The 72089-nt window shown below is 37.9% G+C and overlaps 2 protein-coding genes across 4 annotated transcripts; one reads left to right on the forward strand and one right to left on the reverse strand.

Moving 5' to 3' along the window:
* Window positions 1-18995: 18995 nt before the first annotated feature.
* Window positions 18996-22360, forward strand: LOC18428324 (putative glucan endo-1,3-beta-glucosidase GVI). The gene is made up of 3 exons (XM_006837359.4): window positions 18996-19157; window positions 20974-21305; window positions 21466-22360. The coding sequence occupies exons 1-3, from the start codon at window positions 19100-19102 to the stop codon at window positions 22105-22107; spliced, it is 1032 nt and encodes a 343-aa protein (XP_006837422.2). The 5' UTR covers window positions 18996-19099; the 3' UTR covers window positions 22108-22360.
* Window positions 22361-23639: 1279 nt separating this feature from the next.
* On the reverse strand, window positions 23640-53041 carry LOC18428373 (ABC transporter G family member 15). Of its 3 annotated transcripts, none has more exons than XM_006837358.4 (11): window positions 52414-53041; window positions 52258-52337; window positions 51858-52147; window positions 51433-51604; window positions 51214-51336; window positions 50977-51105; window positions 25276-25473; window positions 25075-25161; window positions 24682-24954; window positions 24430-24537; window positions 23640-24342 (listed from the first exon to the last, which is right to left on the reverse strand). In XM_006837358.4, exons 1-11 carry the CDS (start codon window positions 52652-52654, stop codon window positions 23977-23979), a joined length of 2067 nt encoding a protein of 688 aa, XP_006837421.1. In that variant the 5' UTR covers window positions 52655-53041; the 3' UTR covers window positions 23640-23976. The 3 variants fall into 3 exon arrangements, with proteins under 3 accessions (XP_006837421.1, XP_020519370.1, XP_011621224.1); XM_020663711.2 differs by having other exon boundaries at window positions 52230-52337; XM_011622922.3 differs by having other exon boundaries at window positions 51858-52170; window positions 52230-52337.
* Window positions 53042-72089: the final 19048 nt, after the last annotated feature.

The raw sequence follows: 72089 nt of genomic DNA on the forward strand, positions 1-72089 counted from the left end.
TTTCATTTATTTAATCTTATTTCCTATACCTCTTGTCAATACGGATGACTCATCAAAATGCACATCTCGGCTTGTAATTATGTTTTGAGCACTTGGATCTCATAACCGGTATCTTTTCACACATTTGCTATATCCAACAAAAATGCATTTCTTTGATTTTCGTTCAAGCTTATTTCTTTGGCAACTAGGAATTAAAACATAAGCATCACAATCAAAAATCTTTAAATCAAAATAATCATAAGAAGTTTCGGACCCTATCTCTTGGGGTGTTCTCTCCCCCAAAGCTGCTGAAAGTGATCGATTGATGAGATAACAAGCCGTCATCATGGCTTTAGCCCAAAGCTCTTGTTTCAATCAGGCATTGCTCAACATGTTTCTTGTTCGCTCAATCAATGTGTGATTCATCCTTTCCGCAACACCATTTTGTTGGGGAGTGTAAATCATGGTGAAATGTCTCTTGATTCCTTTATCTTTATAAAATTTGGTAAACTCATCGGAATTGTACTCATTCCCATTGTCAGTGCGAAGTGTTTTGATGTGGCACCTCGTACTCTTCTCAACTTCGGCCTTAAAATGCTTAAAGGCCAAAAATACATCACTCTTTGATTTAAGAATGAACACCCATACCTTCCTTGAGAAGTTATATAATGCACCACTATATGACATTATGGGTGAAGGCCCCCATAACTCTGAGTGAACATAATCAAGTATTCCCTTGTTTGTATAGTTTCCGGCTTTGAAAATTCATCTACGTTATGTTTCATAGACACAATGCTCACAAAATTCAGATTCTAGAAATTTTATGGTGGGAATTAGCTTCCTCTTCATCAAAATCTCCATACCATTTTCACTCAAGTGGCCCAACCTCCAATGCCATAACTGTAGTGGAAGATCATTACTCTCCACTATCGAATTTGCCGCATCATCAACAATGGAGCTTCCCAATATCTTATACAAGTTCCCAACTCTAACACCCTTGATCACAACAAGAGTACCCTTAGATACTTTGAGAACTCCCCTTTGTCTGGTGAATTTATAGCCATGGGAATCCAATAAAGAAAGAGAAATTAAATTTTTCTTCAAGCCCGATACATGTCGAACATACTCTCAAGTGTACGGATACTTCCATCATACATCATTAATTTCACCGTGCCAATCCCAACCATTCTACTACTTGAATTGTTTCTCATCAACACAGAACCACCATCACATGGTTCATATGAACTAAACCATGACTTGTGTGGACACATATGACGTGTAGCACCACTATCCAAAATCCAATTTTGACAGAATTCGGGATTACTTCCCACGTCATAAACATCTTCTCTAATAAAGCTGGATGTAGATTTCTCCACTTGATTTATCTCATTTTTTGACTCATTGGTTTCCTTTGTGTTTTCGAACTTTTGTCCTTTTCTTTTTGTACAATTTTACTTCATATGTCCTGCTTCATCACATCCCCAACAAACAAACCTGTTTTCTCGATCTTTGGACTTAGATTGACCTTTCAACTTAGATATAGAAGAATTTCGAAATGAATTACCTCTCTCACTTGAACGACCACTTGAAAAGTGCACTTTCGATTCCAATTCTCCAATAGATGCCTTTTTTCGGAGTTTATGGGCAAGCAAAGTACTAGTCATCGTACTTAAGTCAAGTGAACCTTCTTTAGTGCAACTTTATGTTGTCACTAAATTATCATAAGATTCCGGCAAACTACATAACAAACCTACCGCCTTGTCCTCATGTTTCATTTTTTCAACAACACTATCAAGTTCACAAATAATGTTATTGAAAGTGTTCAAATGATCGGAAACTTTTGTCCCCTCTTTCATCATTAAAGTAAACAATTTTCTTTTTAATAAAATATGATTCGTAAGAGATTTATTTTGATAAACAGTTTCCAATTTCTCCAACAAGCCCTTTGTTGTCTTCTCTCCCACTATATTGAATATAACCTTATTTGCTAAGTACAATAAAATTGTAGCCATAGCCTTAAGGTTAATTTCCTCCCAAACCTCATTACTCAATAGACTCCGGTTTCTTTTCCTTTCCGAGTAATGTTTTGTATAACCCTTGTTGGACAAAAAGATCATGAACTTGAATTTTCCATGTCTCAAAATCATTTTATCCATCAAATTTCTCCACCTCAAACCGATTACTCGCCGTTTTCCAAAATATATTGCACCAAACCTAATGCTCAGGTACCACTTGTTGAAGATCCAAATACTCGAAACCCTAATTTAACCGATCACCGAATATCACACACTCAATACCAAATATGTAAAATCGATAATCCAATAATAAGCTAGAGGATCGTATACAACAATTTAAGAAAGTAAATTAGAGATAGAAAACAAAGTCATGAGATAAAATTAGAGAGACAAACCATAACACCAATTTAACGTGGTTCACCCCATAGGGCTACGTCTATGAGCAAGTCAGCACGTATTCCTCTATCAAAAGAGAAATTTACAAGGGATATAGGATTACCTCAAAAGGAGGAAAATGGAAGAGAAAATTGATGAAAAAACATCACCAAGAATACATTCCTTATGATCACCCAAAAACACGATTTACCCCGCTTCACTTCGAATGACCCAAGAACATGAGCAACACAAGCTCTATCATTTCTCCCAAAAATAGGACAAGAAAATCTTTCTTCACCTCTTTCCCTTTCTCAACACAACCCAAGGAAGCCCTAGCCCTTTTTCTAGAGAGAGAGAGGGGAGTTCAAAAAATAAGAAGAATCATATCTATAAAAAATCTCCTTTATTTGGCTTTTATACAAGCCACCTAATTGTAGCGACAAAAAAGCCCCCAAATAAATGGTAAAAGACAAAAGCATCCAAAAGAGTGATTTTTTTATCACCATTCAACAAATCAATACGAGGAACCTTCAATAACCCAATGAAAATATGATGAAATCAGATATGTGATGGTATCTGACTTGAGACGAGGGTTTATGGGTGGTTGCAGATCTAGTGGTATGGTTTCAGAGTAGTTTTATGGTTTTAGAGTAGTTTTGTGTTTTCAAAGAGGTTTTGTGGTTTCAGAGTGGCTTTACGGTTTCAAAGTGGTTTGTGGTTTCCAAGTGGATTCAGAGTGGTTTTACAGTTTTGGAGTGCTTTTGTGGTTTCTGAGCGGTACTGTTTCAGGAAAGTGATTTTGTGGTTTGGGACTTCAATGAGCAATTTTGCAAAGTGGTTTCACAGTGGTTTTCAAGAGAGCAGTTTTTGCAAAGTGGTTTCACATAGTGATGAACACTTTTTGTTTTTTTGGACTTGCAGTTTTAGCAAAGGGTGGTTTTGAGATAGAGGGCAGTTTTGATATTAATAAGGTGGTATTGTATGGGTGGTTTCATCGGGTGGTTTTGAGGGGGTGGTTTTGACCGATATAACATAGAGGGCGGTATTACAAGGCAGTATTTAGATATCAAAAGAGCGGTATTTCAGTACCCTACTAACCTGGCTTTGATACCATGTGAAAGAGAAATTGCATTTCTCATATTGTATGCAATTGTATACAAGACCCTAAATTTATAGGGCTACAAAATAACATACATGATGAATCACTTTCCTAATATGTACAATCAAGAATAGAAAGTAATATACATTCATACATATATACTAGGGAAAATTACAAATAATCCCCAACAATAGACTTATCATGCAACTTACCCCAACCAATTTTTTTCTCACTTTTTACCCCAAAATAGATTTTCATAGCAAATACCCCCCAACCACAAAAAAAATAAAAGAAAGACTAAACTACTCTCCCTTGACTCTTACCCACGCCTCTCTCTCCTTTTTTCTTGGACAAAATGCGGTCCGACAGATCCTTATGGCAGTTCGACACACTTCTGTTCTTGGACAAACATGTGTTTCGACAACTCTATATGGTGGCCTGGCATATTGTGGTCCGGCACATGTTGTTCGGCAGATCTCTATGGAAGTCAGACACATGTGGCTCAATTGATCTATATGGCGGTCTAATAGATTCAAAAGGCGGTACGACAGATAATGAAAGCCATCCGATACTTTTTTTAGTTTAGCGGGGTCTAGCAATTTGTACATGGCGGTCCGGCAGCCTATGTAGCTTTTGGTATTGTGCATAATCCCATGTGAATGTCCAATCAAAATTAATTTTTTATGTACGAAAAATTGCATTTTTGTCAAAAAAATATACCTTTTTTTAAATGGGGGGGGTATTTGATAGAAAAATATATTTTGGGGTAAAAAATGAGAAAAAAAAGATTGGGGGTAAGTTACATAAGAAGTCTATTTTTGGGGTTATTTGTAATCCCTATATACTATTTTAACTCTGAAATATGGGAAGAGATAAAGAGACTATGGTTTGAGTCTTCTGTAAAATGAGTAGTACAGAGAAATAAGAGAAGAGAAGGAGAGAGTCCGTGGTTTGGGGTGAGAAAGAGAGAGAGACTTTATGATTTGGGGTGATAAAGAGAGAGTGATATGGGTGAGAGAGAGGTTAGGGTGTTATGTATGTGAGAATCCAAATTACATATGGTTCTTTTTTACTTTCCATCTCTTGTTTTAAGCCATTGGATTGAAATTAATCCAAGGGTTGTCATGTTGTAGGAACTTTGCTTTTTAAAGGGCTTTGTTCCATTTTGTATAGATAGGGAAAGATTGACTGCAGTCGGGTTTTCTCTTGTAGGTTGTTGTCTACTTTTTTTTTAGAGAGAAAAAATGAGCAAAAGCTTGAGCTTCATTAAGGGCTTATTGTGTACCCCATTTTAGTGAGAGAAAATGTCAAGGAGAACCTATTTTTCAGTGTTATTGATACCATTTTTGGGCCCGATTTAAAGTGAGAAAAGGTTGCTGTAATTTGAAGGTTTGAGCCTTGATTTCACATTATAATGTTCCCAAATCAGTAAGTAAAGTCTTGCAACATTCTTTTGTGAATATAAGTCACGATTTGTGATTGAAGCATATTAAATCTTTGTGTTATGTGATGTGCTTGCTGCTGTATTTTCATTTCATGTTGTTCTTTTGATACCATATTGTTTCCATCTCTAGTTTATATGATATTTGATGTGTAATAGTTGTTAATGTGACATAACCCTATTGGATTTTTACCTCCATCGTTCCCAACAACTTGTATCAGAGCTTATGGTTTGTGATTCATTTTGTTTGTGAAAAAATGAGATTTGTTGTTGTGCTTATTTGCTGTATTTGTTTTCTAAATAAAAAGGAAATCCAAGTAATTGGGCAAATATGGAAGATGATGATGGAATATTATCTTATTGGAAAAGAATTAGATCGATCACTTCGAGGAAAAGAGGCCATGTCTGTTGGTATGGAAGATTGGGAATGGGATATTCTTGATCAAAAATATTTGGCAGCCATAAGACATTGTATTTCATTCTCAATTTTATTTGATGTTTGTAAATGTAAAACATTTGCAGAGCTTTGACAATCTTTAGAGCGATCTTTTGAACAACCATCTGGTGTAAATAAGATGCATGTAATAAAAAAGCTATTTGTTTTGAAAATGAAAGAATCTACAACAATTAGACAACATGTGCGTAAATTTAATTATATTGAATTATATTTTTGTACAATTGAGGTCTCTAAAAGTCAATATAGATGAAGAAGTTTTATGATTGCTTTGCTAAGTTCTTTGTCTGCTAGTTGTGATACCTTGGTTACCATTGTGACAAATACAATAGGTAACAAGCTTAATTTGAAGGATGTTGTTGCTTCATTGTTAAATAAAGATACTAAATAAGCATATAAACAAATGTTTGTTGAATCATATCAAGCATTGACAACAAGAGATAGAGGAAGAACACAACATAAAGATCAACCCACGAGATTTAATAGAGGTAAATCTCATGGAAGAAACAATTCCAAGTCGTAGGGCAAAAATGTTACTTGCTAGTATTGCAAGAAACGTGGTCATACAAAAAAAGATTGTTAGGCTTTGAAGAATTAACTAAATGGCAAAAGCAAAGATGATCATGCTGAAGCAAGTATTGTACTTAATGGTGAAGATGAGAGCACTTTTAGTATTGCATGCACAACACTGTCTACTGAAAATACTTGGGTTTTGAACTCTGGTACTTCATTTAATGTTTGCCCAGAAAGATCATACTTTTCATTATACACAGATGTGGATGGTGGCTTTGTCTATCTTGGTGATGATCGAGCTTACAAAATTTTGGGCATTGTAAATATTTTTATCAAACAATCATATGGAAAGAAACACACCTTGAGACATATGAGGCATGTTCCTGACTTGAAGAAAAATCTCATTCAACTGGCCAATTAGATGACTCTGGTTTCATAGTTACTTTTAGAAATGAAATATTTCAAGAGGTTGCATTACAATGTTAAACGGGAAAAAGGATGGAAGTCTCTACAATCTTTATGGCACGGCTCAAAGGAATCATGAGACAAAGAATATCGTTGCTACAACTAGTAAGCAAGAGGACATGCAAGTTTGGCATAGTCGATTGGGTCATCTCAATGAGCATAGTATAAAGGTATTGCAAAGTCAAAATCTTATTCCTATTTATAAGCATTCATTTCTTATTTTTGTAATCATTGTGTCATGGGTAAGCAACGTAGAGTTAACTTTAACAGAAATGAATCTTAGAGAAAAAGTAAAATATTAAATATCTTGGCAGAGCTTTTTATTTTGTCATTTTTTTAGATAATTATTCTAGAAAGTGTTGGTTGAATCCTTTAGCATCTAAAGATCAAGTTTTTTAAGTTTTCAAAGCCAAGATTGAAAATTTATTAAATGCCCACAAACTGATAATAATGGTAGATATTGCTCGAATGCTTTTGATGCTTTTTGCAGAGAGAATGACATTCGTAGGATTATGACTATTCTTGAAACACCACAACAAAATGGTGTCATTTAGAGAATAAATATGACCATTATGCGTTCATAGTCAGGTCTTGGTAAACAATTTGGTTTGAATCTGCTAATACAGTTGTATACTTGACTAATAAATCTCCTAGTGTACCCTTGAATGATGAAATACCTGAAATCCTTTGGAGAGGTAAAAATGTGTCATATGAACATTTGAGAATATTTAGGTGTAAAGCTTATGTTCAAGTGCCAAGTGAAAGTAGAGCCAAGCTGGATGCTAAGTCAATAAGATATGCTTTTCTTGGGTATGGTGATGATAATAGAGGCTATATAGTTTGGGATCCTACTGCAAAGAACATCGTAAGAGGTAGGGATGTTATCTTTAATGTGAATGTGATATTTGTTGAAAAGAAGCAAGAAGAGCCAAAGAAAAAAAGATATTTGGATATGCAAGTTCAGAATTCCATTACTTCACTTCAACAAGTGAAAGATTCTCAAACTCAAGCTCAAGATGGTATTGATGAAGGTGACGTTAGTTATGAAAAAGGCATTGAATTGATTGAAGATGAAGAAGGCCTTCTGATTATCCCTGTGCCAGAATTGAGAAGATCCACATGCCCACACAAGTTCATATAAAGGTACTCACCTTCTTTATGTTATATTTTATATATTGATAGTGGTGAACCTGAATCTTTTCAAGAGGTTATTTGTTGCTCTAATGCTAGAATGTGACATAAGACAATGGAGGAGGAGATTGATGTTTTGCCTAATAACTATACATGAGAGTTTGTGGAACTACCACATGGGAAGAAGTATTAAAGAATAGGTGGGTATATGCAATTAAATGGAAGATAAATGGTCTTATGCGATATAAGGCTAGACTTATAGTGGAAGGCTAAATATTTGATATTGTTAATAAGCATATCTCTATTATTGTTGTTTTATTTTTGGTTGCTAACTTGAATTTGGAGCTAGAACATCTTGATATAAAAATTGTCTTCTTGCATGGTGATCTTAAAGAAAAAGTTTATGTGACAACCTGAAGGATTTGAAGACAAAACCATTCCTAACTTGGTTTGCAAGTTCAGAAAAAGATTGTATGGTCTAAAGCAAGCATCTAGGCAATGGTATAAAAAAACTGACAATTTTTGGCTCAGTGAAGGCTATTATATATGCGAATTTGATCATTGTGTGTATTTTAAAGGTTCATCATATAATTATTTTACTATTTTGTTGCTTTATGTTGGTGATATGCTTGTTGCTATTAATGATCTAAATGAAATCAAGTATCTGAAGTTTGATATGTTCAAGCATTTTGCCACCAAGGATCTTGGACCAACCAAAAAAATATTAGTCATGCATATCCACAGAGATGGAAAACAAGGTAGAATTTGACTAAGTTAGTCTGAATATATTTCTAAAATTCTTTAGCGCTTCAATATGATTGACTGTAAACCTGTTTCTGCACTATTAGATGTACATTTTAAGTTGCTTTAAAAATAATTCTCCAATGAATAAAGTAGATAAAAGTAAAATGAAGAATGTTTCATATACTTCTACAGTGAGTAATTTGATGTATGTTATGGTTTGTATTAGACTTGATATGACCCATGTAGTGGGAGTTGTTTCTAGATTTATGCCTAATTCAGGTTGAGAACATTGGCAAGTAATTAAGTGGATCCTTCAGTATTTGAAAGGGACATGAAATATATGTTTGTATTTTGGAAGCTCGTCATTGGAAGAAGTTGGTTGTGTATATGCATATTATAAAGGGTGTTGTGACATTAAAAGGTCTACCACTGGATATATTTTCCCGCTTAGTGGTGGTGTAGTCAGCTGGATATCAAAGTTGCAAGATATTGTTACTTATCATCAATTGAAGCCGAGTATGTGGCATTGATAGAGGCAACAAAAGAAATAATTTGGTTGAGGAGGTTACTTGACCAGTTTGGGGTGAAACAAGATAGATATCTTATGCATTGTGATAACCAGACTACTATTCATCTGGCTAAAAATGCAGCTTATCACTCAAAGACAAAATACATAGAGATTAGATATCATTTCATTCAGTTGGTCCTCAAGCATAGATATCTATAGGTGGACAACATTCATGTTGAGAACAACATTGTTGATACGTTGAGGAAAGTTGTCTCAACAGAGAAGAATAAGATGTGTAGAAGACTTTCGAGATTGGAGGAGATGAAACCTCGAGAGGATGAAGGTTTGGTGTATTGGTGGTTGTTTAAGAGATTAGTGATTTTTCTTCAAGTGGGAAATTATTATGTATATATGAATCCAAAGCACACATATGGCTCTTTTTACTTTTCATCTCTTATTTTAAGCTCTTGGATTAAAATTAATCCCTTAGTTGTGATATTAAAGGAACTTTACTCTTTAAAGGGCCTTGTTCCATTTGTTTAGAGAGAGAGAGATAGAGATTGAATGTAGTTGGGTTTTCTCTTGTGAGCTGCTATATACTCCGTTTTAAAGAAATAAAGCGAGCCAAAGCTTGAGCTGTATTGTGGATTTGTTGTGTACTATATTGTAGTGAGAGAAAGTGTCGATGAGAACCCATTTTTTAGTTTTATTGGTGCCCTGTTTAGAGTGAGAAAGGGTTGCTGTAATTTGAAATTTTGAGCATTGATTTCACCTTGTGATCATCTCAAATCAATGAGGGGTTGTTTGGATACCTGGAAACATAGTGTCTGTGAAATATATTATTGGCGTAATACATTACTTGCAAATGGATTGTTACTATTTGGGTAGTACCTAAATGCAACCTGAGAAAAACATTGCTATTATTTGGCTATGTCTAGAAAAAATTTAGGAAATGTATTACCAACATGTTACCAATACTTACCTATAAACTATCACTACTTTCTTTTTTATCACAAAATTCCACTGAAATATGAAATAAAAGTCATCATCATATCATTCCAAGATGATTTACAAATAATATCATCATCATTTGAGACAGAGAGAGAGAAAGAAAGGTATTAATAATCACCTTTCCAAAGATATAGAGAGAGATTGATAGAGTAGGCCATCATCATCCACCAAAAGAAAGAGAGAGAAGAAAGAGAGATAGATAATGTCTTTGTGTGTGTGTGTTAGAGAGTAAATATAGCAATTCGATACCAAAACTTCTCAAGTCCAAAAACCATCTAGATCAAATAAAAAGCGAGAGGAACCCAAATAAAAAAAAATGTGGATTTCACCTCACTTACATCGCACCGTCTTGTTGAAAACATTTCAAGTTAATCATAATGATTGCCTTTAATAACAGTCACATAACAATAGATACATATATACAAATTAGTGACTTTTCATTGTGATTATCATCTTATTTATTGTTCTAATTCAATCATAATGACTGCCTTCAACAATGTGCAAATTTTGGTGACAATTTCCATAAAAAAAGCATCAAGAAGTTGCATTTTCGTATGATGTAGCTGTTGGATTTTCCTTATCATAAAACACAATCATGTTCAAAAAAATTTCTTTTATTTTTTTGTATCATAAGTACTTAGCAAATACAATTAGAACCAAAAATTGAAAGAAAAGATAGAGTAAGAAACTGGGTCATTGACTTGATATTATGCTAACAAGATATTGTAAGAAACTAAATAAAAAAAATCCCACAAATCTTGCTCATAAAGTAGAAATAGGAAAATTGCTAAGAAGGGCAAGACTAAAGAAGAACTATGCATTTGCACTCCACTCCCATCATTGTCAATGAAAATCAAGCCCCTTGTAACCGTAATTGAACAATGAATTCCACGAAACATTTTGTAGTAAATCAATGCCATAGTTACAAAACCAATCGAAATAAAAGAATATATTTAAGAACTAACTCCATGGAAGCAAGGAAAAGCAAACAACCGAACAACAATTCGCAAGCATGAGTCAACTTAGTAAACATGAGAAAAGACTTAAAAAATTTGAATATCTCACACAAAGAATGAATTAGAGGTTTTTAGTGTCAGACAATTTATAGAAAATCTAGTTACAGGACCAACAAAATGAGGAATCACAATTTTCAGAGTAATTGGATTCAGAGTAATTGGATTCATAGATGCAACTAACTGCACGAGTTACAAGACCACAGAACTGCCAATATCCTAAATAGATTAATCATAGCGAATATTCACAACAAATTGATAGTTCCATAAGAAAATTGAAATTAGATATTTTCAGCATGAAAGCAATTAGTCCCAATTAATCAGCCCTACAATTACAAGGCCAACAAAAAAAAAGAATAATAATTTTGAGGATGAGGGTCTCTCATAGGCAAGCAAACTCCAAAGTAAGAAACTCAATGCAGATCCAAAAATGCACCTATCTCCATCAATCATGGAGAAAAGTTAGAATCAAATGAAAACACCACAAAAAATTGAATAAAAATCGCACCTTATATGCTAACAAAGAAATAGTACATTGAGAATGTAAATCCAATTTATTATTTTGGTAAAGCTGAATTCAACCTTTGAAATCAAAAAACCAAAATCTTTAACCACTCGTTAATCCAATCTTACACAAGAGATTCTGTTAGGTGCCCGTTTGGGTAAGGTTGAATAAGCATCAGAGACTAAATGTAGGAGTCTGTTTCTTATTTGAATAACCATCAGGGCCTAAATGGTAAGAGTCAAGTTAGTTTCTTATTTTGGATTAATTCAATTTGTTAGTTGTTATTGTGGTAGAGCTATTTGTTGGGATAGTTTCCTTAAAAGTTGATAGCTGATTTTTAGGAAGATTTGATAGCTGTAGAGAGGGGACAAAAGGCTATACGCAGATTGTAAAAGTTAGTGAATGAAAAATACTCTCTTCTTTCTTGCTAGAAATTGAGGTTACCCTCATGGAAGAGGGAATTTACTGGTTTTTCTTGTTATCTTCTTTAAAAAAACTGCTTGATCCCTATCATTTACTATCAGACCAAACCTTGAACCTGTGGTGAGAAATCATGGCAGATGGAACTAGACAACAAGAGGTAGGAGATTTGACTTGGAGCTCAAACAAATCAAAGAGAACAATGAGAAGCATGGCAAGGGTCTACAAGAAATTTGGCAATTGGTGGCTGCCATCAATCTCAAATATGATGCATTGTCGGTGTCTCTAGCCAATCATCAATCTGAAATGGGGGACTCGAATATGGCTACACCACTGCGAATAATGATGGCTGCTGAAACAACCCCAACAAGGTGTGCGAAAGTTGCTTTTCCAAGGTTATGGAGAGGAACCCTTGGGGTGGGTAGATAGGGTAGAGCAGTTTTTTTAATATACTAACACCCTAAAAGGCCAGAAAGTGGCCCTGGCCTCCATCCATCAAGAGAAGAAGGCACTCTAATGGTACCAATGGTTCAAGAAGACCATTGGACAAGTACCATGGAGCGAGTTTGTCAATGCTTTGTGTATAAGGTTTGGGCCTAATCCTTATGAAGATTTTACTGGTGCTCTTTGCAACCTAAAACAAACCTCCAATGTTAGTGCCTACTAAGAACAATTCGAGCAACTAGCAAACAAGATAATGGGCCTTCCCATGACTTTTATGTCAGCTATTTTATCAGTGGACTTAGGGAGGACCTACGGCCATGAGTACAAATGTTTCGGCCTACAAACACCACATAAGCTATTGGCTTGGCATGACTACAGGAAGAGCACACTGATATCCTAAACTGACTCCAACGGAACGGAATGGCCAAAACTATTGCCCCACTGGCTAGCACTAACATCCCAAAAGTGGCTTCCATATCGGCTAAACCACCTAGTTCGATGGGGCTTCCACTGATCAAATGGATCTCACTGGCTAAGATGAAGGGCTATGCTACAATTGTGATGAAAAGTATGCCCCAGGCCACCACTGAAAAAGGTAGCAAATATACTTGATGCTGTAGACACCGAGACTGTTCATGAAAGTGGTGATGAGACTGATGTTGAGCAAGAAGGGGACCCCACTACTATTGAGAAAGGCCCAATTATTTCCGTGAATGCCATATCTAGGTCAATTTCAAACCAAACCATGAGAGTACAAGATTTCATCAAACAGCAATAGATTGTTCTTCTTATCAATTGAGGAAATACACACAATATTCTAAACCCCGGAGTTGCCATGAGAATCGGTTGTCTAATGCAACCTACCCCACCCTTGGATGCTTTCGTAGCTGACAGTGGAAAATTGATTAGCAACACGATCTACAAGGATCTCAAATGGGTGATGTAGGGCACCACTTTCCAGGCTGATGTACAGTTGCTCCCACTTGGCGGATGTGATTTGGTCTTGGAAATACATTGGCTGATTACGTTGGGCCCCATACTATGGGACTTCTCACGACTACAGATGGAGTTTACCCTTAATGGAAAGAAACACGCCATATGCGGAGCTTAGAAGGTGCAGTACGCCTTGTTGATCTTGTATAGGTAAGCTCATTAACAAGGGGGAAAAGGAGTGTTGGCTTAGCATTTCTCTTTGACAACAACAGAAAATGAAGGGGTTGGTGATCCAGAAATACAGGCGCTCTTGTCTGAGTATGAAGACATCTTTGCGAAGCCTATGGGGCTACTACCAGAATGGACCCATGACCATCAGATTCCCTTGCTTCCTTGGAGCCAACCTGCAAATGTGCGGCTTTACCGATACCCGCATGTGTAGAAGAATGAAATAGGATGGTTTGTGTGTGAAATGCTTGAAGTTGGTATTGTTTGACCCAATACAAGCCCATACTCATCTCCGATCTTACTAGATTGAAAGAAGAATGGTTCCTGACGCATGTGTATTGACTACCGCTCCTTGAACCGACTCACCATCAAAGATAGATATCCAATTCTTATGGTGGATGAGCTCTTAGACGAGTTATATGGTGCTTGTATTTTCTCTAAGTTGGATCTTAGGTCCGGCTATCATCAAATTTGTGTGCATGCAAAAGATGTGCAGAAGACGGTGTTGTACACTCATGAAAGACATTATGAGTTTCTGGTGATGCCGTTTGGGTTCACAAAAGCACCATCCACTTTCTAGGGGCTTATAAACGATGTATTTCGACCTATCCTCGCCAGTTTATTCTAGTATTTTTTTATGTCATTTTGATCTATAACTCCTGCTAGTTTGACCACTTAATACATGTGAGGTGTGCGCTTGATACGTTACGGAAGCACAAACTATTCGTAAAGCGCTTCAAGTGCCTATTTGGGAGCCTTGAGCTCGATTATCTAGGCCACATTATTTTAAGTGATGGAGTGGCAATTGATCCATCTAAGATCACCAGCATGACTCAATGGCCTTAAACCAAAGATGCTCAAGGCCTTGCGCGAGTCCTTGGATTGACTGGATATTATCTAAGATTTATGAAGGAATATGGAAAAATTAATAAGTTGTTAACCGATATGCTAAAAAATGACTCATTTCTCTGGTCCCAAGAGGCTGAGCAGGCTTTTGAATCACTCAAGGTGGTCATGGCCACCACATCAGTCCTTGCATTATCAGACTTCTTTGAAGCCTTTGTGGTGGAGTGTGGTGCATCTAGCATTGGTTTGGGAGGGGTGCTAATGCAAGAGGGACGTCCCATAGTCTTTACAAGAAAGACTCTTTCTGGACGCAACCTAGGCCGCTCTATCTATGAGAAGCAGATGTTAGTAGTTATACATGCAATCACCAAGTAGAGGCCATATTTGTTGGGCCGACATTTTATGATCCATACAGATCATCATAGTTTGAAATTCATGTTGGAACAATAGGTAGTAACTTTAGCTCAATAAAAATGGCTCACAAAACTCATGGGGTATGATTATGAGATTTTTTACTGGAAGGGTAGTGTAAATAGAGCTGCTGATATCTCGCCAAAAAGAAGATACCAATGGTGCTATTGCTTTGGCTATATCTTCTCCCCATCATATTTGGTTTGAGAGTATTAAACGAGGTTGGGATGAAGACATGGAGCTGAAGGGCATTATTCTCACCATCTCACGTGATCCTACTGCTCACTCGGATTTCACTTGGACCTAGGGCGTGTTACGTTTCAAAGGATGGTTCGTGTTAGGAACCAAGTCACCATTGAAATTTCAAGTGTTACAAGAATTTCATTCCAGCTATGAAGGAGGACATTCGGGAGTGCACAAGGCACAAAAGAGGGTGGCAAGATCACTTTACTTGAGAGAAATGTGGCGCGATGTGCCCAAGTTTGTTGCTAAGTGTGATACTTGTCAAAGGTACAAGGGAACAACAGTGGCTACCCCAGGTACATTGCAGCCCTTGCCAATTCCATATCAAGTTTGGATGGAAATCTCCATGGATTTTATAGAAGGGTTGCCAGTCTTTTTTGGGAAAAGTGTCATTTATGTGGGGATCGACAGATTGAGCACATTTCATCCCATTGTCTCACCCGAATCCAAGCATAACAGTAGCCTGAGCCTTTCTATACAACATTTTCAGGTTACATGGGATGCCAAGGTCCATCATTAGTGACCGCGATCATGTCTTCATTAGTCAGTTTTGATAGGAATTATTTCAGCTGCAAGGGAGGTAGCAACAGATGAGCTTATTTTATCATCCACAGACTAACGGTCAGACAAAAGTGGTTAATCGCTACCTCGAGACATATTGCAATGTGTCACTGGGGACAAACACAAGCATTGGGCTTAGCCATTAGCAGAGTGGTGGTATGACCCTACAACTCACACATCCACCTGGATGTCTCCATAGGTGGTTTATTGCCAACCACCTCTGACAGTGATACTTATGTCATAGGAGCTACTAATTTTGATGTTGTGGATAGAAGCTTTTTACCTTGAGAAGCTATTCTCTGGCTTCTAAAATAGAATTTAGAAGGGGCTCGAAACCGTATGAAGCAGCAAGTAGACCATCATCGTTCGAAACATGAATTTGAGGTTGGAGACCTTGTATATCTTCGTTTACATCTGTATCGATTGTCCACTGTGGCAGTTCGCCATGCCATGAAGCTATTTCCAAGATATTATGGTCCATTTCCCGTCATTCAGCGAATTGGAAAGGTGGCATACAAGTTGCAATTGCCTAATGGGTCTCATGTGCATTGAATGTTCCATGTATCCTGCCTCAAAAAGAAGTTAGGTAATCGTGTTGTTATGCTGGCCAACTTGCCTGAGATTGATGAAAACAGAACATTCAAGGTTGAGCCTGTTGCAATCTTGGATCGTAGGCTAGTTAACGAAGAAATCGAACTATGACAAAAGTCTTAGTGCAATGGTCTAACATGGACCCTACTCATGCAACTTGGGAAATTTGGCATCAGCTAAAAGTGAAGTATCCACACTTTCAACCTTGAGGACAAGGTTGATTTCATGGGGGCAAGAATGTTAAGTGCCTGTTTGAGTATGGTTGAATAAGCACCAGGGCCTAAATGGTAGGAGTCAGTTAGTTTCTTATTTTGAATAAGCATCAGGGCCTAAATGGTAGAAGTCAAGTTAGTTTTTTATTTTGAATTAATCCAATTACTTAGTTGTTATTGCGGTAAAGCTATTTATTAAGATAGCTTCCTTAAAAGTTGCTAATAGATTTTTAGGAAGATTTGATAGCTGTAGAGAGGAGACGAAAGGTTGTATGCAAATTTTAAAGTTAGTGAATGAAAAGTGCTCTCTTCTTATTGTTGGAAATAGAGGTCACCCTCTTGGAAGAGTGAATTTACTGGTTTTTCTTGCTATCTTCTTCAAAAATATAGCTTTATCCTTATCAGATTATGAGAAAAAAGAGCAAGAATCACATACATTTATATCATCCATGAAACTTTTAACAAATTAGAGGAGAAATACATGTAATCTAGCATCTATAACATCTTATTCATAATTGGTTAGTACCTTCCGTGAAAGATAGAAAAGGAAAAAAAGCTAGAGAATTTGTAAAAGAGGAAAAGAGAGAAGAGGAGGATTCAGAAATGTTTACTTGCTTGGATCCCTCTGTTGATGATTTTACTACTTATAGCTTAATGACTTTTGTTGTTTATGGCTCTGATTGGAAACCAAACCTTTGTTTAAAGAGAGAGAGACTACTTATGGCCTGACAATTTTGCTGCTTATGGATCACTAAACCTTTGTTGAGAGAGAGAGAGATTTTCCCGGGACAAAGAGAAAAAGAGAAACACTAAAGAGCTCTAATGGAGTGAGAGAAAGAGATGAGAAACACAGTATTCACACAGAGTTTTGAGAGAGATCAGAGTTTCATTGTGGCTCTTTTGTTTATCGTTTTTTGAGTTACCGCGCGTAAAAGGATTACATGTCGCAAGGTAATCAATTTTTTACCTATTCCTACCTATAATAGTTTTCACAATTTTTGGAGAAATAGTGTGTAATATATTTTCATTCCCATACTCTTTAGGTGTACCCAAACAGTGGAAATGTCAAATTTCCCTATAATCTGTTTCCTTGTAATAGATTTCCAAGTATCCAAACGACCCCTAAATAAAGTCTCGTACCATTCTCCCATGGATATAGGTCACGATTTGTGACTAAATCACGTTAAATCCTTGTGTTATGTGGTATGCTTTCTGCTGCATTTTCATTCCATATTATTCTTTTGATGCTATATTGTTTCCATCTCTAGTTTATATGATATTTGATGCATAATAAATGTTAATGTGACATATCCCTGATGTATTTCACCACCATTAATCCTAACATGGGAAAACGAGGGGGAAGGGGGGGGAGGGGGGGGGAGGGAGGGAAAGAGAGGGAGAGAGAGGTTGGGGAAACACGGAAAGAGGGAAAGGTTGGGAGGGTTGCGGATACAGAGAGAGAGAGAGTGAGAGAGTTGAGGGAAATACAAAGAGAGAGTGGTTTGGGGTGAACCAAGAGGAGAGAGACAGAGAGAGAAGTTTGGGGAGAAATACGTGAGGAGAGAGAGAAGGGGTTTAGAAATGCATGTTTTGTTAACATTTGTTTGGGGAAAATGGGGTAAAAGTGGATAAAGTTGGTTCAAGAGGTTAAAAAATACAATACATAGAATTTTTATGCTGCCAGATATGTTTTGAAAATCTGGGTCTATTAAGATACGTAACTTAAAAACATAGTGTGTTAGGATATTTCCCCCTTCTTTTTCTTTTTTTTCTTTTGAGATTTGTTGCTAGGTTGATGAGCTTACACAGAAATCCTCCTAAACATACTCTTAATAAGGTTTTTATTTTAGCACATGGACTGCATACACGCCGGACTAATGATCTTTAGACTTTCTTAGGAGTGATGAACACATATTTTTCTCTTGGAAAATGTTTTGATAGGCTGCAGCCCTATCAAAATAAGTAAAGCCTCACCTCAAAACTCATAAAAAAAAGGTGTAGTTCGGGCATTGGAAAAACTTCAAATCGATTATCTCAGCCTTGATCATTATAGTTGTGAAAAATAAATAGTTGTAACACATTATCGAAACCGTCCCTTTCGTGCTAAAAATAAATCTGCACATATCTAGAAGATTCGTACCATTTTTTTTATTTCAAATTTTACATCCATTTTTTAAGCTTCAAATTTTACATTCTGTGTTGGAATTTGATTTTAGTACCATCATTGAGATTTCCAATATATAAGTGCTTTGTGGTTGAGAATTCAAGGTGAGGTATTTCTTTGTTTTTATAAAACCTAGGCTTTATAAAAAAAATTGTTGCAACATTTTTTTATGTTAATGTCCAAAAAAGAAAAGTGCATCATTTTCTTTTGAACTGTTGTTTCATACGGGCTGGACCGTATTCCTACAATATGTAGAGGTATATAGCATCCATTTTAAAGATAGATGCAAATAGGTGATCAATCTAAAAACAATTGTAACTAACAGTGCAAATGTTTTTTTAATATAATTATTATTTTTAGTTTTCAAAAAAAAAAAAAATTCATATTGACTATCTTCATGTTAAAGATTAAATATTCTCTAAAAATTATGACCAAATTATATTTAAAAAATATATTTATTGTCAAGCCCACATTTCTATAGTATGCAGGCTGGCGGCATGCTAACCGCATCCTTTTCTTTCTCGATGGAAATTTTTGTTACTTCTACCTCCCACGACGGACCCACACAACTTGTGAATCCAATTGGAACCAACCACATCAAAAACCACTACCATTTTTGGCAGTTTCGAACACGTTTGCTTGACTAATATGGATTTCCTTTTATATCGGTTTCACGTATTGCAATCTTTGTGCCACCATTAAAGATAACCGCTCTCTTTACAAAATCAAAAAGTCACAGAGGGAACTTTCTCTGTTGTGTTCTAGCACCTCAACAGAGAGAGAAGCTTTGGCAATGGAGTTGAGGGTTTTGCCTTATGTCTCCTTCATTGCAGTAATGGTGGCCCATGCAGGTACTCATTAGCATACAACAAGCAAGGCTCGTGTCTTCTTTCTCATTACATTCTCTCTCTCTTACATATATATGATTCTGAAATATTTTGTGTTTCATTTATATTATTCTCTTATGGAGTTTTTATGCCTTAGAGAGTTAGAGGGAGAAAGTTCTTTCTGAGTAGTTGTGTGAGTTAATAGATAGAGGGAGTTGTTTTCAGTTGAGCAAGCAGCTGTTTGATTTAGAATATAGTCTTGCATGCTAAGAAGAAACGAGGGGGAAGTAACTTTAAGTAGTCATGGCTTAGGTACAACAAATTGAGAGAAATAGAGAAAGAGGGAGCTCTTGTTTTCTTAGACCTTGAGAGAGAGGAGAAAGCTTCCTATGCTTCCCCTACAGCACAGAAGTTCTGTCCTTCCCCTACCATCCAGCCGTCCAATTTTGATCAAGAGAGCCACTCACCGTTTGATTTTAGATCCGACATTTCAAAGTATTTTATTTTTAATTTTTTATATAAATTGTATTAATATGAAATTTGGTACGTGCCATCTTCTCATTGGGGCGCACCTATAAAAAATATTAAAAATATTTTTTCGATAAAATATAATGACCAAATTACCCCTTGAATCTTTCAGGGGTATTTTGGTAATTTTATTTTATTGAAAATATTTTTTTTATATTTTTTTCTAGTGTGCGAGTTTAATAGAGGAATGGATGTCCAAAATTTTGTATCAAAATAGTTCCTAGAAAAAAATTAAAAATAAAATAGTGTAGAAATGTGACATTGTGATTGGGGCAATCTTAGCCCTCGATTCAGATTGTACGGTTGGATAAAGGGGAGGATAGAACTTCTATGTTGTAGGAGAAGCATAGAAAGCTTGCCCGAGAGAGACTCCAAATGTTATTTTTGGACAAATTTATCCTGCTTTTCATAAATCTTAGGGTACGTTCGGTTCAACGGCCTTGGAAGCAATTTCATAGCAATGTTAGGTATGAAACTAATTTCTCATATTTTTACATTAGTGGGATGCTGTTTGGGAATGCGCTTTCCTGTAGCCAGTCTGCTTTCCCATGGACCAAACATCAAAAAACAGTGGTTTGCAGGGAAATCTCTTTCCCCAAAAGAGATTTCCCGGTAACCTAATGTCCCCTTAATTACATGAAAATAAGGTAAGCTATCAGAGAGATCAGATAAAGAAAAGGAAAGCTTCGCGGGGTTACAAAGCAAACAAAAAAGTCAAGTAGCTAACCGAACCACTAGCTGAAAAAGAACACTTACGCAACCATTATGTTCAAAAGATATTTTAGCCTGAATTTCACCCTCCTGCTGTTCATGTAAGGCCTAGGCTTTATCTATAGAAGATTATGACGTTTCATAACCAAACACCAATTATTATCAATCATTAGATGTAAAATTAGCTAAGATGTGTCATTTACTAGGCGCAAAGTCCAGAATAAAATTTCTCTAATGATGTGACATACTTGCGCAAAGTCCAGAATAAATTTTCTCTAATGATGTGACACACTTTAAGCTATTGGATTTTATATTTGATGGCTAAGTGTGTTTGTAAATTTCTTGTACCTAAAGTGAATGGTCTTATAGTACATAATCCCAACCTTAGTGGCCTAATAATATATTTCAGCCTTGTGAAATATGTATTTGAGCACTTGAAGTGGACTGTTCAAATAATGTTCTACAAAATATAATATTTAAGCAATGTATTTTTTCGAATCCTTATTTTTTATGTCAAGATGATCTATTTGAGGGTTTTCTATGCTAGATTTTGAGGTACTAATTTTTATATGCCTTGTAAACTTTTTCCTTACATGTGCAGTTGATGCACATGATTTCGCGAAAATCGGGCTGAACTATGGCATGAAGGGTGACAACCTTCCCCCACCCTCCCAAGTAGTGGCCCTCTACGAGGACCACGGCATCCAAAAAGTGCGCCTCTTTGATCCCAACCCTGATGCCCTCGAAGCCCTTCGGGGCTCTGGGATTGGCATTCACCTCGGCGTCCTAAATGAAGACATCGGGAGTATTGCTACTAATTCTGTCGTTGCTGATCAGTGGGTCGCGGCCCATGTCAAGCCCTATGTTCCCGACGTTAACATCACTTATGTCTCTGCAGGCAATGAGTTCGTCACTGATGATACAGCCGACCAGGTTCTTGTTATCACATGGAAATTATTTCTCTTTTTAAAAAGTAAAGCCGCACCTGAAACTTCTCTGAAAATGCAGCCCCTTATCGATCTATTTTCGACCATACAGGTTATCAACCTCAATGGTGATCCTAGTATCTGATTTATTTTTATTTTTCTCACAGGTTCCATCAGCTATGCAGGCCCTTCGCAAAGCCCTTGATGCCGACGGGTTGTCCAACATCAAGGTCACCACGACGATAGCCACGAGCGTACTCTCAGCATCATACCCTCCATCGCAGGGGGCCTTTACCTCCAGCGTGACCGCCGCAATGACGTCAATCGCAGCGTTACTCACCCAACAACAAGCCCCTCTCTTTGTCAATGTGTACCCCTACTTTGCTCATGCAAACGACCCTGACAATGTGAAGCTCGACTACGCCCTGTTCACTGCTCTGGGCCCAGTGGTGCAAGACTCTGGCCTGAGCTATCAAAACCTCTTTGACACTATCCTTGATGCGATGTACTATGCGTTGGAGAAGGTGGGTGGAGCATCTGTGGAGCTCGGAGTCGGAGAGACTGGGTGGCCATCTGGTGGCGATGCGGGGGCAGCAACGATCGATAATGCAAGAACATACACTAACAATCTGATAAAGCACATTGCATCGGCTCAGGGCACTCCCAAGTTGCCTGGAAAGCTCATAGAGACTTATATTTTTGCCACCTTCGATGAAGACTTGAAGCCTAAAGGCACTGAACAGAACTTTGGGCTCTTCTACCCTAGCAGGGAACAAGTCTATGCCGTGGACTTCTTCCCCAGTGTGTAAGAACTGGGCATGTTTGTTTTTTGGGGCTAAGTATTTGTGACTATTTTCTTATTTTGTAAATCTAAAAAAAAAAAACAGTTTATTGTTTTAAGTAGTGGCAGTAGATCTCATTACATGCTTTTTGTTACTGTCAGTTAAAAGCTTTCTCACATGAGCTTTAGCATCTAGTGCTTCAAATCATGCTATTTGATCCTTTTTAATTGCAGGAATGTTGGGTATATTAGATTGGAAAAAGTTTATATAAGGATGCTACTGTAGAACTACGGATGCCCTTCAAAAATCCATCGGAAAAGGTAGTTTTAATGTTGGAAAACCCTTTGATTTCTCGACATTGAGATACATGACTATGAAAAATAAAAAGATTTAAAGTCTAAAAAATAGTGCATTTTACAACATATTATCTACACTGTCCATTTTCAAGATTTTCATATGTTTATAGATCTACTTGATTTTAACCATTTTTGAAATTTAAAATTTTATAATTAGATATAACAATAGATTTTGAGATAATCCTAATAACATTTTACATCAAAATTATATACCATAATAAAATTTAAAAGGCACCGTGCCTCTACACCTATGGAGGCGTCCGTATGCCAACCACACCCTATTAGATTTATGAAATTAACCATTACCAGATTTATGAAATTAACCATTACCATATATTGGTTGAACTCATATGCATAAGCTTTCCTCTTGACTTAAACTAAACATCCAATGAGAAGATTCTGGTGTGCTACCTCACGCATGTTGAAATGCAACCGCCTTCCAAAACCTATCTTAGATGGATTTTTGGATTCAAATTTTAACAGGTTGATGATATAAAACAACAAAATCATGATTTGAGAAAAAAAACAATTAAATTTTGGACCCTAAAAACAGCCCATTTTGATTTATTTTTTTTTTTTTAACCATTCTTTGTGGATCATCAGATTTGCATTATTTTTGTAGCGCTGCAAATGCATGGATCCAAGATTGAAATGCATTTGCAATAATTTAAAATATATTTTGAATCCTAGATCAATGGAAATCGGCAGAGGACTCTTTTGCCGACAAACATAAACATTTCCACGGTTGATAACTGTCTTTTGCGTGAAGTAAGATACTGCATTTGTTTCCATGCTGCACAACTATGCAGAGTAATTTCCTTTTGGGAGAAAGAATATGCATTAAAAAGAAAGAACAAGTATACAAGATTGTTTGCCTTTAGTGCAAAGAAGTCACAGTTATCCTTCGCCATTAGATGTGAAATCCGATGGTCAAAGACTGAGAAAATCTACCTTAGACTTTGTGCAGGAAAATGGAACACCCCATCCATCCAATGGCTTGGGGCGTTTGTCACCTTTGTGTAGAAAAGCATCGCATACAATCCCCAGTATGAGTGAAATTTTACCCGTGAAGAGCAAGAACCCAGTCTGATACATTCTGTTCATAATCCAATGCAAATGCTCGTTTTGTTGCGACTTGCAACCTTGAAGTTTTCTTAAGGCACTCAATCCTAACTTAGATTTAAGCACATGAACATACTTATATTGAGAAATTGGCTTGTATTCTTTCTTGAGATCTTTCATTTTTCTTATTTTACAGTGGCTTCCTCTTAAAATTTTGCAAAAACATCAATCACTTTTCCACAAAACTCATAATGAAAGACACCCTCACTAGAGTCGACTCTTGCTCCCAAAGTTGAGCAGTTAACAATACATAAGTGAGGCAAATATCGCATCCTTCTCCACAGATCCATCAAGGCACCCAATGCTTCATAAACCACAGAATAACCACAAGAATACTCATCCATTTCTTCAAATTGTTAAGCTTATCTTCTAAGTATTAATAACTACTCCAATGATAATCAGGAGAAGTTATAACCAGTTACTGAAGAGGGGAGTTGAGGCCCTCCTGGGTAGAGAGAGCGTGAGGAGTGGTGTACCTAAACGACGGAGTGCTCCTAAATGAAGGCTTCCTCGTAAAAGAAGGCCTTCTCTTGAGATACTCCAAGGACCTCTTGGCATGTAAAGAGCGCAGAGCTGGAGACACTTTCTCATTGAACTTCAAAACTAGAAAGAAGGTAAGCCTATATGAAATGAGAATGACGTAGATGATAGCCAAGTCCAACCACTTGGAGTGGCCCAAGCCTACTCCTAACATGTTCCTTAGGATGTCTTCTCCTCGGAGCTTTGGGTCCCCAGGCAACATAGGATCAAACAACATACCAATCATGTCGTTTTTCAATTGCCCCTGCATAACAATGCCTTGAAGTTGTAAAGGAAAGAAGACCAACTAGAGAACTCATCATTTTCATAAAAGGGGGGTTTAGATCTTTACCTGCAGTCCCCATGAGCCATAACTGAGGTAAGAAATGGGGTAGCGCCAAAAGGGTTTTGGAAGGTCAGGCAGCAGTCTAAAGAACCCAGCTGTCATCATCAAAATACCCTGCAAGAGGAGAGGGGGGGGGGGGGGGGGCGGAATTTAGTCCAAACAATGATTTGTTTGTAGAAGGATAGAAGCCGCACTGTAAATGTTGTAGGTATTCTCTCTCTCTCCCTCTCTCTCATGAAAGAAAAACATGGTAATTACCATAATTCCAGCTCCCGTTATGATACCCATCAAGAAGTTGGGGACAAGAGAGGCAACAACCATCATGAGGCTCTCTATAACCGCAAGGCACCCAAAGAGGTTGAGAGAGAAGTATATAAAACGAGAGTAGCCGGGCTGGAACTTCACCATGTAATATGTGATACTCCCGGAGGAGAGAGAAACAAGGACAAGGTAAGGGAAGGAGGAGAGGAAGTTTGAAAGGATGTAGACACTGACACCATAAAAGCCATTTCGCCTTTCACCGTAGAAAACCTGCACTTTTTCTTATTTTGGTAAGTAGAAAATACCTGCAAATTGAATTACTTTTACAAAACAAATGGGAGTGTAAAGGTTCTCTCTCTCTCTCTCTCATGCACAAAGGTTGAATTCAACCTTCATTTCCTCTACAAAGGATGGAAAACCTCCAATGGACATAAATGTCATGAAACCGGAGATGAAAGCTCCACATGCGGATCTGGCCTGTAATAAGCAAATGGGAGGCTAAGTCTTAGGCAAAACTTTCTGACATGCTGACGATATTGAAGAGAGACCTTTCAAAATAAGGTGAGAGAACTTGATCCCGGTAAAGCTTACTAAGATAGCAGTGTAACTGGTCCCAACATCAAAGTAGATTGTGCCCACACAAAGTGAGACCAGTACATAGATCACGACCCTCAGCCAGTAATACCCTATGTCTCTGCTCATATTGATGAAGGACCTTCTAGTCAATGTAGTGAGCTGCATCCACCAGCTAGCTTCACTACCTTTGCTGCTTTCCATCACAAGATTTTCCTACACAAAGGAATTACAGACAGATATATATATGATTAAACTCCATAAGAAAATCCCCTTTAAAATGGATAACATGCCCCAACCCCACCCAGCCCCCAAAAAAAAAAAAAAAAAACAACTGAAGCGAAATGGCAAACACTCGAATACAAATTTGCTTTAACAGATTAACAAAGTTCAAGCAACCCAATCAAGTAACACTTTAACACATTAACAAAGGAGAGTGCACCTTCACCTTGAGAATCGTAGTTAAATTGGTGGTGTTTAACTTCAGTATGGAAAAGAGGAGTGTGACATTTTTTTTTTTAAATTGTTAACAAAAGAGGTGTGTGACCTACCATTTCAAGCTATACAATAGGACAAAAAGGAGGTGAGGAGTTCTTTCCAAAATGTATGGTAAGGTGGCTAGGAGCTTTTTGAATGCCCACTCGACCAAACCATCCTCGTTGACCACCATAGCATCCTTAGGGGCATTCAATTGTAGTGCACTAAACACCCTATACAAATGCAGTCTTTATAATTGTTCCATACAAGGTTATAGTTCTTATCATGTCCTCACATTATTAGCTGGATTGTCTTTGTAACCAGATAATTTTAAAAAAATTTAAATACATTTTGCCAATTTTAGAGTAATAGACCTTTGTTGTGGTGCAATTGTCACCACTGAAAGTATGAAGCCAGGTGCCCGATTCCTTGAAAAGATAATAATGTCAATGACAAAAGTTAGGGAAATTGACATTTCATTAAGATGAGAAGATATGTCTTATTTTTACATATTTAAAATTGTGACAAAGTGATTTTTGATGTCTCAAACAACAGTGCCTCAAATGTTTACTCATGTAACTGTCCTGTTCAATACAATTCTTAAAAATAACCCGAAATCAGGATGCAAAATCACATGAAGACCACATCATAGGATTCACGTGTGTCACAATATCAAAGTGCAAATTCATAAAAGGCTAGTCACAATTTAGGAAGAGAGGCAAATATCAATGATGGAACAGATCAATCAAAGAAATAGTGACGTAACGAATTTTTTACACCTGATCCATGTTTTAAAGAATACCTTTAGATTTGTGAAATTATGCTTTCCTAAAGACTTGCACTCCTTTGTCCTTTCTCACCCCTCCATGCGGTATCCACAGTGGAGTGAGTTTCATGCAAGTACAGCACTCAGTTTTCATAGAGACCACTTATCAAAGGAGTGAAAATACATACTAATGATCTAATTTCTGCAGTACCTCAGTTTTGGTTTATTTAAAAATACCAACAGCTGTTAACAAATTAAGTCCTTCGAGGTAGTGAATATATTCCACTGGCAATTCACCCTGAATTTCTGTCAGATCAGTATGGATGTCAATAGAACAATGTATTCCCACTGCAAATTTTGGATATCAGTGATAATTTGATTTTAATCTTAAAATTGGTAAGAATGTTTTTGGACTCAGTCGAGTACTATGTAACGATTTTTTATATATATTATGTATGCCCAACTTTAATCACGTGAGGTCTAATTGACTTATTCGTTATTATGTATGCCTCAGCGGTCTCATGTCTACGGTTCGAATCCCGCCAGACATGATCCCATTTTTTCATTAAAAAATAGACATTTCTTATTTTATTAAGGATAAAAAAAAACAAGCCCTGTCTGATTTTATTAAAAAATAAGCCTTCTTAAGGTTCAATGGTTTAATTAAACAATTAAGAGGGCTTCCCCTTTCTTTTAATAAAAAATAAGCACCATTATGGTTTAATTAAACAACTAAGAGCGGCGCCTTTTCTTATTAAAAAAATACGCACAGTTAAACTGAATTGAGTTTGAACACGGGTTCAATTCAGAAGGGTCCTTTTTTTATTAAAACAATAAGCACCATCATGGTTTAATTAAACATTAAGAGGAATTCCTTTTTCTTCTTAAAAAATTACGCACCATTAAACCGAGTTTTGAACATGGGGTTCAATTAAGAGTTCCTTTTTTTATTAAAAACATAAGCACCATTATAATTGAATTAAACAATTACGAGGGATTCCTTTTTTTTATTAAAAAAAAAAAGCACCATTAAACTGAGGTTTGAACACAGGGTTCACAAAAAGACGTGCAATGGTCAGGATTTGATGCCTCAACCTCTTGTTGGGGCCAATATATTTACCCTATTTCCTTTTGTTATTCCCTTTTTCTTTAACATGACATGAACTTGGCCGAGTAACTCACCTTAGCCAAGGTCCAACTACCTTGGCCGAGTTGATTTTCTGAACACTGATTGGTAATGAAGCATGCCAGAATCTAATATGCATTTTTTCATTCGATCAGCCTGGGACATGTGTAGAATATTGTAATCTCACTGCAAGAGGGCACATTGGATTGGATTTTGGTCAAACTTATCCATAATTACAGGGATCTTCCAACTAAAGGTTGATTTATTTTTATTTTTATTTTTTTCAGATGTTCCGACTAAATGGCCAATTCCACCATGGAATCTCGCTGCTGAGCTCTAGGGACGGGAATCTCACTCCTCCACATATTTAAATATTGGAATCTGGATCCTCCCAATTAGAGATTGATATCCTAACTTACAAGGGATCCAGATTCCCTAACATTTTAGTATAGTATAGCGGTATAATATAGGATAGTATTGCAGTATAATTTGGTAGTGTAGTATATTATAGCAATATAGTATAGTTATAGTCTAGCAGTGTAGAGTATAGTAGTATATACTATATAGCATAATATATATTATAGTTGCATATAACATAGGGAATAGCATAGTATTGCAGTATAGCATAACAGTATATTATTGTATATCAATTTCGTATAGTATAGTGATATATATAGTACTACAATACTAATTAAGTGTTCTCGTGGACCTCGACTTTTAACGAAAAGGAACTCTAAAATTTATAATTTCACTCCCAATTAAGTTTGGATCAGGCACCCCCATATTGAAATCCCTACATTTCAGGGTGTACAGACCGTGGTCCCTACCATAGGGAGCTTCCTACTAGTCACAATCTCATGGTCTTGGCCCCTATCCAGGATCTGATTCAATCCCAATTCGGTTAACTATGAACTGATCTCGGTGAAATTTTGATTTTCAACTGAACATTAGTAATGGTTATAGAAGTACAAAGGTGAGTTAGGTCTAAAAACATTTGAATATGTTAATGACATTGTACAACAACTTGATTACCAAATTGGTTGATGTGGGATCCAGCCTCATGTGGGCCCCATGTGATATCCCTTTCCTTTGTTCGGTAAGTATGTAGGGTTCCCTTTTTTCTTAAGGAATTGTAAGGGTGGAGAACCTTTCATTGATTACTCCTGTTGAAGTGGGTGTGGAATCTTTCTCCACCTATATCTGTTAGCCACATTTTTGCCTTATTTTTCCATGGATTGCTTTTCTATTATTATCTAGAATATTTTCTGAATATCTTCTGGCAGTTAGACCTATTTTTGGTGCTTCAATTTATTTCATGCATGGAAAGGACGGTAGCATTCCCCACAAAATTTACCCTGAAGAAACATATTTGGAAGCATACAGAACAGCAAGATCACAGAAGCAACTCATCTCATGAATGGAAGGCCCTACCTAGTTGGTAAAGCATTTCCTTTGGCCTAGGAGATGCTTCCTCAACATCATCCCAGTCCTGTTGTCTCGTTTTGGCATTTGAGTTATGTTTGTACCCTAACTAGATTGCCAACGTTGTCAGGTATATTGAAACTATTACACAGATTGTATCGATAAAAACATGTCACATTTGATTCTATGAATAATCACACAAGGTCAGCAATAAAACACCAAAAAAAGCTGTAACAGAGAAAAGCAGAAAATCGAATGATCGTAGTGGTTGTGGGCAAATTGCATACATCCTAAGGTGTTTGTTTGGCTGAAACGGGGAAAACAGAAGGCATCTCTCTAACATCTTACTGCTAATCTGCACAAATGATGCTGAAAGAAAATGGTCTCTTCTTTCCATGCAGGTAAGCTGAATCCATTTGGAAAAGGTTTGTTTATTTTATTCAGCACCCTTACAATACATGCTAATCAAACACTGGAACCATTAGCATTCTTACTAGTTTCTTCACTCCGCTTTCAATTTTCAGTTACCTAGTACCTACTAATAAAATGGTTTTGCAATGGAATCATGGCAAAACAGCCACACACAAAATAGCACAAAATAGCCACATGGCTTATATGGCATATAAAGAACCATGGTGTTCAAGGAGGCGAAAGAGAGCATATGTACCATTGTGTTGGAGAACAAACTGTTTGAACGTATTTTTCAGCACCTTGCTCCCTGATAGGAAGCAGGTCAATAAAGACTATAAACCAGTGGAATTCTCGACAGTCTCAGAATGACCTAAGAACTAGTCAAGATCTTCATCAGCACTCCAAAAGACCACCTGCCAAGTTTCGTCGCATTGCGACATGTATAAGGCAGTGAAAACAGAGGAACAGTTTTCGGGAAAATGGCCTCTGGCACCCTGAAACGGACCCTACAACTGGAACTACATTTTTGGTGTCTCAAATCACTGTGGGACCACCGCCATTGGATCCGGCACGGTTGAAAACCTCTACGGGTCAAGTTTCGGCTTTATCGGATACTCCAAGATAAATAAATGAGTAAAATATTGAAAAAGAGGAGTCGCACACTATTCCCATGTGGCCTCACTGCACAAAACACCATTAAAGGTGGTTGTTTTCACAGTCACAGAAAATCACTTTCGGAGCCCATATCTCACTCGTCTTGAGTCAGATGGCGCTCAAATTTTGTGAGTGTGTTCGTCTATTTGAGACGAGCGATTCGATATGTGGTACGCCCCGTGACGATGTCCGAGCAGGGAGAAAAGCTGGAGAGAAGTTTTCGATCCGTGAAAAAATTACAGAAAATTCCGCAGCGGCATGCCTTGCTCGATAGACCAAATCACGACACTCGCACAAAGCACCATTAAAGGCGATTGTTTTCACAGTTACAGGCAGTCACTTTCGGAGCCCATATCTCACTCGTCTCGAGTCAGATCGCGCTCAAATTTTGTGAGTGTGTTCGTCTCGTTGAGACAAGCGATTTGATATGTGGTACGCCCCGTGACGATGTCCGAGCAGGGAGAAAAGTTGGAGAGAAGTTGCCGATCCCTGAAAAAATTGCAGAAAATTCAGCAGCGACACGCCTCGCTCGATGGACCAAATCACAACGCTCGCGCAACGGATCAACGCGAAACAAATTCTATTGTGTGCGTAAGGTCTTGGGCTATCATTGGTCCGAACCCCGTACATGATGGACGGTCAAATTTCATGCACGAAGCCGACGAAGTAACTGAAATTTCGGCCGCCGGATTCCAGATTCCGGCCAAAACTCAAAAGTTGCGAAATCTTCATTCAGGCTCCAAATCACGTTCCGTTTATTTCCACGTGATCATGACGACATGCTTAGTGCGCTATGATGAAAAAATTATAGAAAAACATCAAGGAACGAGAGCATCATCGATCCAAATTTTTCAAGATTCAAGCAAATTTCAAGTTTTGTGATTGTGGTTCGAAACACGGTCCATGGCTCGAAATTGGTATCAAATCGATTGTCATGCCGAGCCCTACAAGAAAATATTCATCTTTCGATCAAACGGGCATCAGAATAACCCCGGATCAGTCATGGAAGATCGCACAAGTTTTTTGGCAGCAGCAAGGACTGTTCTGGAATTTCATACATTGTTATGCAACCTATTATCTTAATTTTCTTTAATTCAGAATAATTGTAATTATCGTCAATTAGGGTTACTTTTGGGTATCCACCCACATTTTAGCTTAATTTTATATAAACACCACACGCAATTGTAAACAAAACCTTCGGTTCGTTTTTCATTGATTCAACAAAAATTCTCTTTTGGTTTAAGATCGTGGGAAAGGAGAAACAGGTCAAGGAAGGTGATTCCAAACCAGCCATAGGCCAGGGGGGCTTCCACCGTGATCTAAAAGGGCGCCTAGGGGAGCTAGCCCGAGCGTGTCACGGACCCACGTGAGGAAAGTCCCACATCACGACCTTAAATTCCTCTCTCACTGGTTGGTAATACCTGCCCTCGTTCTCGAATGAGGCTCCCGAGAGAGCGATCTCAAAACGTCTCAGGTCTCCTCTGAAACCCGAGATGCGTGCCGCCCGATCATCTAGATCCGGAGGGCGAGATCGAAGCACCTAACCAACATAGCAACTCCACTAGCGACACGCTACCCCATCGTTGGATCGTTCTTGTTTGACCTTCCTTTCTTTTTATTCCTGCTCACTATACACACACCTGTTTTTAGGGTTGTATAATCCCTTCATCAGAGTCAGGGGTTTCGCGATCCCTGCACTCGTGAGTCTCCATCGAGCCGTGAACCTCATCCCCGACCTTTCTCCTGGGCATCGACCCTATATGGCGCTCCCAGGTCATTACTTGGAACGAGGCGAGGATGGACCAACAAGTCCCTCACTCCCTACCTCCTTGCAATGGTGGACCTTCTGCGAACGCACCTTGCATTGGTGGCACATATGCCACCACACACAACACGCACCTTGCTACCGGCGACTCACTTGTCGTTCCCACTGCTCGGGGCAGCCCGAAGGCCACCTCTCCCTCTCTCGCGACTGATAGTTCGCCTGTTGTTGCTCCTATGGGTCGTCGCGAGGTTACCCCCCATTCTTTATCACTTCGAGCCCCTGTAACAGGATGCTCGACACTAGGAGGAGGCGGCCCTGAAGCCACCACCTCACACACACTCACCAAAGCTAGTGGATTATCCATTCTAGCTACCACTCAAGGCAACCCTCAGGTTACCCCGATACACAATCAGGGTTCCAGTCTTCTTGGACTTGGCCCTGCACCTCTTTTGCATGCACACTGCACCACTCGGAGCGACCCTCAGGTTACCTCAAGACACTGTCCTCGAGTCTTCTTGGACTTGGCCCTACACATCCTCGGGGCAACCCTCAGGTTACCTCGGAACCCTGTCAGGGTTCGGCTCTTCTTGGATCAGGCTCTGCGCACCCCTTGCATATGCACTACACTGCACTACTCAGGGCAGCTTTGTTGTTGCGCATGAAGGGGAACCCCCTAGTCCGCCTTCCCAGTATATGCCTGTTCACTCTGTGAGGGATGGTCACACGGCCATTCCGTCACACACACTTGCTCATGGCACCGGGCCTCTTAAGGCCAGACATGCTGCTCGAACCCGGGTTGACCACCAGGTCACCCGAAATCCTTCTGCAGAGGGCGCACCTGCGCCAATCCCCCCGCCCACCCAGGGCACGCCTGAGCAACGTGCACACATGCACAGATCCAAAAGGATGCCATGGAAGACTTCTGTGTCGAAGGCGAGATCCATTTCCTTCCCCTAACTCCCTTCGATGCGGATGATGCCGGAAAAGCATCTAATGAGGAGAACACCAAAACAGTTACTCGGGGCATGATGAAGCCAGTTATCTATGAAGGTCTTAAGTCCCACTTGGGGCAAGGACAAATCTAGGGGCAAAAAGCCAGTATAACCCCAGTGACCCAATCAATTCTGAGTCAATGGCACCATTACCTGATCAGACACCTGAGCCCCATTCAAGTCGGGGCACCGAGAGCAATGGTATCTTCGAGCAGACTGAGCTCGGGGCAGCTCCTGGGCCTAAATCAATTTCCCCTAGACCCCTGTTAAGCCCGAGGGCACAGCCCCGAGGCAGCCCGGCTTTCTCAAGTGAAATGGAAGTTGAACCCACAATAGCCATGACCCCTTTGTGGTGGAGTCTGATCCATGAGGAGACAGGTTCCCTTCCCATAGTCCAAGAGCATGATCCATCATTTCCCCTTGAAGTTTGCCTTGACATCATGTGATGAACAACCATCTACTCTTGTTGGTCATAATGATGCTACTTCCCTTGCTTGCTTCCCCTCAGACATTCTTATCACTGATGAGAACTCGTCACTCTCATCCAAGGAAAGCTGCTCCCTAGTACAGGATGAAACGAGCTTCGTTTCCCCAGATGTTAGCCCTGTTCAAGTGGCCCCTCCATGCCCTGAGAATGTCACGATTCTCTGCAAAGTCAATTGTCTGCTTTCCTCATGTCATGAATGCCTCATGTATCCTCTCCAAGATGTTGATGGAGGCTTGCCGTCTCATGAGAGGTTCATGTTCTCTCTTAATGATAAGGAGCCCTCAAGTACGACTAATGTCAAAACCGTGGTGATCAGGGAAGTACCAAAAGCCTATGAAGACGAGATTGCACATCTTAAGACCACAATAAGGCGGTTACAGGCTGAGATGAGGTTGAAAGATGATAGAAACTGTGCGTCAAGCGGTATTGAAGTCTCATAAGCTTGAGCGTACCCCCTCAGGGCATCAAGCCCTATTTACTGTCTCTCAAGCACCGCTCCTAACCATCGAAATGAGGCCATCTAACGATGAACTACTCCCACCCTCGCCTCCCTCACTGTCAGTCCCTTCCCCATCTTTTCTTCGGATTGGGAACGGAGGACTAATAAAACGCACGGTGGCCAAAGCATCGAAAAGATGCGATGCCTCAGTGATAGGAAGGTTGAATCGCTACCAGAAACCTCCCCCAACTTATGTTGATCAGACTCTATTACCACAAGGAGATCAAAGACTCGACGTCTCCAAGAAGAAGATCGGTTACTTCCGACACAGGGATTATTCCTTTCAAAAGTCTATGATCCCCATGTTGCTGGACACTCTCTTATTAAAGGGGGTGATCAAACTGCCTGCTCCAAAAAGACCAAAGGAAGTTGAGAGAGATGACGAGCCCAATTATTGTCAATACCATAGGTTACTTGGTCACAAGACTGAGAAGTGTCTTTACATGGGAGACATTATCCAGAATCTCATAAACAATGGAGAGATTGAATTAGTAGAATGATTTCATGCCATGGTCCGTGTTGCATGACCTTAAACTGCACAGCCATGGTCTAAATGCACGACCCTAAACTGCATGGTCCAAACTATACGACCTTAAACTGTAGCGGAGGTCTAGTTACACGACCTTAAACTGCATGGTCCTCGCTGTAGGACTTTAAACTGCATAGCCACGGTCCAAACTATACGACCTTAAACTGTAGCGGAGGTCTAGTTGCACCACCTCCTCGCTGTATGACTTTAAACTGCATAGCAGCAGTCCAAACTATGTGACCTAAAACTACAGTGGTGGTCTAGATGCACAACCCTAAACTCCATAGTCCAAACCAGCGTTTTAAAAATCGCCGAGTCGAACCCGGTTCGACTCGGAATTCACGAAAAAGGTACCGGATCGGTTCAAAAACCGGGAATCGTCCGGTTCTAGAGAGAACCGGACGATTCCGCACAGTGACTCGCCGATTCACTGTGCGGAATCGGCGAGTCCGTGAAGAACACGGGTTGCACAGTGTTCTTCACGGATTTTTTCAAATTTGTCATTTTTTTATCATTTTTTTTGTTTTTTTTGGCATGTGATCTGTTTTTCAGGCTGTAAACAGCTTTATTCAGCTTTTTCAAGGATTAAATGGTGGAAAAATTGGTTGTTTTTGGATCAAGAAAAATTCGGGGTTTAGGGTTTCCGCCATTTCTGAAATTTCATGCCAAATAGGGCATGAATCTTTCAAAATTTGTAGGCATATTGATCTTAAAGCTGTAAATCAAATGCTTTTGTTACTAATTTGTGATAATCGTTGAGAAAAACAGAGTTTTTTGGAGATTGAAGGCTTCGGTTCACAAAAACAAGTAAGAACTTTGGGTTTTTTTTTTTTTCCGCCATTTGATATATTTCACGGCATATTTTGAACAAAATGAGTTCAATAATTAGGGTTTTTAATCTTTATTGTGTCTAGTATGATTTAAAATTTTCAATTTTACGTAATCTGGTCAATTACAGCAAGAAATTTGATATGAACAGTGAGATATCTGCGGAACCAAATTCCGCTGTTTCTTTTTTTTTTTTCCGCCTTTTGATTTTGTTTTCATGATATATTTGAAATAATGTGTTAAAAATTTAGGTTTTTGATTCCTTATATTGTTGTTTATCAGAAAATATAGTCAATTGGATGTAATTTATTCACTTGGAGGTGAATTTTTGAGTTAAAATCGCTTATGTAAAACGACTCTGTGAAGAACAAATTTTTTTTTTTTTTTTTTTTTTTTTTTTGTGTGTAGCCCATGATAGAATTTTTTGTAATCTAAGATCGAATTTTTTGTAATCCATGATCAAAATGTTTGTTTTTTTTTTCTTGTAATCCATGATCGAATTTTATTTTTTATTTTTTATTTTTGTAACCCATGATAGAATTTTTTGTAATCCATGATCGAATGTTTTGTAATCCATGATCGAAATGTTTGTTTTTTTTTGTAATCCATGATCGAATTTTTTGTTTTTTGTTTTTTATGTAACCCATGATAGAGTTTTTTGTAATCTATGATTGAATTTTTTGTTATCCATGATGTAATTGTTTTTTTCTTTTTTTGTAATCCACGATCGAATTTTTTGTTTTTTTTTGTTTTTTTTTTTTGTAATGCATGATCGAATTTTATGTAATCCATGAACGAATTTTTTGAAATCCATGATAGAATTTTCTGTAATCCATGATCGACTTTTTTGTAATCCATGATCGAATTTTATGTAATCCATGATCGAATTTTTTGTAATCCATGATAGAATTTTCTGTAATCCATGATCGACTTTTTTGTAATCCATGATCGAAATGTTTGTTTTTTTTACTTGTAATCCATGATCGAATTTTTTGTGTTTTTTTTTTTTTTGTAACCCATGATTGAATTTTTTGTAATCCATGATCGAATTGTTTTTTTCTGTTCTTGTAATCCACGATCGAATTTTTTGTTTTTTTACGTTTTTTTTTTTTTTGTAATCCATGATCGAATTTTATGTAATCCATGATCGAATTTTATGTAATCCATGATCGAATTTTTTGTAATCCATGATCGAATTTTTAGAAAATTTATGATTTTTTTTTTTTAATCCATGATCGAACTTTTTGAAAATTTGTTAATTTTTTTTTTTAATCCATGATCGAATTTTTTGAAAATTTGCTATACTTTTTTTTTTTTATTTCTTTTTATCCATGATCGAATTTTTTGAAAAATGATGATTTTTCGAAAAGATGTGAAAATCGTGATAAAGTTTTGATTATCATGATGTATTAAACATTTAAACCCAATTTTTAATTTTTATTGTTTGAGTTTGCTGTAATTTTTTTGTTTTTTTTTTCAAGATCGAATTTTTTGAAAATTGATGATTTTCCAAAAAAATGTGAAAATCGTGACAAGGTTTTAATTATCATGAGGTATTAAACCATATTTTAAATTTTTATTGTTAAAGTTTTTGTTGAAAAAATTGTATGTTGATGGATTATTTATGCAAAAAAATGCATGTTATTATATTTTCAATACAAAACTGTATTTTTTTTATCTGTTGTTCATGGATTTTTTAGTTGGAATGACTGATGTTAGCCGGCTCTTTGAAGAATTGTTTTTATTATTAATTTTTTAATGCAAAAAATGTATGTTCTTGATAATTGAGTTGTAGCCATGTTTGGAGCTTGCATTTTGTATTATTCTAAATGTTTGTAATTGATATGTACGAAAATATTATTGTCAAAAAAGGTATTTTGCAATAACAAATAACAACGAATATGACTACATGAACTACCGCAACATATTATCACTACATATGGTGATTATTTTTCTTTTTGAACTGTCAGGTTAATTTAAACTTTTTACATCTTAAAACAGTTGAATCATGTCAAGATCTACAGAAGACCCTGCATGGCAACATGGGGTCAAACTTGATCCCAACAAGAAAGACAAAATTATTTGTAATTACTGTCAAAGAGTGATAAGTAGTGGGGTACATAGGTTCAAGCAACACTTGGCAGGGGTTAAGGGAGAAGTTTCTCCATGCACTAGTGTCCCTAGTAATGTAAAAAAACAGATGGTGGCAATTCTTAATGCTAGCAAAGGTAAAAAAATTGCCAAACATAGGATGAATGAGGAGATAGCTAGTTTATATACACCATCAAGCAGGAATGATACAGAAGAGCAATATAATTATGACCTAGAAGAGCAATATAATAATGAGCTGGACATGGCCACAAGATTGAGTTTACATGAACAATATCAGAGGGAATGTGGGTTTAGAATGCCTAGTGGGTCTAGCTCAGACATGCATGGTGGGCCTAGCTCCGATATGCATGGTGGGCCTAGTTCAGATATGCATAGCGGGTCCAGCTCGAGCATGTATGGCGGGCCCAGCTCAAATATGTATGGAGGGGTTGGTGGCAATATGTATCAAGAAGAATCAGTTGTTGAAGAAATTGTTTCTAAGTTACCTAGGAGTGCCAGTATTGCAGGTCATGGTCGTAAAGACCCGTTTCTCTCAAAGCCTAAGTCACAACAGATGACCCTAAAAGGCATGGTTAAAGGTACAAGAAACATGTTAGGGAGATATGTTGGTAAATGGTTCTACGATAAAGGGATTCCCTTTGATGCAGCCAATAGCCCATATTTTCCACCTATGGTTAGTGCAATCCAGAGAGCCGGGCCCGGGGTAAAACCCCCGACGGCATATGAGCTCAGTGGGCCAATATTAGACGAAGAGGTAGAGGAAGTTAAAAAGTGGATTGAAGAATATAAACAGAGTTGGCCAAGGACAGGAATTACTCTCATGAGTGATGGTTGGTTGAATAAAGTTAGCAAAAAGGAGTTTTTAAACTTCTTGGCCTATTCCCCAAAAGGTACAGCTTTTTTGTCTAGCAAAGACGTATCAGGGACGAAGAAAGATGCAAACTTCTACGTACGACTATATGATCAGATAGTGGAGGAGGTGGGGGATAAGCATGTAGTCCAGTTTATTACGGACAATGCGCGTGCATGTGTTTCTGCGGGCAGCAAGTTGATGGATAAGAGGAAGCATCTAGTATGGACCCCGTGTGCTGCACACAGCATCGATCTTATGTTAGAGGAAATCGGTGAGATCAAAATTGTGAAGGAGACTCTAGATGAAGCAAGGTTGGTGTCGAGATTTATATACAACCACTCGAAAATATTATTTCTGTTTAGAGAACACTCTAAGAAAAAAGAGATAATCAGGCCTGCCATAACCCGCTTTGCGACCGATTACTTAGCTGTGGACTCCATTCGACAATCCGAAGGTGCATTAAAGAGATTGTTTACTTGTGAAGAGTGTTTAAATGACCGCCTCTCGAAGTCCAGTACCGGTATAAAAGTGGACAACATAATCTCAAATAGGCTGTTCTGGTTTCGATGTTCCAGTGTTGTAGAGGCCACTGCCCCTTTGGTCACGGTGTTAAGAATGGTGGATGCTGATAAGAAAGCTACCATGGGTATCCTTTATGAAGGTATTGAGAGGGCGAAATCAGCTATTGGGGAGAAGTGTAATTTTGCTAGCAAAGTGATCGAGATTATAGAAAAGAGGTGGAACACCAAATTCGGACGTCCAATTCATTATGCTGGTAAATATATATTTATATCATTACAATGTTTCAGTTTAAATCATTTTTTTATGAAATTGTAAATGACATTTTTTTACCTATATATTTTTTAGGTTACTACTTCAACCCAAAATTTTTCTATTTGACACCTGAACAACCCCACAAGATTATGGAAGGGGTCAGATACATTATTGCAAGGTTGGAGAGAAGCCATCGAAACCAAGTAGCAGCAATACAAGAGGTATTATTTAATATTTGGGTAAGAACTTCATTGAGTTGTTATATTTGTGAGGAATAATGCACTAAAACGTAATATATTTGTTTTAGCTTGCTATGTATAGGGATGCTATAGGATCCTTCGGAACTAGACTTGCCAGAAATTCTCGAACTATGATGGATCCAGGTTATCCCCTCGCTAATATTTTGTTTATTCATATATTTAATCTTATGAATTGTTCTTGCCCTTACAATGCTTTTTACATTTTAATCCAGCTGAATGGTGGGAGATATATGGTACTGATGCACCTCACCTAAAGAGGATAGCAATCAAGGTGCTCTCCCAGACATGTTCTGTTACTGGCTGTGAGCGCAAATGGAGTACGTTCCAATGGTTGCACACTACTAGGAGGAATCGACTCGCTTCTGAGAAGCTTCATAAACTAGTCTACGTTCATTATAATTTAAACCTTAGAGAGCGACAAATAAGAAGGAAGCTTGAAGACTATGGGCCGATAGACTTAGACACAATATTTGTCACAGACACAGCAGACCGATGGGTAGTAGAAGAGGAGGAGCCAGTGTTGCACAAGAGAGCGTTCCTTGAGGCTATCGGTGATGAAGATATTGAAGAAAGTGATGAACGGCATGAAAGAGGAAGCAGCCAGCCAATATATCCACAATATGTCGGTGATATTGCACCTAATGAGGGAGAGTGGGAAGGGGGTCTAAGAGAAAATGAGAGAGATGATGATTCTGAGGCCACCCTATCCCAGCCATATTATTCACATATCGAGTCCCAACAGCAACAGTGTAGGGATGAGCACGACAGTGCATGAAGGATGGACAAGCTTCGGGGATTTTGGATTGGGAACACAACAAAGCACTAACACTCAGGGATTTGAAAATAGTCAGACGCCCGCTAATATCGATGATTCGTTTTTAGATCGAATCAATGAATTGTCAAACGAATTCAATCAATGGCACCAGCGTGACCAAGAAGAACAACAACGTCGTCTATCATTTTATTTTTAGATCGTATGTTACTAATTTTATGCTTTATTGTAGTCCATGTATGTTGATATACTTATTCCATGATAATTCTATGTTTATCCTTTTGTGTGATGTAAATTAAATGTTGAATGGCGGTTCATGCAGGGGAAGAACATATCAATATTCGCATATTCATTCAAAAACATGAAAATTCTTAATGGAGTACCCTCATTTTTTATTGAATTCCTAAAAAACAATATTTATAATGAATTTTAATAATTTTTTCGGATTTTTTTGAAGCTTTATTCTGACCGATTCACCCGATTCCGATCCGGATCGCCGATTCGCCGATCCGGATCGCCTATTCGCCGATCCGGATCGGTTTTTGGAAAGCCCGATCCGGGTCACCGATCCGGTTTTTAAACCATTGGTCCAAACTATATGACCTTAAACTGCAGTTGTGGTCTAGATGCACGACTCTAAACTCCATGGTCCAAAGTATATGACCATGAACCTACGCTCCATGGTTCAAACTATATGACCTTAAATTGTAGCTATGGTTTAAATGCATGACCCTAATCTCCATGGTCCAAACTATATGACCTTAAACTGTAGTTGTGGTCTAGATGCATGACCCTAAACTCCATGGTACAAACTATATGACTTTAAACTGTAGCTGAGGTCTAGTTGCACGACCCTAAACTGCTCGGTCCATACTGTATGACCCTAAACTGCTCAGCCCCATGGTTCAAACTATATGACCTTAAACTGTAGCAGAGGTCTAATTGCATGACCTTAAACTGCACAGTCCTAGTTGTATGACTTTAAACTGCATGACCACGGTCTAGCTGTATGACCTTAAACCATAGCGCACGTCCTAGTCGCATGACGATAAAAGGCTCAACACCATGGTCCACACTATATGACCTTAAACTATAGTGGAGGTCTAGATGCATGACCCTAAATTGCATGGTCCAAACTACATGACCTTAAACTACAGTGGAGGTCTAGATGCACGACCCTAAACTGCATGGTCCAAACTATATGACCTTAAACCGTAGCGGAGGTCTAGTTGCACGCCTTTAAATTGTATGGTCCTAGCAGCATGACTTTAAACTGCATAGCCACGGTCCAAACTATATGACCCTAAACTGTAGCACACGTCCTAGTGGCATGACGTTAAACTGCACAACATACGGTCTCGGAGACAAGATTTAAACATGCCCTCAGGTCTCTACAGATGACCTTAAAACGTGCCAAATTGATGGTCACGGTGGCATGACCTTAAACACGCTTCCGTAAAAAAAATAGAAAAAAAGAAGAAGAGAGAAAAAGACGGGCATAATGAAAACCCCCAAGGGCACTATGGGCAAGATTGTCAAAATAAATGGGGTGCAGTAAAAACCCTTCAGAGCACTCACTCTCAAATGAAGGGCGTGTTGATCTTCCCCTACGGGTCATCATGAGTAATAATGTCAAATGACCTTGCGGGAAGACGTTAAAACTGCACGACATATAGTCCATTCGTACGACTATAAACTGCTTCATGTTCCTACATGTCTCCATGGGGTTACCGCATGACATATATCCTACACATCCCTTACTACATCCTTCTTCACAAGCCCCCAGTGAAAGGACACCACCCCCCATACGTGTCCTCCCTAATCAAGGTGTACCTCAGTTGCGACTGTGAGGCTTCGAAGCAAAGCATGCACTTCAAAGCATACGACCACCTCTACAAAACCATATATTAAAGAGGTGTACCACAGTTCCGACTATGAGGCTTCGAAGCATAGCATACAACCGTCAAAGCATGCGTCCACCTCTATAAGGCCATATCTCAAATAGGCGTACCACAGTTCCAACTCTGAGGCTTCGAAAGCATAGTATGCAACAGTCAAAGCATGCACCTTCCTCTATAAGGCCATATCACAAAGAGGCGTACCACAGTTCCAGCTGTGAGGCTTCAAAAGAAGAGCATGCAACCGTCAAGGTATGTGACCACCTCTACAAAGCCATATCACAAAGAGGTATACCACAGTTCCAGCTATGAGGCTTCGAAAACAGAGCATGCAACCGTCAAGGCATGCGACTGCCTCTACAAAAGCCGTATCTCAAAGAGGCGTACCACTGTGCCGACTATGAGGCTTCGAAGCAGAGCATGTAATCATCAAGACATGCACTCGTCTCTCGAAGAGACGTACCACAGTTCTGGCTGTGAGGTTCGAAGCAAAGCATGCAACCGTCTCATCAACAAAGAGGCATACTGCAGTTCCGACCGTGTGACTTCATATCATTTAGCCTGATAAGGCCTTTCACCTTTGGGCTCCCATTTCCCCAACTGAAATACACCATTTGTGGCTCTTTAAGCCTCCATCGTGCACCTTAACTGCCCATAACCCCACTTCTTGTCATGCATGCCCTTATGCTTGGCCCCGTTAGCGCTGAGCATATTCTACCACTATCCTCAGCGATACTCAGGCCGTGACCTGTCATCCCTAGTGGAGTTGCCCACTATCCCTAGTGGAGTTACACCCAAGCCGTGACCTGTCATCCCCAATGGAGTCAGGAGCATGCCACTGTATGTCATCCTTAGGAGTCACACCCATACTGCAGCCCATTATCCCCAATGGAGTTAGAGTCATTCTTAGCCCTACAATCCCCCGTGGGTCTGTTTCACACCAAGCTCTCTTATCCCCAGGGAATCGGGTTGCCTATCATAAGCCAATTTTCCATAGAATCTCATCTTTCAACCCAGGGAGTCATGCTTGCCCCCCTAATCCCCAGTCAAGTCTGCTTCCGTTCGCCATCCCTTGTTGGGCCACCATCTCCATCTGAGCTCTCTGCTTGTGTATGGCGTTAACCATTTTATCCTCAGGGAGTTGGATTGTCATCCATAGACCTATTCCCCATGGAGCTCCACCTACATAGTGACCCACACAATGGTCTAAATGCACGACCCTAAACTGCATGGTCCAAACTATATGACCTTAAACTGTAGCGAAGGTCTAGTTGCACGACCTTAAACTGCATGGTCCTAGTTGCATGACTTTAAACCGCATAGCCACGGTCCATACTGCATGACCCTAAACTGCTCAGTCTCGATCCATACTGCAGGACCCTAAACCGCTCAGCCTCGGTCTATACTGCATGACCCTAAACTGCTCAGCCACGGCCCATACTGCATGACCCTAAACTGCTTAGCCTCGATCCATACTGCATGACCCTAAACTGCTCAGCCACGGTCCATACTGCATGACCCTAAACTGCTCAGCCTCGGTCAATGCTACATGACCCTAAACTGCTCAGCCACGGTCCATACTGCATGACCCTAAACTGCTCAGCCTCGATCCATACTGCATGACCCTAAACTTCTCAGCCTCAGTCCATACTTCATGACCTAAACTGCTTAGCCTCGGTCCATACTACATGACCCTAAATTGCTCAGCCTCGGTCCATACTGCATGACCCTAAATTGCTCAGCCTCGGTCCATACTGCATGACCCTAAACTGCTCAGCCTCGGTCCATACTGCATGACCCTAAACTGCTCAGCCTCAGTCCATACTGCATGACCCTAAACTGCTCAGCCTCGGTCCATATTGCATGACCCTAAAAACTGCTCAACCTCTGTCCATACTGCATGACCCTAAACTGCTCAGCCTTGGTCTAGATGCACGACCCTAAACTACATGGTCCAAACTATATGACCTTAAATTGTAGTGGAGGTCTAGTTGCCCGACCTTAAACTGCATGGTCTTAGTTGTATGACTTTAAACTGCATAACCATGGTCCAGTTGTATGATCTTAAACCATAGTACACGTCCTAGCCGCATGACGATAAAAGGCTCAACACCATGGTTCAAACTATATGACCTTAAACTGTAGCAGAGGTCTAGTTGCATGACCTTAAACTGCATGGTCCTAGTTGTACGACTTTAAACGACATAACCACGGTCCAGCTGTATGACCTTAAAACCATAGTGCACGTCCTGGCCACATGACAATAAACTGCTTCGCACAGGTCCCAGAGGTATGACCATAAACTCGTCACCACATACGCGCACACCCCTTTTCGTGCACTTTCACGCACGACTTCTCTAACCTACTTGTTAGTGTGCATGCACCACCTTCATTACCTCCCCAGTGAGTTCATTCATTTCATCATCCTACATCATTCCCTAGTGAGTTTTACCCAAACAGCGAACCATCCCGCCATCCATACTCGTAAGTTAGTGGGTCACCATCATCTACTCACATTTCATACATCGTCCATCTCTCATCGGTAGCCTCGAGCCATCTCCCTAAGTGAGCCAAACCACCACCATACTCACTCCATGGCCTTCATAGACTGCCATCCATCACCATTACAGTCCAGCTGTATGACCTTAAACCATAGTGCACATCCAGACTGCATGACGTTAAACTGTTTCGCACATGTCCCGGAGGCATGACCTTAAACACGCCCTCACAAATAAATAAATAAAAGAATAACAAGCATGGTGTATACCTGAACAAGGGAACGCTATGAGTAAAAATGACGGACGGGCATGGTCAAAAAAGCATGAGTAAAAGAGTTTCGTGAATAAAAACTGAGCACGGTGAAAACTCGAAACGGCATCGTGAGTAAAAAATGGATAAAAAGGATGGACATGACCGAAAGGTCATGGTAAAAGAGCCCCAAATAAAAAACGAAGTTGGTGAAAACCCTCTCTACAGCGCCGCTTCCCCAGTCTAAGTGAAATCCCGCAAAGGGCGCACAGAACAATAAAATCAGCTTGATGCAACATTGCTTCCACAGACGGCCTCAGCCAACACTCCCTTCATCATCAAGACGTTCAGCAGGGTGTAGACGGTAAAATCATCCCTCATCTTCCTTCTTCAGTCCTGGGTGAACAGGTAGCCCAGTCGACGTCCTTCTCCAATCCTAGGTTAACAGGTAGCCCAGCCGACATCCTTCTCCAGTCCTAGGTGAACAGGTAGCCCAGTTGACTTCCTTCTTTAGTCATGGGTGAACAGGTAGCCCAATCGACATCCTTCTTCAGTCCTGGGTGAACAAGTAGCCCAGTCGACATCCTTCTTCAGTCTTGGGTGAATAGGTAGCCCAGTCGACTTCCTTCTTTAGTCCTGGGTGAACAGGTAGCTCAGTCGACATCCTTCTTCAGTCCTTGGTGAGCAGGTAGCCCAATCGACATCCTTCTTCAGTTCTGGGTGAAGAGGTAGCCCAGTCGACATCCTTCTTCAGTCCTGGTTGAACAGGTGGTCCAATTGACATCCTTCTTCAATCTTGGGTGAACAGGTATCCCAGCCGACATCCTTCTTCAATTCTGGGTGAACAGGTAGCCCAGTCGACGTCCTTCTACAGTCCTGGGTGAACAAGTAGCTCAGTCGATGTCCTTCTCCAGTCCTGAGTGAACAGGTAGCCCAATCGACATTCTTCTTCAGTCCTGGGTGACAACGTAGCCCAATCATTATCCTTCTTCAAGGACCCTCTCCCCATGCATGAAATGTGCATACCTTATCCTTCTTCAAGGACCCTCTCCCCATGCATGAAATGTACATGCCTTATCCTTCTTCAAGGACCCTCTCCCCATGCATGAAATGTGCATGCCTTCTCCTCCTCTTATGGACCTTCTCCCCATGCATGAAATGTGCATGCCTTCTTCTTTTATTATGGACCTCTCTCCATAAGGCTTGGTAATAAAGTAGCCCAGTCAAGGCAGGAAACTGACAAAGCTAGGGCAGAACCTGCCAGAAACGTCAGCTCGTCTAGCCGGCACGAGCAGACCTTCGGGATCGGCTAATAGAACCTGCCCCCAACTGGACTCGGTAAACAAGATCTATAGTGGTACTCTGATCGTCAAAAGCAAACCTGGTGTAGCAGCAAACAGCGCCGCTAATTTGTTTCTTCTCCCCCTAAAATCTCCACGGACGGACCCACAAACAATGCATCTCGACGTCTGAGCAGCCTAGTTATACCATTACGTGAATCTCCTTAGCGTTCACGTGGTCCAGTGACTAGGAAGAAAAAAAGTAAAAGCCAAAGGAAACTTTCCAAATAATTGTCCTTCTTGCTTCTCTTGAAGCACAACATTCAGCGGGGCAAGCTGTTTGAATGTATTTTCAGCACCTTAGTCCCTAATAGAAAGCAGGTCAATAAAGCTTATAAAACAGTGGAATTCTCGACAGTCTCGGAATGACCCCAGAACTGGTCAAGATCTTCATCAGCACTCCAAAAGACCACTTGCCAAGTATCGTCGCATTCCGACATGTCTAAGGTAGTGAACACAAAAAGAACAGTTTTTGAAAAAATGGCCTCTAGCACCCTGAAATGGATCCTACAAGTAGAACTACATTTTCGATGTCTAAAATCACTATGGGATCACCACCATTGGATCCAGCACGGTCGAAAACCCCTATGGGTTAAGTTTCGGCTTAATTAGACACTCCAAGACAAAGATATGAGCAAAACATTGAAACAAGAGGGGCTGCACACTATTCCCGTGTGGCCTCACTGCACAAAACACCATTAAAGGTGGCTGTTTTTACAATCACGGGCAGTCACTTTTGGAGCCCATATCTCACTCGTCCCAAGTTAGATCGCACTCAAATTTTGTGAGTGTGTTCATCTTGTTAAGACGAGCGGTTCGATATGTGGTACGCCCCGTGACGATGTCTGAATAGGGAGAAAAGCTAGAGAGAAGTTGCCGATCCGTGAAGAAATTGCAGAAAATTCAGCAGCAACACGCCTTGCTCAATGGACCAAATCACGACGCTCGCGCAACGGATCAATGCGAAACCAATTCCATTGTGTGCGTAAGGTCTAGGGCTATCATTGGTCCGAATCCCGTACATGATGGACGATCAGATTTCATGCACAAAGCCGACAAAGTAACTAAAATTCCGGCCGCCAGATTTCAAATTCCAGCCAAAACTCAAAAGTTGCAAAATCTTCGTTTGGGCTTCAAATCGCGTTCCGTTTGTTGCCACGTGATCATGACGGAATGCTTAGTGCGCTACGACGAAAAAATGATAGAAAAACATTAAGGAAAGAGCGTATCATCGATCCAAAGCTTTCAAGATTCAAGCAAATTTCAAGTCTCGTGATCGTAGTTCGAAACACGGTCCATGACTCGAAATTGGTATCAAATCGATTGCCATACCGAGCCTTACAAGAAAATATTCATCTTCTGATCAAACGGGCATCAGAACAACCCCGGATCAATCATGGAAGAGCGCACAAGTTTTTGGGCAACAGCAGGGACTGTTCTGGAATTTCATATATTGTTAAGCAGAGGCAAAACAGTCCTTTTGCACCCTATTTTCTTAATTTTTTTTAATTCAGAATAATTGTAATTATCGTCAGTTAGGGTTACTTTTGGGTATCCACCCACGTTTTAGCTTAATTCTATATAAATACCACACGCCAGTGTTTTAAAAATTGGCGAGTCAAACCGGACTCGCCCGGTTCGACTCGGGAACCGGCACAGCCAGTGCCGGTTCCAATACAAAACCAAGAACCGCCCGGTTCTAGAGAAGAACCGCCGGTTCCAATCCGGTTCAACTCGGTTCCCTCCTTGCACGCATGCGACACACACGAGTCAAACTGGACTCGCCCGGTTCGACTCGGGAACCGGCACAGCCCGTGCCGGTTTCGATACAAAATTGAGAACCGCAGGATTCTAGAGAAGAACCGTCGGTTCCAATCCGATTCTATCCGGTTCTAACAGGTTTAGCCCGGTTCCCTCCCTGCACGCATGCGACACGCACGTGCACGCGTCGCACGTCGCACGTCCCACATCGCAACGCGTACGACAAGCACGTGCACGCGTGCGACACGCACGTGCACGCGTGCGACACGTGTGAGGTTACCCTAATATTTCTACACAAACATTTTAATCTATATTACATAGGTATTTATATACCAATGTGGATACCCATCTTTCGATGTGGGATAATTCCCAAATATCATTAAATGAAAAGGAAATTTAAATATATTCTATTAATCATCAAGTTATAATCACGTATGGTGAGGTGGCGTGGTGGTTAAGACCTTTGCTTCTTCATGTGATGTCTTAAGGTCGAGTCCCCCCGTGGGCGTTATTTTTTTATGTTGTATAGTTTTTGTTGTATATATTGTATAAATATTTTTGTAAATAATATAAAAAGCATAAAAAAATAAAAAATAAAAAAGTTAATTTTTTGTATGGCAGTTAATTTTTGTTCTATATAGTGGTATAATTATTTTTTAAAATAATATGAAAGGCATAAAAAAATAAAACATAAAAATTTTATTCTATTTGAAATCTCCATCTTTCTACTAACAATCTCTTTCACTAAATTTATTATAGAAACCTAAAAAAATAAATTTTTGAAAAACTGAAGTGTTATTTCCAAAATTTGTACGCAGTTTATTAATTTTTACATTGATAACCAAATATTTTATTTTATTTATTAATTTTTACATTATAAATCATGTAATGTACTATTTTTCTTACAGCTGTCAATAATACATTTTAAATTAGATAATATTATAAAATATTTTTAATTTGTTATTATTTGTCTAATAAAATAATTATAAAATGTAAACTGATAATTATAATTTCAGTATATAATATTATAATTAGTTAGGTTTTAATAATTTTGGATTCTAGTTAGTTAGGCTGTAATAATTTGGATTTTTTTAGCAGATTAGGGTTTTTCGCCAAAACGAGATTTTAATGGCCATTCTTTCATTGATTAGTCTACTTTTTATATTAGTCCATGTATAATTATATATTTTATCTATGATAATTCTATGATTTTTCTTTTATGTGATGCAAATTTAATGGAAAACATAAGTTTATACAGGAAAAGAGCATCTCAATATTCACAAATTGATGAAAAATGAAAGTTAATAATGTAGTACCTTCATTTCTTATTGGATTCCTAAAAAACAATATTTATAATGAATTTTAATAATTTTTTTGAATTTTTTTGAAGCTTTAATTGGACCGATTCAGCAGATTCTCGATCCGGATCGTCGATTCGCCAATCCGGATCGGTTTTTGAGATGCCCGATCAGGGTCACCGATCCGCTTTTTAAACCATTGCCACACGCAATTGTAAACAAGACCTTCGGTTCATTTGTCATTGATTCAATAAAAAATCTCTTCTAGCTTAAGATCGTGGGAAAGGAGAAACAGGTCAACGGAAGTGATTCCAAACCGGCCATAGGCCAGGGGGGCATTCCAACGTGATCTAAGAGGGCGCCCACGGGAGCCAGTCCGAGCGTGTCACGGACCCACGTGAGGTAAGTCCCGCCTCAGGACCTTAAATTCCTCTCTCACCGGTAGGTAATACCTGCCCTCATTCTCGATGAGGTTCCCAAGAGAGCGATCTTAAAATGTCCCTGGTCTCCTCTGAAACCCGAGACACATGCCGCCTGATCATCCAAATCCGAAGGGCGAGATCAAGGCACTTAACCACAGACTGTTGTCATTTTTTTTTTTTTAAAAGCACTATTATCATAAAGTAGCGAGTTAGAATGGCGGCTGGCTTAACAACAGGATAAAATACCTCATTAAAAAGTCACCCAGCACAATGAAGATTATAGCAATCCACATAATGCTCAATGGAGCCATTAGACAAATACTATATCTTTTAGGTCCAGTGACCATCAAAGACATTCATGACTAGCGCAGCCTGGTCAACAATGGGCAAGTGCACTGTTCTTGTTTTGGATATTTAAATCATGTTCTTCCAAAACACTGACCCTAAGTAGATTTAGGATTGGGAATTCTAATTCTACTTGAACTCTATGTTGATCCCCCTTCTAGAAGATCTAATGTATTTCCAAACCACAGGCACAACCTAGTGATTCTAATCCCTCAAAATTGAACTGCCTCACTTTAAAAAGTTCTTTACCCTGTGGAACTCATTTGAGGGGTTTCTTATCTCAGGTGCACTTACTATTTCAGGCATTTTTTTAACACTGAATTTCTTTGGGAAATTCCTAGAAATCTCAGGGGTTTTTTAATACCTCCGGAAGTTGTTTAGGTAGCCTTGAGACCTTAAACCCAAGGTGAAATAAAAGAAACTATAAAAGGGTACACTGAATGAGATTAAAGAGGGCCCGATACAGATCTCTATGTCCAGATCTTCAGAAATGTTGTGATCATCATGCCTCCACCTTGCTCACAAGCATAACCAAAGAACAGTTATGCAAAAGGGTCAATTATTTGTGCCACACAAAATAATGATCATGGCCATGGGAGTACCAAGAAAGGCATATGTTTAAACTGCAACTTCTGTTGCCAGTATTGTGGCCATAGATCACAATTATAACATTGTATTTGCCCAGGCATGCTGAATTTTGGAATTCAAATGGGATACAGACAAGTAATGCTAACTTTGCCACAATTGAGATAGTGTAAGTGAATTAGGAATCCAAAATATGTAGGAGACAATTTCAGAAGGATTTTATGACAATTGATGCTACCATCCCATAAGACTCCAATACTTTGCATCATGACTTTCACAATGAAGTGCAACACTCCCAAGGAACTGTCACTTGAATGTACCAGGATGCAAGGAGAAATAGTAAACCAGAATGAACTCTCCTTAAATTAGAGGACAGCTTATTGAACAAACATAACAAATTTGTTACTATCATCACTTAACTTTTGGGTTCATCGAAAACAAAAAATGTAGATCAGGTCTCAAAGCAAAGAAGATTTCAGGTGAACAAGACAGAAAATGAAAAATTTCACCAAATACACCAATCAAAAAAAGAAAAAAATGGATATTTTTATGGTTGCGCTTGGTTATAAATCAAATAGCAAAGTGGGGGGCTTACAATAAGGGAGATTTCATGCATTCGTGCTCTTGCAGAGGTTGCATACTCAGATACCCTAAACTTGTCCACCAGGATAGACTTGATCTCAGCTGTTCTCATTTTTAATAGTGGATCCGATGCTTCTGTTTCCTTGAGAAAGCAAGGCCAATGAAAGGTTTTCTCATCTCTCCAACCATGCATATCAAATAAGTGCCAAAAGGGGGAGAGAGAGATATACAGACAGATAGAGAGACTTACGAGTATCCTGCGAGAGCCCAAGAGAGTGGCAGTGACCCGGTCGAAATCAGAATTGATACAGCGAAGGAAGTGATCAGATGGGTTCCTTCTGCTGGGGCAGGGGAACCCAGATTCCTTGAAGAACTGCATTCAATTAGTATTAGCATTCAGAATTCTCTTATGTGCCAAAGTGCCTCTCAGGAGAGAGAGAGAAAGAGTCATTAACAGAAGGGTCCAAACCTCGGTGGTGCGGTGTGCATCTCCAAAATAAACAGTTTGCCCACCGGAGAGGAGAAAGAGATCATCAAAGAGAGCAAAGACCTCGCTGCTGGGTTGGTGGAGAGAGGCTAAGACAGTCCTCCCGTCACGCGCCAAACTTCTCAGAGTTTGAGTCACAAAGAATGCTGAAGCACTGCACAATCCATGTTTTAAGGTTATAAATTTGGCTACTCCCATTTTTGCAACTGAAATTATGGGTCTAAGGCATAACGTCCAATTCTTTAGAAAACACCATTGTTTTGACAGAACTCGGGGCTTCTGGGTGCTTTCAATTTGCATGAGTGCTTAATTAACATTCAGAGAGAAAAAACAGCAAATTTGAATCCATGAAAAGGGACAGATGCCCATCTCCCTTCTTATAGAGAGAGAGAGAAAGACAGAGCGACCTATCGAGGCCACTGGTCGGCTCGTCGAGAAAGAGGATTCGAGGTCGAGTGAGGATCTGTTGGGCAATGCTGATTCTCTTCTTCTCACCACCACTAACACCCCTCAGATGCCAATTCCCAATTGGGGTATCAGCACACTCCTGCAAACCCATCGCCATTATAGTCCCCTCGACCACACCTTTCTTCTCTTCCGAGCTCATTCTCTTAGGAAGCCTCAGCTGAGCTGAATACATTATCGTCTCCCTCACTGTTAGAGTCCCCAGCAATATGTCCTCCTGCGTAACATAAGCCTGCCAAAACAACCCAAAATCCACTATATCCATTGATTTTGAGGAATACCCATAAACCAGAGCAGATAAAAAATGACAGTACATGAATTATGGACTCTCTCTCTGCTTACAGCTGCTCCATAGTCCAATTTCTTCTTCCTCCCATTCACAAGAACATTCCCAGACATGATGGTGTTGCCCGCTAATCTCCCTGCACAATCACAATCATGGGTTATTAACAGTAAGCTTAAGAAACAGAGAGATGGATAGCAATAAGCTACAGTTACCTGCGAGCGAGTCCAGGAGGGTGGATTTTCCAGAACCAGAAGGACCCATGATGGCCAAGATGCGCCCCGGCTCTGCATAACCATTGAGCCCATCGAGCAACCGCCGCGTCGGGCCATCTCCATAGTTAGGGAGCACCACTGTCAGCTCCTCCCAAACTACATAAGCCCCTCTCTCATCTCTCTCTCTACTCCCCCATCCTGTTGCTCCATGCTGCGCAGGCCCCTCTATCTCCATGGCCATTTTCTCTCTCTCTCTCTAGACAATTAGAACGCAAATGTGGGCAGAGGCAGGAGTAGATGGAGAGAGAAACTCAGGCGGTTTACATGACCATGTCCATATGGCACATTGTGTGCAGATGGTTCCTCCTCCATGACACCCCCACACCGCCTCTCTCTCTTTCTCTCTCTAAAATGGCATTGAAAGTGAGAGTGAATGAAAAGGGTTCGGCGTTGTACGTCCCTCTCGCATGTCCAGTCAAAGGAACCATCTCATCTACTCACCGCTCTTTCCCCTTAATTGCTCCCTGCCCCACCCACCTTTCTCTCTCTTCCCAGCAACAAAAACAAAAAAAAACACAGTCGCCACCCTCTCCCTCCCTCTCTCTCTCTGTGACTCTGGTGATGATCCTTCAATGTCAGTAGCTGGGGTGTTATTATTTCGATTTGTTTACTGCAACGAGCCTCCCGCCAGATTACCAAAAAAGCAGTTCAGATTTACTCAACTCTCCAAAAGTAAGCTTTACGCATGCGAAATTTATAGAGCCTGCAAAACTTCATCTTCTCATCTTTAAAAAGCAACCCTGTGTGCTTTACCTCCCATAACAAAGGTTTCCATTTTGTTTTTTTGTTCAGTTTTGCTCAGCAGCGTGTGTATCTCTTCTGGGTGTATTTACCCAAGAAAGGAAAATGTTGTGGTTGTGTGTCTTTGTCTTGTATCTTAAGTCGATCAAAAACTAGTGGTTCCTATGTTGTAGAATTTCGTGAAGCACAATCCTAGAACATGTGCCATTCATTATCGAATCTTGTAGAGGGAAAGAGGGGCATTTCTAAGGGTCGCAATTGAGTCGAGACGGGTCGGGTCGATGTTTTGGACCTGGCAGGTTTAGTCTGGGTCTGAAAATTCTCTATTTCGGATTTGTTGGGTTTGGTCTAGGTTAAAAACCCTGGAACCAAATTAGTTTTGGGTCTGGTTTGGATCCAAGTTGACCTGATCCGAACACACACACGCACACACACACACATACACACACACATATATATATATATATATACCTATTTTTTATTAATACACGCCTAAAATTTCAAATGATTTGGATTTGTAGAAAAAAAATTAAAATTCAAACACTACCAGACATCCGTGATCGTCAGATCGGCTCAAATTCAATTTGGAACGTTGGGCTCATATGTTCGTATGAGTTAGTGGGCTAATCTCTTCTTTTCCCTATATCTATATATATGCACAATATTTTTTAAAATACATAATATTTTGGTAAATTTGCGTATACATGTATGATGGGTTGCATAGCATAAGTGTGCAACAGTCGTCAAAAGTGTGGCCAAATCGCTACATTTTGCTCACGAATAGTGCACGTTGAGTGGCTTGTATTGCGCACGGTGCCCAAATACACAAGACTGCGTACGAAGTGCACTTATGTAGTAATTCGTGAGTGTGTATTTGGGGGAATATAGTGCAAATTGTACGGAACATAAGTGTGGGTAACATCGCTCCTTTTTGCGCAAGAATAGTACATGTTTAGTGGCTTGTGTTGCTAGGTGTATATGTATATATATTCGAAGAAAAAGTCTTAAAAATTGTATAGGACATGTCCATTGTACAATTGATTTTTCCAGGCCGTTCAAAAAGATCAGACTGTGCTGAGCCTATGGGCAAAAACACCATTCATTTTTACCTATAAAAATACTGTTCATTTTCGCCCATAAAAACATTGTTCATTTTCGCCCATATTTGAAATATAATTTGAATATTTTTTTACATTGTTGTTATTAAGTTTTTTACCTGAACCCCACTGGAACACAAACAGGGTCGGGTCTGAGTCTGGGTCCAATGCCCTGGACCCAAGTTGGCTCCTAGTCGGGCCAGGTCTAGGTCGACTCAGACCGCCCCAACCCATTCCCACCCCAACCCATTCCCACCCCAAGCCATTTCATATCAACTCATTTATTTGTTACCTCTTATGAGTGAGAAATCTCTGTCTCCTGTGATGCATGTGCCATGCCACGTCTAGGAACATAATGCCGTTGTATTAAATGCTTAGAGGTTAAGGTTGGTCTCAAATAAATGCAAGCAATAGTAGATTATTAAATAAAACAGTGCTGCTTTTATCCTAGCCTTCCATTTTGGTTGGACCATAGCAACCCATAATTTTACTTTGCTCTTCCACTGAGTTTAATTTGCTTTCACTTTTAATCTTATGGAGTCTTGTTATAGAACTGGTTATTAATTTTACTTCATGAAATTAATTTTCCAGTTTAAAATAAAAAATTCATAATAAATTATCTTTGTTTTTTGGTTCAGTGGCACGAATTAAACTTGAGATGTAGTGTTGCTTGATATCAACTGCTAAACAATCAAGCTCAATCGTAATTTCTAAAAGAAAAAATTTAGATAAGGTTACAACCTTAAAATGTATAATTATAGATGCACATCAAAAATCTATTGGAAAGGCTGTTTTAATGTTGAAAACCCTCTAATTGATCATCTCGACATCGAAATGTATGTATATGAAAAAGAAAAAAAATGTTTTTAGTCTCATAAATAGTGTATCTTGCAACACATTATCTAGACCGTCCATTTTTAAGATTTTTATATGTTTATAGACCTACTTGATTTTAACCATTTTTAAAGTTTAAAATTTTCTAATTAAATATGAAAATAGATTTTAAGATAATCCTAAGAATTTTTTACTACAAAATTAGATCTTACAAAAAAATTTGGAGGTGCGCCTTAATTGGATTGTTTAAAGTTGCCACCTTATAGAAACCACACCCATTCCTAAATCATCTAGTACTTGATTATTTATGTTATTAACTAAAATAATTTTTTTTATACTTGCAATTCATTATTTATACTGGTACTCCCAGGACAAATTTACCTAAGAAGCAGAGACATATATATTCATTTTTAAGTCCTTTTTTTTTTAAGGTAAATTCAAAATCACCATTTTAATTCTCCTTCTTGAACAAGAATGTGACTTTGGTTGTGTAGCCGATTAAAATATCTGCAATCCCATACTGTTGTTGGGCAGTTGTGTGGACCCTGGAAGGCTCTTAAAGTGAGTATTTAATGGAGTAAGGATGGGCAATGTTTAGTGGGTAATGACCACTCCATGTGCCATAACTCCATTTAAAGTTAAACGATCTCTTTCCTAATTTTGGAACAGATAAGCAAAGATGGAGAAATAAAAAGTTGAAAAACAAAGTGGAAACATGAATGTTAAGAAATGAGAAGGCAATGGACCAAGGAGTCAGGCTCAGACTTGGACTTGGACTTGGGCTTGGGCTTGGGCTTGGGTTTGAGTAGTTAGCAGCTAATATTTAACAGTACTAGATTTCAACTTCGCTTTCTATCACTGAACTACCCAAAAAAATAAAATAAAATAAAAATAAAAAGTTAATGGACCAAAAAAAATTGGTACAAAAAATAAAGAGAAGCAATAGATATAAAAGTGTTGGGTACTCACCCAGCCATGGTTGTAGGAGGTTATAGTGCTTTTTTTGTGTCAAATAAGTATATGGAAATTTGCATTGTTTTGCAATGTATGGTAACATAGCATGCATTGGATGTGCTGGTATGCTAACATTGTGACCTTATATTGTGCCACACATTATTATCGGATGGTGCACAATATAACAGTTTCATGCAACTAAAAACAATATTTCAAAAAAAAAATAAAAAAGATTACAGGATCGAGTGGGTACATGCTCCTAGGGTAAAAATCTTAACTATGAGTAATTTTTGGATCTCAAATTTGGGGATGTAACCTCCACAATCTAAGGCCAATAAAGTATAAATTCAAATTGTAGGCACATTTTTTTTTGTGAATGGTAACTGTAACTCTTCATTAAATCTCAAAAATTTATAGAAACCATAATTACATCTCAAATGAAACATGATCTATGTAAACTATCAAAATAGAGTGCAAAATCCTCCATTGGCTAGTGTAGATGTGTCCACATTAGCCCCTCAATAACAATGGTTAAGAAGGATTCTGTGTTGTCAGTAGGATATTTTAGATCCTTTGAGGGGTAATGTAGGAGTTAATTGTGCAATAAATAAATAAGAAATTCAAGAAGTTAACCAATAGATTCTTAATAGTAAGGATGGCAGGATCAAGATTCAATCTGGTGTGATAGTAAGCAATAGTTCAAGGAGAATAGATCTATAGAGGCTATGTCTAGTGGCCATGGAGGAAGGATCTCTATTTGTGGTGCAGGGTTGATGACATGTCAACACCTTGGAGCAACAACATCATTGAATAAGGCCTTAAGGGGCCAGTGGAATGGTGCCATTCTGCCAAGTCAAATGGTAGTAAAGGATCAAAAATTAAGTAGATTTAGTACCCCATTCAAAAGATAAATTCAAAATTATAAAAAGGGACTCTGCAACTTCTAATTTCAATATATCAGTTCTTAAAAAGAATATGCAATCTTTAACAAATTTAAAGTAGTTGTGATTTTGTTAATGAAGATTGTGTGCTAGCCAGTATGGAGGATGTAATTTCAGAGTTTTTAGTTGTTGTGGGTGGTCTTCCAAATCAATAGAATATCGTAATACTAGATTACGGAGCACGAATTTGCAAAGTACAGAGACTGAGCATGCCCCACTAAGTAGATTGCATCGTGAAAGAGATGTTTGTTACCTAAAGCTTTTTGAAAGCTGCATGCAAGGTGGAATTATCTGTTTGCTATTTTCATCTGGTCAAGAGGTTAGGTTTTCATTCATACGCAGTTCACTTTGTGGCTTTTGACTTTTCTTTGTTGTCTTTGCCTGCTCAAGATTTGTGTCCCAGTCTTGTCTATAAGTGGTTCTATGAGTTCATGATAAGAAAAATAGAGAAACAGTTACCTTTTCACAAGGTAGCTAAGAATAAGGAATGCCCATTATTGTCCTTGAGTTTGATGATTACGATATGGGGTTCACACCAATATTGTTGTGATTATGGAAGTTTAGGCTGACAATCTCTTGAAAGTTGGACAAAGAGAGGAATGAGAGAGAGAGAGCTTCTAGATGAGAGAGAGATGAAACCCTATGTGGTGGCATGCCACCCTAGGAGAGAGAGTAGAGAGATGAGAGATAAGTAGAGATTTGGGATGAGAGAGCCCTATTTATATATTTTTCAGTGGTCAGGATTTCCTTAAGGTTAGCCATCCTTAGTGCAACTAGTTCCAAACCATTATTTATGAGATTTGGGATGAAAGAACCCTATTTATATAGTTTTCCGTGGTTAGGGTTTTCTAAGGGTTAGTCATCCTTAGTGAGATTAGGTCCAGACCATTGATTATAGTTTCTTGAGTTGGATGATTAGGATACGGGGTTCACACCAACATTGTTGTGATTTTAGAAGTTTAGACCATAGTTACTAGGAGTGCCCAACTAGGGTGCCGCTCTCATTCTGGAACCTAGCTCCAGCATTCCATGATCAGGATCTTGATCAAAATGCATTTTAAATTTTTTGGAGATGACTCCTATTTACAGGATTCTCGATCCCATGCACAAAGGATCTTGATCCCACTATCGTACGGAACACATTCCTTAAAATTGTAGTTCTCGTTCCTAAATAAATTAGATGCATGCTCCCAAAATTTTAAGAGGACGATCCCTACATTCTCAAAACTTCCTCAAAGAATTTTTTAAAATAAAATTAACTTCTAAAATAAAATAATTATATTTTAAGCCAAATTTTCATACAAGTCGAGTTCTGCAATGGTAGCGTAGACTAATCGTGTACAAAACGCGATCCTTCCTTGAATGGATCTCGATCCTTTCCAAATAGGAAGGCAATCATTCTTAGATGGGGGTGTGATCCTGTTGTCGATGGGAGCACGATCCTAATGAATGTAAGAACACGATCCCATTGATATGGAACACATACCCGTTAAATAAGGATCTAGATCCCGATGTATTGAGAACGCGCTCCTTGTTCATACGGGATCTCGATATGCTAATTTGACCATTACCAAAACTCGTTTCTCGAGCTCATTGGAACTTTGGGCAGCCGTCGATCCAATGCTTCCACTCCCACTCCCGCTCCTGGTAACTATGGTTTAGACTGATAATGGTGGTCCTTCATGGCAACCTTTTGAGGTTGAAACTCGTATGCTACTTGAAGGAATGGATAATTTAGGTGATCCCCCCAATATGGCACCTTCTCTGAATGTGATGGATCTGGGTGTTCGTAGTAGGGGCGATTGCTTTGTTGCATTATAATGGTGAAGTTGAAGTTGGTGCTTAGGGTATATAGTGTGAAGGTGGGGAAATTACTATTGAGCAGGTAGTGTGAAGGTGGGGAAGTTACCATTCAGCAGGTATATTATGTGGATTTTTATGATTAGATACTTGACATCAGGAGTGTAAGATTTGGATGAGCCTTTGATCAATGTATCGGCCGCTAGGCGCCAGCAACAAGATTGGGAAGAATTAGAATTTAGTCCTTCAACAGAGGATGATTCCAACCTTGATCAACAACAAACTTGGCCAAAGTATCACCCTAGATGCTCCTTATGGAGAATCCATCACACAGGTACTATTTTGACAAAGCAATGGTCCTTGAGATTCTTAACGTCCTCCTAAACAACGGCATCATGAAACTATTGATGCTAAAGAGGTCTGAGGAAGTTAGAAAAGATGAACAAACGTAACTATTGCATGTACCATAGAATTTTAGGTCACACAGTTGAAGATTGCTTCACTATAAAGGACATCATCATAAATTTGATAAAGAATGGGCAACAATAGTTCAGAGTTAACTTCATCAACAACTTCGGGAGGCCAATGTTAAGAATCATCTGACTCAACCCTCATGGATGATGAATTGTGAGAACGAGAAATCGTTCTAGATGCAGGATGTAAACTGCAGAGCATTAATGTCCCGGTAGTATGACATTAAAATGCATAGTGCCACTGTCCTTGTCACATGACTAATAAACTGTGCAACTTCCCACCCTAGTCATATGATTCAACTATAGAGATATATAATTCTTATAGAATCATACTACAATAACATGACCTGCGCCCCTCAAAAAGGCATCTGATGAAATTTCGTTAATTTAATTCTACGAAGAACAAATGCTGAGGATAGCTCGATAGCCAAAGTAGTGTCAATGTTGAACTGACTGTTATTGGATTTTGATTTCTTAGAGTCTACCATAAATAGACTCAAATTTGTAAAGTCACTATACATTTGTATCAATTTTATAATAGTCAATGGGATACAAGTTAACGATGGATCTAAACATAGAGATATATGAATCTTGTAGAACAAAGTACTATAACATCATGACTGATGCCCTGTTGAATGACATTCGATGAAATTTTCGACCATTTCAAAGTAATGGAGGTGGAGTTCATCTGGTTCTACAAAGAAACAAGTAATGAAGCCAATGCACTAGCCAAAGATGGGTGTCAAGGCCGAACTGATTGATATCAATATTAATTTTTGTAGAGCACTACCATAAAAAATTCAATCTTAAGTATCACCCATATATATCTATCAATTTTACAATACTCAATGAAATACAAGTTGATGTTGGATCCAAATAAAGGGATACAAAATTTCAGATCATGTCAAAGTGATCGAGGTAGGGTTCACCTAATTCCATAGAGAAACAAATGCTAAAGCTAACCATGCTAGGCAAAGAAGTGTCAAGTTTGAATTGACTGTTACTGGACTGATTTTTGTTGAGTATTCATAGACTCAATTTTTGTAAAGTCTCAGCCCACACATTTACATCAATTTCATGACAATCAATGAAATACAAGTTTAACTGTAAATCCAAATATAAAGATACATGAATCTTATAGAACCAAGTAGCATAATAACATGATCAATACCCCTCTGAAAAGTGTTCCATGAAAATATGGAGTGAGGATTCGTCCCTTTTCTCATTCTATTTTGGCTTGATGATTTAGGTCTTAGTGAGAATTATCATTGATAATTTCATTATATTTTGTATTTATCATGAGAAAATCAAGGGCCGATATCATTTTCGATATTATCAAGATAGAATGAATTTAACACTTTAATATAGGCCTCCAAATATTGCCCTAGTAAACATCTTATAGGATAATAGTAGATAGCATTTTGAAAATTAGATTTTGGAAAAACTTAGTATAAAATGGCCTTTAATCAGTTTTCTAAAAAGCAGTTCTAAACCATATTATTTAATTTTTTTGAAGGATAATTTTTTTGAAGAACCTTAAAGACAGCATAGAACTATGAATTCCAAATAAAACAAATCAATTAATACCTAAGAAATAGCTCCAAGTCAACATTAAAGTTTGCATTTCGGAAAATAATCTGGCACTTACTCAAATTTTTTATTTAATATCTAAGGAACACAGTATCTATGAGGCCAGCCCGTATATTGTAGAAATGCGGGTTTGGCAGTAAATATATTTTTTTAACATAATTTGATCCTAATTTTTAGAGAATATATAATATTTAACATGGAGATCATGAATATGAAAAAAAAAGAAAATTTGAAACTAAAAATAATAATTATATTAAAAAAACATTTGGACAGTTAATTACACTTATTTTTAGATGGACCACCTATTTGTATCCATCTTTAAGATGGATGCTTTATACCTCTAGAAGGCGTAGTATAGAAATGAGGTCCAACCCCCAAGAAACAATTTTCCATATTTAAATTAGGTGAGATTTTAAATAATTTTTTTTAGATTGAGTGCTTTGATAACGAATATTTACTCATTCTATAAGAACATATAATATTGAATTTTCGATAAATATCCCACAAAATAATATCCTTGCAGCTTCTAAGGGAGTAAAGTCTATATTTACTTTGCTCCCCCATGAATGACATATTTGGGAAAGAAAAGAATTTTTTAATTCTATAATCTGAATAGTGTCTGTTCAATTTTGAGACATATTATTTTATAGAGAAAGTGAGTTGATTTTCTTGTTGAAGTTATTCGCTCGGTTGGGAGGCCAAAAATACTACTAAATTAATTTTACATGAAAAATACATGAAGAGTTTGTTACAAAATTCTTTTGGCCCCATAAAAACTCCTTTTAGGTTCGAGTATTACCCAAATATCGAATTCTTTCGGTTACTATTTTCGGTTTTTCAAAAACTGAAATGAGACCAATTTCGGTTTTTGGAAAAATTGGATATTTTAAATTTTCTATTTTTCAATAGGTTTTTAAATGACCAAAAATTTTTTTTCTCGTGGGTCGTCTGCCTATTCTCTTTCTAGCTCTCTCTCTCTTCCATGGAGAAACCGGTCCACGCCATCCCAAAACCTCTGTTTTGCATTGTGAAATGCTTCTTCACCAGCAGAGTCATTCCATTGAACAATATTTGCGTACATTCCCATCACTTTCTTTTTTTTTGCAGAGCTTTTGCCAGGGGATGCAGCACACTAAGGCACAGAACTCACTCCCACAAAGGCACAGTGGGTTTCCAAAATACGGAATCAGAAGAAAGACACAGCGTCTCATATAAAGATTCAAAACAAACCAAAACAAAATAATCTCAGGAGTTTGAGGTATATCTAGAGAGAGAGCAGAAAAAAATAGTCTCCAAAAATGGAAATTTGAGGTATATCTAGAGACAGAAGGGGAGAAACTTAGAGAGAGAAAAATATATATTTTTCAAGTTTTCATAGATCTCTCGATCTATATTATTTTTAAAGCTTTAAACTTTATAAATAAAGATAAAAATATATTTTAAGGCTATCAAAATCAAATTTCTTGACAATATTTGAAGGTAGGCTCTAATTTGATTGTTGAGAGCCTAAGCTCCATACAAGCCGCACCCGCCCCTTACATTAGTGTCAACCTTGTACAAGCACTTAGAGGCGTTGATATACATTTACACTTATGGCAAGCGGTTGTGGCTTCGGAGGATCGGCGTTTCGTTGAGGCCTGTACAACTTGAATTTATTGGAAGGTGGCTGCTTACTTCAGCCTGGGGCGGCACCTAGGCTGAAGTAAGCAGCCTGGGGCGGCACCTGTTGCTCCCTAACTTCTTTTTTCTTGGAAAATAGTAGAACAATCGATCCGTTTGGATCAGTGTCGAAAAAATCAAACCAAAACAGTTAATTGGATATGGGATTGGAAGCGGTACAACCAGTCTAATTTATAAACTGGTTGGTTCAACCGTTCTCACCGTACAAGTCCCGGGCAGTTAAAAAAGTGTTAAAACAAAAATAAAAAAAATCTATTAAAATGTGGAAAACATATTTAAAGAATGATTAAACAAAGCACACCCAAATGAACTTGAAAATTAATGAAAAAAAAAAAAAAATTTAAAGAATCAATTTGTCCTTTGGGGTATCTTTAAATTTTTCTAAAAAAGATAGCAAAATGTAAAAATAAATATTAAAGGTCAAAACAAGTTACAATTTCCGCTATAACGACAAAAAATATTAAAAATACATTACAAAGAAAATCCTTTATTTTTTGGGAGTTTATATAATTTTTAATTTTTTTTTAAAAATACCCGAACGGTTACCAAAACTGACGAAAACCCGATCTAACCAAGCGGTTACCGATAGAACGGGCAATTTTTCCAACAACGGTTTGGATCCTTAGAAAAATATTACATGGAAAAATCTTATTTTATTTGAAATGCATTTCTTGAGAAAAGTATTTCAAAATAGATTTATGTTGTTTGAAATGCATTTCTTGAGAAAAGTATTTCAAAATAGATTTATGTTTTTTTATATTTTTTTTTGTTAAATGCTTTTGATTGTATTATTAATTATAATGTCACTTTTTTATTAAATTTGAAATAGTTTCTGGCTCTAAAAATTTTCTAGTTTCTCTTACAAAAATTTGATAAAGTTTCTCTCCGTAAAATTTTAACAAATTTATCTCTCTAAAACTTAAAAGTTGAGATAGTTACTCTTTATAAATTTTGAGATAGTTTCTCACTCTAAAATTTTTAAGTAGTTTCTCTCTCTAAATCTTAAGGTACTTTTCTCTCTAAAATTTGAAATATAAGATAGTTTCTCTCTCTAAAAAATTTAGATAGTTTCTCTCCCTAAAATTTGATATAATTACTCTCTCTAAAATTTTAAGATACTTTATCTCCCTAAAACTTAAAATTTGAGAGAGTTTCTCCCTCTAAAATTTTAAGATACTTTCTCTCCCTAAAACTTAAAATTTTAGAGTTTCTCTCTCTAAAAATATAAAGATAGTTTCTCACTCTAGAATTTTCCAAGTACTCTCTGTCTATAACTTAAAATTTGCGATAATCTCTCTAAAAAATTTTGAGATATTTTCTCTCTCAAAAAAATTTTAGGTACTTGCTCTCTTTTAAACTTAAATTTTGAGATAGTTTTTCTAAAATTTTAAGATACTCTCTCTCTTTAAAACTTAAAATTTGAGATAATTTTTCTCAATACTAAAATTTTTGAGGTAGCTTCTCTCTCTAAAATTTTCAAATAATTTTTCTCTCTAAACTTTAAAATTTGAGATAGTCTCTCTCTAAAACTTTTGAGATAATTTTTTTCTCTATAAATTTTGAGGTAGTTTCTCTCTCTCTAAGACTTAAAATTTGAGATAGTTTCTCTCCTTAAAATTTTTGAGATAGTTTCTCTATCTAAATATTTTCAGGTACTTCCTATCTCTAAAATTTAGAATTTGAGATAGTTTCTCTCTCTAAAAAATTTGAGATAGTTTCTCTTATAAAAATTAAAATTTAATATAGTTTCTCTCTCTAAAACTTAAAATTTGAGACAATTTCTCTATTTAAAAATTTTGAAATAGTTTCTCTCTCCAAAACTTTTCAGGTACTTGCTCTTTAAAACTCAAAATTTGGTATAGTTTATCTCTCTAAGGCTTAAAACTTAAGATAGTTTCCCTCGCTAAAAATATCCATGTACTTGCTCTCTCTAATACTTAAATTTGGCATAGTTTCTCTCTCTAAGATTTAAAATTTGAAATAGTTTCTCTCTCTAAAAATTTTTAGCCAGTTCCTTTCTATAAAAGTGTTCAAGCACTTTCTCTCTATAAATCTTAAAATTGGAGATAGTTTCTCTCTCTAAATAATTTGAGATAGGTATCTTTAAAACTGTTTTAGGTACTTCTCTCTCAAAAATTTGATATAGTTTATCTCTCTAAAACCTAATTTGAAATAGTTTCTCCTTGTAAAAATTTTGAGGTAGTTTTTGTCTCTATAAATTTTAGGTAGTTTCTCTCTCTAAAATTATTTATAGATTCTTCCTCTAAAATTTTAAGATACTACCACTCTAAAACTTAAAATATGAGATAATTTCTCTCTCTAATCCGTGGGCAGTGTTTGGGTGGAATTAATTGTATTTTATAAAGAGGGTGTTAATAGCAAAATCTAGCTAGATAAAGAGGGTGTTTCTCTCACAGATTTAGCCTCTGTATCACCTTGTGTGAAATTCTTGGCCTATGCAATTCCTTGTTAATGTATTTTTTCTATATTCCTTTTAGTTAGTTTTGCTTATTATTTTCAACTTCAATTATGGATCTATATACTATGATTATTTTAGTTGCTTGGATTTTGGCTTGCGAGAACTCTAAAATATTGACACGTATGGCCATGAGGCCTCACGTGGTCTTGCCTACAATTGTAGGTTTGGAAGAATCTCATATTTCATTATAATTATATATTTATAAAAATGTAAATAATTATTTATATTATAAAATTGTCAACGTTCATATGGATAAGTTGAACAAATATCCTGAGATCATAGAAGACTTCTTTTTAGAGACTTGTTGGAGAAAGATGAACATTGGCCCATCTTTTCCCTATAAATATGAGAAGCGAAAGAGAAGAAGATACAGAAAAAATACGACAAATTACAGAGCCTCTAGAAAGTATAGTTTTTAACTAAAATCTAGGCTTTGAGATCACCAGCCTCGCGACACCACCCTTTCTGATCTCGAGTTTCGGTTTTATTCGTGCTCCATCAATTTTTTACTGACATTGGTATTAGAGCTATCCAGGCTCCAACTTCTCTTTTATTTTGAATTATTTTTTTAACGGTGGAACTCATGTGATTTTCTATCTCTCTACGTACACATCGTGTTTGGCATTATACATGTGCTATTTTCTTATTTTTGGTGCTCGTGGGTTCATACCATTTACATTCTCTCTCCCTGTAATAGCCCTTTGCATGTATCTCTTCAATGTATATTAATCTCAATCAAGAGAGTACTTCATCTTTGACTTTTCAACCAGAGTACTAGTTTAACTCTTTCATTGGTTTTGTTTTTCCTAACTATATACATTAGCCTCTCTTTAGCCTCTTAGGGTTTCACAATAAAAGGGTAGAAGATCATGACAATAAAAAACTAAAGAGAGGCAGTTTGTCGTTTATACTGATAATAAATAAACAAGTAAAGTGAGTTTTCGGTACCGGTTTGCTACTTGCTGTAGGTTCACATAGGGATCACAAAAAAAAAATTTGTTACCTATTGCTTTTAATTTTTTTTAAAAAAGGTACCACCGTATTTGTTCACCCTGACAATCAAAGGGTGGTATCTTCTCTCTACTCCTTTGCTCCTTTAATTTAGGGTGCGGTTTGTATAGAGCCAAGGTTTTAAAGAGTCAAATTAGAGCTCACCTTCATATAGCATCGAGAAATATGGTGTTAATATTGGAAAGTTTTGTGATAGCCTTAAATTATATTTTCATTTTTAATTATAATTTTTAAAATTTAAAAAATAATGTAGATCAAGCAGATCTATAAAAACTTGAAAATTTTGAAAATTGACGGTCCAAAAAATTGTTACAGCACTATTTCCAAAACTTGAAATCCATTTTTTTCTCATGTCCATGCATCTTGATGTCAAGATGATCAGTTTGATTATATTTAGGCATCAAAACAACCTCTTGTAGTAAAAGTTTTGAGGTAGGCTCTAATTTGATTGTGTAAAGCATCGGCTCTATATAAACTTTTTCTTTTAACTTATATGGCTTTTATCTTCTCTCCCTCAAACTATTTTATTTTCTCTCACTAAAAATGGGTTACAGTCGTAGAAGGGAAGAAAACCCAATTCGTTTGGCTGCTCCTGTATCCCAACAAACTTTTCAGTGAATGAGTTTCCCTCTCTCTAACTTTTCTCATGGAAAATCCACAAAAATAGAATATTATTGGATTTTATTTGTTCCCGTTTTTTGTGGACTAGTGTTTGACTACACGCTCTATTTTTCTTGCCTGATCTAGCCAGACGCAGTTGCATTAATATTTTATTTTAGCTCATGCTTTCTTAACATCAGAATATATTTGTTTATGCTACTTAATAATACTCTCGCCAAGATTGCTCTTTTTATATCGTTCATATTGCTCACGCATACTTGAGATATTGCTCATGCACCCCAAATAAGTAAAATAAAGGGGAATTTATATTATCTTTGATGATTGTAGCGCTTACTTATAGATTGGGAGATTGCCAATTGCATAATTTTTTTAATGCATCAATTAATAATTGATATTGTTTATGAAATAATTACAACTCTCTCTGTACATGTATTGAATGCATAAAATAAATAAATTTGGTAGCTTATTTAGCTTTTTTAGAACTTAGAAAGTATTAGGTTACTCACACATAAACTAGTCCCATGGCTAATAGAATTGTAATGGCTGAACTTTCTAGAGTTAAAAATTTGAATGGAACTAATTTTGGCATGTGGAAGAGAAAGATAGAATATATCATCATCCAATATAGAATCATCTATGTACTAAAAAATGATTCACCAGTAGTTGGTGATAAACCAATTAAAGAAGAGAAAAAAAAAAAATTAGAATATGACCTCATAGCAAAAATATATATGCTAACTTTTATGCAAGATGACATTATTAAGGTTTTCGAACATCATGAAACATTAATGTTAGAGGCAATAAAAACAAAATATGACTTAACCTTTGAAACACACCTCTAATTGCTATTAGAGCAATATAACTTATTTAAAATGAAAGAGGATGATAATGTGGTGAAACATGTAAATAAGATGCTTGTTATGGCTAAGGACTTAGCCATTGTTGAGAATGAAGTCCCCCGAGCGCATGCAAGCTTCCACAATCTTAAATAGTCTCCGCCTTCTTGGAGGATGGTAACAACTGCGCTTAGGTTGAATGCCAAATCTTTTACATTAGGGGACCTACCTATGCAACTAGCCTTAGAGCAAGAGCACATGAACAAATATAAAAGGTGTGAGCTCATGCTTGCTCAAAGACCTCCCAAGGCTAACAACCAAAAATTTTAAGAGAAGTTTAATAAAAGAAACAATAGGTTCAAAACCAGAGAAATTAAGCCCTACAACCAAGAAACTAAACAATAACCGTCAAAATGTTTCTTATGTAGTCAACTAGGTCACTTCAAGAACCGCTGCCTACATAATAGAAACTTGCAAAATCCAAAGAATATTGGGAATGAAAGCAAGAGGCGTGCAGTTGTTTGTGTGGTTTCTGAGTGCCTGCTGGCTGACCACAACTTCAAAGGATGGTGGGTAGACTCAGGCGCTAATCGGCATAGTGCAAGTTCAAAAGGCCTCTTGGAGGACTTCAAAGAAATAAAAGCTGGGAGAAACACATCTTCATGGGGAACAACACATATTCTGATATATTTGGTGTATGAACTTGTAGGTTGTATGTAGGGGCAATCGACCTTGTATTAACTGATGTGTATTTTGTTCCTTATATGAGATCAAATATTATATATGTTTCCTTGCTCATTAGAAAGGGCTTTAAAGTTCACTTCTGATCATTGAAAGTATCGATCAGAAAGTGTGGACAAATTTATGCTTGGGGACCCTTGGTTGATGACCACAACTTATTCCTTCTCCATATAAATGAGAACAATGGTAATAAAATTTCAACTTAATCTAGTTATGTTGATTGTGAAATGGTTGTTGATGCATATAATTGGCATCTTAGGCTTGGTCACATATGAAAAGACAAAATAAATTGGTTAATAAAGAAATGTCTTATTCCAAATCTAAATAATATGGAATTTCCAACCTGTCAGCACTGCTTGTCAGGAAAAATAACTAGAAAATCATTCAATAAAGAAGAGAGAGCTAACGAGTCATTGAATATGGTCCACTCAGACATTTGTGGGCCCCTCAATGTTAAACTCATAGAAAGATGTCATACTTCATCACTTTTATTGATGATTTTTTTCGATTTCAATATGTTTATCTAATCTACCATAAATCAAAAGCCTTATAAAATTTTAAAATATATAAAAGGAAAGTAGAAAACCAATTAGGTAGGAACATCAAAGTTCTTAGAACTGATAGGGAGGTGAATACACATCTGAAGCTTTCAATACTTATTGCCAAGAATATAATATTAAAAGACATATCACTATGTCTTATACGCTACAACAAAATGGAATAGCTGAAAGGCATAATAGAACCCTCCTAGAAATGACTAGATCCATGATCGCCCATGTTAGCCTACCTAAGACCTTTAGGGAGAAGCAATAAACACATCCATGTATATTCTTAATATCCAACTAAGGCAATAGATTCTACCCCTTATGAATTATAGATAGGTAAAAAACCTGATCTAACCAACTTAACGAAGTGGGGGTCGACTGCACACATCCTAATTCCATATCAGCATAGAAATAAGTTAGAAAACAAAACTTTAGTTTGTAGCTTTATAGGATACCCCAAAGGTTAAAGGGATAATGATTTTATCATAAATATAAGAGACTCGTTGAAAGCAAAGACGTTGAGTTTCTAGAAGATTTTATTGAAAAAACCTACATGTAGTAGATAATAAATAGATGACTTGGTACAACTATTTCTCACAATGACTTCACCTCAGAGTTTACCTGAACAACACCCCACTAGGCACATGAGCCATGATGATGATGGAAGATGGGGTAAACTACTCACCTTATGTATTTATGTAATTTTTTATGATATTTCACATAAACATTTATGTTTTTACTATGTAATTGTTATTGTATATGCAGCTAAATACATGTAGTCAGATGGTTGATGTTGCTCTAAATAGCAACAAATTAGAAGGATGTCAGGTTTATGTATGTGCAGCTGGCGATTTAATAATGAAAAAACTTCCAGTGAGACATGCACTGAGGATTGTGGGGGTGACAGTGAAATGGTGATGAGAGGAGTGGAAGACAAGATGGCAATAAAAGTGAGGACATTGAGGGAGGAAATAGAGAGGACGAGAGTGAAAGCGACAAAGGTGATGAGAGAAGTGGAGGAGAAAGCACAAGCGATGGGGACGATGAAAGGAGAACGAAACACAGAGAAGACCAGTATTAGATAAACATCATCACTTTGCATTAGGAACCTAAGGAAGGCCTAATGATAAATCACAAGTGAAAGGGAAGGGTTTTGTAACCTGGCCGAAACATTTGTTGAGGAGCAAAAAATGATGAAAATAAATATGTACCTCAATTTTTTGCTTGAAAGTTGTAACTTGGTTTAAAGATGTACTCACAAGTTTTGGATAATGAGTTGTACATTCATTTGCCTTAATTGGTTACATTGTGAAGGAAAACAGATTATGATAATGTGTGAGTTTTGGATAATGAATTGTACTTCAATTGTGTTTGTTTGCACCTTTACAATTATATTAGTTCTGATGAACTCCTTATCGAATATATGATCCAGGTTGATAGAGACTTTAGATTATGAGGCCGAACTAATGATTTATTGAGGAACTTGAGCCTTATTATCTGAATGTTAACTTTTGCAGTGTTTCTGCTGCTACAACTTCTAAAAATGCTCATCAAATGGGTGTCAATTTTTATTTTTATTTTTCTTATGTGCATTCTCACTCATTTGGTTCTTTATGGATTGAGTGGACAAAATGGAACCCTGTTTTTATCAAGTGGTGAATAGAAATTTGCTCTATAATGATTAAATATAAGTTTTTCATTCATCTTTGAAACCAATGGGCTAGCTTTACAAAGCAAATTTGCTCCATAATGGTTTCCTAGTATATGTTGGGTTTATGTAGCCTTTAAAGGCCTTATGAGTGCATGTAAAATGAAATGATAGAGTGGAACATGAACTCAGTGGGAGTGTGGTCCCTCGTGGGCCATACTAAGCAAATGATGTTTGACGATCTAAGACAGTCGGTTGGGAAAAATCAATGTTACCTGGGCATGAAGAACAAATCGATGAGGGTTTATGAGTAAGCCCTTGATGAGGTCGGAGAACATGTCCGGATGAGTGAGCCGAGGGACTGTGTGACCCTTTTGTGTGATGGTGGCCTACTGAGACGAGGGCTAAAACCTCATCCATGTTCCATCACACAGCATGCATATTGATAGATCATTCGAGGAATCCAGATATCCACCTTTGGTGAAGCACATGCATGTGCGAGAGATACCCCTATGCGTCATAGAGCTGTGGTCGCATCAGGTCAAGCTGACATTGACTCGTCTCTAGGGGAGGACCTGAAATCCACAGACTGGGATTGCGATCCCTTAGCTTATCGGCCGAACTTTAGTGACCGGCTAATGAGCCCCTGCTTGGACTGTGGGTCATGGGAAACACTAGGTCGGTCTGATAAAATAAGTGTGATTTGTAGTCCACAGTTGAAGGTGGAGTGCCCCATGATTGTTGATTCCTAAACCATATGAATCATTTTCCCATCATATTAATTTAATTGTGTTCATTTTATTATTGAAATGATTTTAATTTTTATTATTTGAATTTTTATGATTCTCTCAATATTTTATTTGTGATTTTTGGACTTATAAAAATATACTTAATGTTCTTACAAAATTATAAAAATTCAAATATACATTTTAAATTGTTTTATTTAATTTTAAAAATAATATTTTTTTATAATATTCCATGGGGCCCCATAATACACATAGGCCCATCAAGTAGCATGTGGGTGGGGGGCCATAGTGCACATGGGCCCATCATGTAGCATGTGGGTGGGGGCCCATCATGTAGCATGTGGGTGGGGGTCCGCATGTGCCACAAAAGGGTGGCATGCCCCACCCTTTTTGAATTTTCTTATTTACTTTTAAGATAAGGTTAGTTTGATTTGTGGCATGTGGTCAAATCTTTGAAGGGATATATTGACCATTGCTTTATCTATTATGTAACAAGTTTATTTTAAAGAGATATGGTCAATTTGAATTGATATGGATCTTATCTTATTTATATTTGGTAGTATTTATTTACTTGATATTATTTGACATATCCTTATGGAATATGTGACATAGATCATGCAATTTTATAGAATGCATGATATTTATTTTATTTAAATATATTGATGGGAAAATGGTTTAGAAAAAGGGGATAATGGTTCATGCACCTTCCATAATGTTGATGGCCCATCTATGAAATGAATGGCTCAGATCTCTCACCCCACAAGTCACCCTTGATCGACGGTCTATGTTTAATCTCACAATAAGAGACAAGCTAAAGAAAACCCTAAGAAACCCTAATCTTATTCAAAGCCTATCAAAAGATATTGTCTTTACCCAAAA

Source organism: Amborella trichopoda, chromosome 1 (assembly GCF_054954075.1).
Source record: "Amborella trichopoda isolate Santa Cruz 75 chromosome 1, AtrichopodaSantaCruz75HAP2 v2.0, whole genome shotgun sequence".
In the NCBI taxonomy this organism is placed as follows: Eukaryota; Viridiplantae; Streptophyta; class Magnoliopsida; order Amborellales; family Amborellaceae; genus Amborella; species Amborella trichopoda.

Excerpts from the sequence above, each read along its gene's own strand:
- LOC18428324 (XM_006837359.4), top strand. The coding sequence starts at position 19,100 with ATGGAGTTGAGGGTTTTGCCTTATGTCTCCTTCATTGCAGTAATGGTG. Across the intron at positions 19,158-20,973 it reads AGTAATGGTGGCCCATGCAG|TTGATGCACATGATTTCGCG; the intron begins GTACTCATTAGC and ends TTACATGTGCAG. Across the intron at positions 21,306-21,465 it reads CTGATGATACAGCCGACCAG|GTTCCATCAGCTATGCAGGC; the intron begins GTTCTTGTTATC and ends TTTTTCTCACAG.
- LOC18428373 (XM_011622922.3), bottom strand. The coding sequence starts at position 52,654 with ATGGCCATGGAGATAGAGGGGCCTGCGCAGCATGGAGCAACAGGATGG. Across the intron at positions 52,171-52,229 it reads AGAGAGAGTCCATAATTCAT|TGGATTTTGGGTTGTTTTGG; the intron begins GTACTGTCATTT and ends CAATGGATATAG. Across the intron at positions 24,343-24,429 it reads ATGGCTCATGGGGACTGCAG|GGGCAATTGAAAAACGACAT; the intron begins GTAAAGATCTAA and ends ATTGTTATGCAG.